General features: G+C 33.9%; 1 protein-coding gene and 2 long non-coding RNA genes across 3 annotated transcripts; 1 reads left to right on the top strand and 2 right to left on the bottom strand.

Annotated features, from left to right (window-relative positions):
• Positions 1-24,389: 24,389 nt before the first annotated feature.
• On the bottom strand, positions 24,390-36,944 carry LOC136343507 (uncharacterized). The gene is made up of 2 exons (XR_010732795.1): positions 36,848-36,944; positions 24,390-24,540 (listed from the first exon to the last, which is right to left on the bottom strand). It is a non-coding gene; the product is annotated as an uncharacterized lncRNA (long non-coding RNA).
• A 6,566-nt stretch (positions 36,945-43,510) lies between these two features.
• LOC136343669 (uncharacterized) lies at positions 43,511-46,823 on the top strand. Its single transcript, XR_010732830.1, has 3 exons — positions 43,511-43,642; positions 43,698-43,762; positions 43,823-46,823. It is a non-coding gene; the product is annotated as an uncharacterized lncRNA (long non-coding RNA).
• Positions 46,824-54,016: 7,193 nt separating this feature from the next.
• On the bottom strand, positions 54,017-56,505 carry LOC136343754 (tigger transposable element-derived protein 6-like). The gene is made up of 4 exons (XM_066290682.1): positions 56,457-56,505; positions 55,629-55,716; positions 55,100-55,575; positions 54,017-55,053 (listed from the first exon to the last, which is right to left on the bottom strand). Exons 1-4 carry the CDS (start codon positions 56,503-56,505, stop codon positions 54,116-54,118), a joined length of 1,551 nt encoding a protein of 516 aa, XP_066146779.1. The 3' UTR covers positions 54,017-54,115.
• Between the last annotated feature and the right edge of the window lie 15,584 nt (positions 56,506-72,089).

Below are 72,089 nucleotides of genomic sequence, written 5' to 3'. Positions count from 1 at the left end.
GTTTGAAGATATTCAAAGTACATGGAATTCAATATCTCAAGATGATATTGACAAACTATTAAAGTCCATGAACAACAGATGTTTGGAAATAATAAAAAAATAAAGGATACGTCACTACATAATAATTAAAGTGTTTTAATTGTAAGTAAAATGATAAGAAATACCACCTGGATCAAAAAGTTCCCGGAATAACCACCATGCTGCGCTCCCATCGTTCCGATTTGAGTTCTGTTTTTTTGTTAAATTGGTACATCTGTTCTTGATATTCCCACTAAATCTTAGCGTCATAGCTTGAAATTTGCAAAAGTTACGTAGCGAAGAGTACATCTATCTCTGAGTGTGTTGGCGATTTTTACAATTTTGGAAATGGATTTAAATTTGCAACAACAAACTAGAATTAAATTTTGCGCAAAAAACGGATTTAATGGTGCGCGAACGTTGGAAATGTTGGAAAAGTGTTTCGGCAACGATTATCTAAAGAAAACGGTCGTTTACCAGTGGCACGAGCGATTCAAAAGTGGTCGTGAGTCAATCAAAGATGATGAACGCAGTGGCAGACCATCGATATCTAAAACCGACGAAAATATTGATAAAGTTAAAGAAATGTCGGTCAATAACCGCAAATTAGCCATCAGAGAGATAGCGGAGGACTTGGGCATTGCCTATGGATCCGTCCAAGACATTTTGGTTAATGATTTGGGTTTCCGTCGTGTAGCAGCAAAGTTGGTGCCAAAAGACTTCAATTTCATGCAAAAAAGAGACCGTGTTGACGTCGCAAAAGACATGATTTGCGAGGATGAATCCGATCCCACATTCATCAAAAGGATCATTACTGGAGACGAGACGTGGGTTTATGAGTACGACGCGCAATCCAGACATCAGGCAAGTGAATGGCGTTCACCAAATGAGCCGAGGCCAAAAAAAAACACGTCGTTTTCAGTCAAAAAAGAAGGCAATGCTCACGGTTTTCATGGATTACAACGGTAAAATCAGAAGGCCAGACAGTAAACAAAAAGTATTATTTGGGCGTTATGAGAGGTTTGCGTGAAGCAATTCGGCAAAAGAGACCAGAATTGTGGCAGAAAACTGTTGAATTTTGCACCATGAAAACGCACCGTCGCACAGTGCCATCATTATTCGTAATTTTTTGACGAAAAATGTAACAAATACTATTCAACAGCCACCGAATTCACCTGATTTGGCTTCCTGTGACTTCTTTCTTTTCAATCGAGTTAAAAAACCATTACGGGGAATGCGTTTCAGCAGCCGAGAGGAAGTAATCGAAAAATCGCAGGAAGCACTGATGGACATACCGAAAACCGAAAATAAAAAATGTTTCGATGATTGGATCAAGCGCTGGCATAAGTGTGTTGCAGTCGATGGGGATTACTTTGAAGGGGACAATATAGATTTAGATGAATTAACTTAAATTTTTAATTTACTGAACAAATTCCGGGAACTTTTTGATCAAGGTGGTATTTTAGTTGCTCTACTTTTAACCTTTATATTTTGAAATATTTTTTTAATTTGCACTATAAACGAAATTTCATTAAAAAAATCTCACCTTTAATGCATTTATTTTTAATTTGAATTAACAACTATTGCAAAAAATCATATCAATTTGATGCTGATGGTATAGAAACAAAAATCGAATTTAAAAAGTTGCTCTACATACAGTGTGACCCACTTAAGAGCGGGACACCCCTGTAAAATTTTTATTTGTGGTTCGATTTTGATCATTTTTTTATATGTTGTAGGGCATCAAAAACTCTATTTTGTGACAAGTTCTTGTTACGCTCGCTTAAAATCTAAGGTCTACTTTGCCCCTTTCTCATGACGAAATTTTAAGAAAAGACATTAGGGAATTTTTTATTTTAAATTTAGCTTCAGTAATAACTTTAGAATTATTCAAAATGGCTGTATTTCAAATTTCGTTAAAAAATGTTTATCCATAAAAAAGTTGTAGAGCAATCCAATTTTAAATTTATTGAACCATCTGGATGTAATAATTTTTGGTCAAGTTGGCTGAGTACGGATCCAATAAACATAGTTAAGTCACTTGTTTTATCCTTGTCATTAAATACAATGCAATTGTCTTTTTGTAAATAAATAAACCAGTTCTTGGTGGTTTAGAAGAAAATTTAACTGTTTTTGATTGAAGAAAAAGTTCAGATATGAATAATCAATTAACTTTAAGGGAAAAAATTGAAATAGTGCGTCTTTCTGGTGACAATGACAGAAGTGTAAGGGAAGTGACTAGAATATTTAACACAAGATATCCTAATCGACGTCCGATTACTAAAAGTACAGTGAATCGAATAAATCGTACATTTAATGAAACTGGAGCCGTTGATAGATATTTGTTAAAAAACAACCGTCCTGGAAATAGAAATGAAGGTGATACAGAAATCGCAATTTTAAATTATTTTACTAATAACCCACATGCTACATTAAGAATAGCAAGTTTAGATTTAAATGTACCGAGGGAAAACATTCGTCGATGCCTGAAAAAGAATAAAATTAAGCCATTTAAACCAAAATTTCTGCATACTTTGGAGGAAGGAGACAAGAACAGAAGATTGGAATTTTGTTTGTGGGTGCAAGGGGAGAATCAAGATAACAACAATTTTCTAAAATGTATTCTATTTAGTGACGAAGCTACATTTACTACTAACGGGATAGTTTCTTCACAGAATTGTAGATTTTGGTCTCATGAAAATCCACGCTGGATTATCAACTGCAAAAGTCAATATTCCCAAAAAGTAAATGTTTGGTGTGGAATAATCTATGACAAACTTATCGGTCCATTTTTTCTTGAGGGCAATATGAATTCTGCAAGTTTTTTAGAACTATTGAGAAATGAATTATCCAATGCGATTGACAATCTTCCACTATTATACACAAGTAACATGTACTTTCAACTTGATGGAAGTCCTATACATAACGCGAAAATTGTTCGGCAGTGGCTAAATACAAACTTTCCCAATCAATGGATCGGACGGAATAGTCCATTAATACAATGGCCACCCAGATCACCGGACCTGACCCCTTTAGATTTCTTTTTGTGGGGTACTCTTGGGCAAAAAGTATATAAAAACCGCCCCAGAAATAGAGAAGAACTATGCATAAGGTTGAGACGCGCCTGTGAAGAAATTACTCCCTTATCTCTCAGAAAAGTAATGAGTAATACTAGAAGAAGATACGAGAAATGTATCCAGTTGAACGGTAGCTTAATCGAAGCAAGTGTTTTTTAAAATGAATTAAATCTCTTTTCGTTACAATTTTTTTTCACATTGAATCATTAATTAATTTAAATTAAATAAAATTTGATTGTTCTATAACTTTTTTATGGATAAACATTTTTTAACGAAATTTGAAATACAGCCATTTTGAATAATTCTAAAGTTATTACTGAAGCTAAATTTAAAATAAAAAATTCCCTAATGTCTTTTCTTAAAATTTCGTCATGAGAAAGGGGCAAAGTAGACCTTAGATTTTAAGCGAGCGTAACAAGAACTTGTCACAAAATAGAGTTTTTGATGCCCTACAACATATAAAAAAATGATCAAAATCGAACCACAAATAAAAATTTTACAGGGGTGTCCCGCTCTTAAGTGGGTCACACTGTATGAGCGATAGTGTATGTATTCTCCAATAAAGCCGAGAGCTGACGAAGTGAAATGAAGTAAGTAGATGTTTTGTTTATATGGGTGCCATTTTAAAGCAGTTTTTTGAACTTACTAATTTCACAGCCAATGATAGATGGCTATCCCGTTGGAAGAAAAGACATGAAGTACGCCAGTTAACACTATGTGGCGAGAAGCTTTCGACCGATAAATATTCTGCTGAATATCTAAAAAAAAATTTTAAAGAACTAGTGGAAAGTGGTGCTATACACTAGACCAAAATTATAATTGTGACGAGACAAGTCTAAACTATAAATTGCTGTCGTCAAAGTCACTTGTATCGCGAGAGGAAAAAGTAGCCCGAGGTCACAAGAGGAGTAAAGAAAAGGTGACTAATGGCATGTACGAATGCATCAGGTACACATAAAATGTCCCTTATGATAACTGGAAAATTGACACGTCTACGGGGTATAAAAATATTTGTCCAAATACTCTCCCAGTCAATTACACGGATCAAAAGAATGTCTGGATGGATACAAAGTTGTTTACCATTTGGTTCAAAAAACAATTTGTTTCATCGGCGAAAACATTTTTAGACACAAATAAATTTTCTAAAAAGGCGATTTTACCCATGGATAATGCCCCTTCATATTCTGGAGAAAATCTTCAAATAAGAAATATCTATGTCAAATTTTTACCGCCTAAAGTTACCGGCATTCTACAGCCGATGGGTTAAGGTATTCTTGAAAACTTGAAGAAAAATTACAAGCGTCTGTTCCTTGAACATGTGTTACACATAACAGGAAGTGATCAACTTACAACATATCTTCATCAGATTACCTTGGGAGATGTTATTTATTGGGTTAGTCAAGCATAAGAATCAATTCGACCTACTACAACACAAAAGTCCTGGAACAATGTTCTGATCTTAAAAGAGAACTCGGAAGATGACTTACCTCTAAATAAGCTTCATGAAAGAATAAGGAATATTTAAAGTGACACAGATTGCGAGGATGAGTTGAGCTTGTTTGACTTAAAATGAAAAAGTTAAAAGGATGTGAACAAATTTCAGAAGATGGTGTTCAACAATGGATTGCTTCTGATGATCATGAATATGAACTATCAATAGAGGAAATTGCTGCCTTTGAACGATCCAAGATAAAAACAAACTTTGGCAAACCAATATGAAAGTGAAGATGAAGATATGGCATCAGTTGTTCAGTGCATCTCTAATCAAGAAGAGTTTGCTGCTCTAGAAAGAGTACTGCAATATGTAAAGGAGCAAGCGGAGTCTACGCCTTCAGGTATGGTGCTCTTTAAAAGGTTGAGAGATACCGCCGCAAGGAAGAGAAATTCAACGAAGATAATAAGTTGTATAAAAAATTATTTTGATTTATACAATAAAAAATAAAAAGTATTAAATATTAACATTTTTTTTATTTAGTTTATTAATAAATAAAATATGTACTCATACACACATTATTTCAATAGTTTATTGAAGAAGAAGTAAATCGGATTATCCGAGCATGGGTACAGCCCACATTAGCTCGAATAATCGAGTCTACCGTATCTATATGTTAATGACACAGTAATAGTAGCTTGTCAAAGCACTATTAATTTTTTTACTAAAATTCACTTAAATTAAAGATTTTCCGTGGGTTATACGTATCATACATTATACCGAGACTTGAGCTGCTTTTAAATACAGAGATGCGAGATATAGTGCGTTGTTACCTCCCTTCCACCCCAAAAGAACTAATGACGATACGACCAAATGCAGACCAACCTGCTAGATCGACTGGGCAGGTAAAGCGTATGAGAAAATCATATGCAACAGGTTAACCAAGGAAATTGAAGGAAACAATGTCCTCTCTACGATGTAATTTGGCTTTCGTAAGGGAAGATCTGCCATCAACGCTATGCTGGAAATAAAGGGCATAAAAGACGATAACAGAAAGAAATGTCTGAAAAATAGGGACTTCTGTGTCATGGTATATCTGGACATCGCAAACGCCTTCAACGACGCACCCTGGAGGCGTCTTCAGAGCCTTAGAACCAAAAAAAAAACAAGTACCTATCTTAACGACTTGATAAGCTCCTTTCCAAAAAATAGAAAAATAATCGTGGGTGTGGTAAAAGTTTCTTCTTTCCATAAGAATTGTGGAATTCCGCAGGGATCCCTCCTGGTACCTACTTTGAGAAACATTTACCATAACGAGGTCCTGCAAATGATTACCTGGCGTAAGACTGGTGATTTACGCAGACGTCCTTACCATTATTGTGAGGGGTAAGAACGGGGACATACTGGAATTACAAGCGGCAACCGCCGTACAGAGGGTGATGCAGAAGCTGGAAGATATGGGTCTCACTGTCCCCAAACAAAAAACTGAGATGGTGATGCTGGAGGGAAGGAGAAAAATTTGTAGCTCCAGTTTTAACATCGAGAATGATTTAGTGCGAATGTATGAGCATTTGAAATTATTAGGGGTTACTTTTGGCAGAGACTGCAAATTCGGATCAAATGTCCAGACGATTGTGGATAATGCAAATGGTAATTAATACATTCAATAGGATAATGCCAAGAATGGAAGGATGCTCAACTGGGAGGAGGAAAGTACTTGCTGCGGTCAGGATATCGATTATATTATACGCACCCTCTGTGTGGAAACACATTACGGCCAAAAATATACACCTAAACAAACTCGATCGACTGAATAGAAGGTTCTCAATTTTGATTACGAGGGGATATAGAACGATCTCTTTACAGGCGGCACAGGTGTTCGCCGGAATTCCGCCGATCGATCTTCTCATTTGGAAAAGATCGAAGATACAAGGAAGAGTTGGAACAAAAGAACATGGCTAGAAAGGAGCTAATGCGCATGTAGCAGCAGAAATGGAACGATCACAATGGGTATACAAAGACCTTCATTAAAAACGTGGAACATTTGACAAACAGGAGCTATGGTAACCCAAGTTACTACACCATCCAGGCGATGAGCGTCACGGCGTGTTTAGAACCTCTCTAAAGACAATAGGAAAATCATTAACGGACATATGTTGGTTCTGTTGCGACACTGACACGCCAGAACATATCATATTCGTATGTCAAAAATTTGCAGCGAACGCAGCAGCAGAAAACGCGGACTGAAGACGAGTGTGGTAAAGTCGTTAGTGTACATAATGTAGCGCAGCTGCTACTTAAAGGTCGTGACACCTTGGACATCGCGACGGGTATGATGGTCTCTCAATAATAAGAGAAAAATATCTCTATGAACCGAAGTTGCAGGATCCTCCCGACAAAGCTATGTAAGAAGAGTCGAAAGTTAAACGAAGGTTAACAAGCCCTCTCCTCTCCCGAAGGAATGCCCTAGTAAGCGGTGTCAGATGGAAGAGTCAAGGTGTGGTGAAAAAGGAGTTTTTTAGTGAATATGCGTCTCTCCATTAAAGGAATGAATCCTACATAATCCAGTCGCTAGACCACCAAGCCGGGTACCTTTTGAAGGTTTTTCTCCTCTAGAACAAAAAAAAATTATTTTGGAATGTATCCAAATAAAATTCAGCCCAACCACAAGTTATTTAAAAGTATGTGATATACCTTGTTTAGGTCAAAGTTTGAAATCATTTACCTAATACCGGTACCAGTAAATGGTTCCCTTATAATAATGTCGACGGGTAGTTGTTTATAGGTATTTTTGTTGCTTAGATGGTTTTGTCAAAGGTTTAGTAAACCACCATTTATAATTATATTTTTAACGTTTTTTTGAATAGATAGTGTATGTCAAATTTAGATATATAAGTTTTAGTACAAAAAAAAGAAACACCAGTACTTTCAATAAAATCTTCTCATCATTAACATCTCGGTGTATTGTATCATTTGTGTTCGTACGTACTACGACAAGTATTTATGACTGGTGGGGTGAAAGTGGATCACTGCAACTCAAACAAAACACTACGGATCGGTTAAAAGTTATTACTCTATAACAAGAGGAAGAAGTTTTGGTTCGCGTAACGGAAAACCCTAAAGTAAGATCTAGGCGATTAAAGACAGAAACCAGAATAATCAAATCATCGATAGTCCGAATAATTCATGACAATGGTCTCTATCCATACCATTTTACACCCATACAGAATTTGCTACCAGTTTATTTTCCAAGCATGCTTGAATTATCACATTTTTTCCGAAATCAATAAAACAGGGACCCTTTATTTTTAAAAAATATTCTTTTCATCGATGAAGCGACTTTTACCCGGCGCGGTATCATCAACTTCTGAAGCATTCACGCAAAGAATATTGAAAATCCAAATTTGATCACTGAACGACATGTCTAATACGAACTTAAAGTAAATGTTTGGTGTGGAGTTATTGGAGACCATATCGTGGGTCCTTATGAGTTACCACATAATCTTAATGGAAACTTTTACTTAAGTTTTCTACAAAATGAACTCGGTGATATTTTAGAAGACGAGCCTTTAAATGTACGGTAAAATATGTATTTCATGCAGGACGGAGCACCAGCACATTTTTCTACCCCAGTGAGGAATTACCTTAATGAGCACTTTTCAAGATGATAAATTGGACAGGGCGGCTCGCTTTCGTGGCCTCCTCGAAGCCCAGATTTTAATCCGTTGGATTTTTTTGTTTGAGGTTACATGAAAACAATTGTTTACAATGAAACAATCAATGACAATGATCAGTTATGGATAAAAATTGTTAATACAGCTAACTTATTAAGAAATGAAGGACTTCCTTATAAAATCAGGTTGTCCTTCACGAACCACATCTCAAAATGAATCGAAGTTAACGGCGACCATGTAGAACACATGTTATCTAGAAGATAGTACTTTAATTATTAATAGTTTTACTTAAAATAATCGATTGTAGTAATTACCTATAATACAAGATAATCTTTAAATTATCTAGGTATTATTTGCTGTTTGGCTCTAAATGGTTATACTATTCTCTCTTCTCTACTGATTACTGACTACTGGTCTACTGACTTATTTGTATTATACGAACTACTAATGTTGGTTCTGGGCATTTTTTTTTCGAAATTCTAGTTTTCAGAAATCATAGAGTGCACATACTGTTATTACATTATGAACCTATTAGTGTTACTAAAATGACAAATATCTCGGAAACGGTTAAGTTTTGAGGCTATTAATAGATGTACTTTTTTATCTCAAATGTTAAACAGAATAATATTTTTAATTAATATGGCTACTGGAGCTGCATAGAAAAAAGTTCAATCCGCTTTAACTAACCAAGACGGTTTCAAGGGCGCCCTCTATTAACTACAATAAAACCGACAGCATTAGAGTGTTTATCACGTCAGAAAATCCCCGTATAGCAAATTTCATTACCGTAGGTGAACAGAGTCCGAAAATATGAAATAAAATCGAAAATAAAGTTTTAACTTTAACACTCTATATCTTTGTTAATATCAACTTTCGAAATACAACAATTACGTTGGATTGTAATATTTTAATGGCAGAAACCTGTCGTTGCTATTTATCCCATTACTTCTAGGACATCCTGTATATACAGGGTGTCGCGGAAAATGAGGTGATACTTTGATTCATTCACGGTGAGTGTCCTATTAAAAGTTTACGGGGTTCTAATACAGCTAGAGATCTGAAATTTTGGATACTGATGTAATGGAGTTTGATCTGTTGAATTAAAATATTGCTATCGTTGCGACGTTGACAAATCTATGTGTTACTGACAACAACTTTGTTATTTTAAATGGCACACCCTGTATTTTATTACGTTTTCGAATTTCCCGGAAGATTTAAACCCCAGTTTCCCATCATATGCCATAGTTATGATGAACCGTTTTCGAAATAAATATTTGAATCTTTTAGAGTAAAAGGCACCGCTTATTAGTTGATTCGATGCATATAAAATCCACATGCGGTTGTTCCCTAAAAGCGGCAAGGTTCTACTTATGGTCCTATCTCGTTATTACGAAGAACATTTAACGGCTGAAAGTTATTTACACATTTTGTGCAATTTGCCTTATTAGGTTCCTTGAAAATTTACCTCTCGCTCATGTTGAACACTTGTATTATCAGCAAGATGAATATCCTCATTACGCCAGAATTACAACTGAGTTTTAAAATGAAGAATTTCAACAGCAGTGAATCGAAAAAGGCTGGTACCATACCGTCACCAACGAGGTCCTGTGACCTCATTCCCATAATTTATTATTTATTTTTATTATTATTTTTATTATTTTTCCTATAACAAATTTATGTTAAAAAAAAAGACATGTTGTATATTTCCGTAATTTTCGATAATGAATATTAAAGTTACATATAAGGGATTCCATCTACACTTGCGGACAAAAGTATGGAAAGATTTTTATTTTGTACTGTATTTGTTACTATGAACAACGATTCATTTAATTGTATTATTATATTGTAGGTTTTTATTGACAGAAGGTTTTTTAAATATGTTTACATTTTTGGGAGGCCGTTATCTCTTTTTTTGGTATAAATATTGTTTACACCTCGGCCAAAAGTATGGAAAGATAAATATTATTAGTTATTTTGAGCCAATAGTTGCTACAGTTTTCTCATTTTGTGTTCTAAACATCCGCAAAGATGGGTAAGAATAAGTATTTCTCAGAGGACTTACGCAAAAAGATTGTGCAATTGGATCAACAAGGTTTATAACAAAATGTTATTGCAAGAAATTTACAAATTAGCGAAGGTGCTGTGTCCAAAATATTAAGAGAACTTAAATTGGTGGGCAATGTAAGAACCTAAGTAAAAATTGGACGTCCCAAAAAAACATCCCCAAACGTTGACAAATGCATTAAACGTTTATCACTTGCGGACCCCAGTAAGTCGGCTCGGCAAATTAGGTAAGAAATATGGGAAAAATATAATGTAAATATCATAATTCTTACGGTACAACGTCGATTATGTGCTGCTGGTCTTATGGCGAGAACTGCCGTCAAGAAACCTCTTATATAAAAAAAAAATCGAAAGGCGCGAATGGAATTTGCAAATGGACATTTGACTTGGTCTACACAAAAATGGAATACTGTTCTCTGGAGCAATGAATGCAAATTTAACATCTTTAACTCAGATGGAAAAACGTATATTAGAAGACCAATAGCCCAAAGATTCGATATTAAATACCAGAAACCAACTGTAAAACATGGTGGCGATAATGTAATGGTATGGGAATGTTTTTCTAGGTCTGGAGTCGGCCCCCTTGTGAAAATTACGGTATTATGGACCGGTTTGTTTATCGGGATATCTTAGAAAGCAGAATGTTGCCATTTTCCGAAGAAGAAATGCCCCTTGTCTGGCGATATCAACAGGATAATGATCCGAAACATTCGTCACGACTGGTGAAGAATTGGTTTCTGGAAAATGCCATTAATGTCTTAAAGTGGCCTTCTCAATCACCAGACCTAAACCCGATTGAACACTTATGGGACCATGTAAAACGACAAATAAAGCAAATAAATGTCTGTTACAAAAATGAGCTTTGGGAATCCATACAAGACCAATGGTTTAAGATTCCTGTAAAAAAATGTGAAGATTTGGTAGATTCGATGCATAGGAGATGTCAGGCAGTAATCAGAGCAAAAGGTTATGCAACTTCATATTGATGAAATAGCTTTATGTTTATTTATTTTTGAATAAATGTTTTCTTACCACACTTTTGTCCACATTAATTTAGTACTACCTCAAATTAATTAAAAATGGTAAGTACGAACGTGAATGGAATTTGATATATACATTTACTTCAAACAAGTGTTTAATCTTTTATGGAGCTTCTTAAATCTATTAAAACAAGAAATACTGATAATTCTAAAATATTTCCATACTTTTGTCCGCAAGTGTATAACGTAACATGGGATATAACGTACAGTCGTGGTCATAGAAATAGCACATTTATTATATATAATATAAAATATATATATATATTATATATATATTTTTTACCATAAAAGTGCTAAATATCAATAAATGTTAATAACAATTGTTTTTTTGTATTCATTTTTTCTCATAGAATGCCTTATCAGTTAAAATCCCAATACAAAATTATTTGCTTATATTTTATTGGTTTATTTGTAGTTTAGTGCTGGCCATACAAATAGCACGTTTAACTATTAATATCTTTAACCATATTTTCCGTCGAATATTTTTATTAAGAGTAAGTTAATATTAATTCTATAATTCTTAATGACTACTAATACATGAATTTTTTTGAAAAAATAGTGGGCAGGAAGAGGCATTGTAGTCCCGAAATGCGAAGGATAATAATTAGACTGGAGAAAAAAGAAGGAAAATTCATTACGGATATATCGAAGACATTATTTTGTTCTAGGAAAATGGTGTACAACGCCTTAAAGTTACACAAAAACACCCAAAATTTTGAAAATAAACCACGTGCATCAAAAGGCAGAAAAGTGACTGAACGAAAAGTTCCCTTAATTGTGCGGATTAGCAAAGCGCAACCTTTTTTAACATCTGTAGAAATTAAGCGGCAAATTTTCAGTGATTATCAAGTGGATTCATCTGCCAGAGCAGTAAGAAGTATTTTACAAAAGCACAACCTTCGTGGATGCATTGCTAAGAAGAAGCCACACGTTTCTAACCGAAACAAGAAGAGTTTAAATTTCGAAAAAACCTATATTAATAAACCCCCTCAATTTTGGCGCCGGATTCTCTGGAATGATGAATCTAAAGTAAATATGTTCGGAAATGATGGAAAAACGCATGTTCGTCGTCAAAAAATAGCAGTACCGATCCACGATACACTATTAAAACAATTAAACATGGCGGGGGATCAGTAATGGTGTGGGGTGCTATTTCCTGGCATGGTATTGGACCTATTTACCGAATTGAGGGTACTATGGATAAATTTCAATATAAGGATATATTAGCCAACATAATGGAGCCATATGCTTTTGAATTTATGCCGGTTGATTATATTTTTATGCAAGATAATTATTGGGAAAAAACCCAACATAAATCAGTGGCATCGCTAGGCTCCAATTAGGCCCTAAAGACGTTGGAACAATCCCAATATACACATCTGCTGCATCGCACCCCGCGATGCAGCACTTATCCCTACGTGTTTAAAACCGGCCACGGTGATGGCACTGGTACCTTGATTTATCGCTGCCCCGATTTATGGGGGGCACCAAATAAATCTGTCAAAGGAACCAGAGAGCCACATCTGGACTTTGACCGTGGAGATTCTTGGGAAAAAACTTTCCACAAACTAGGGGGCGGTGTCTGTTGGGATTGGTCAGAGGCTTATCGTGATGATCTCCCTCCAACTCCACCATCCCTGGAACGCAAAAAATCTAAATCTTCTTCAAAACATTATCTCCAAGGCAGTATTTGCGAACGCTCTCCTTCCAGTTTCTCGGACACTTCTCAATCCCTGAACGCGGAACTCTACCCCAAATCTCTCTCATCACATTATCTCTAAAACTGTGCTCGCAAATTCTCTTCTATTTCTCGGACACTTCCCGATCCCTGAACGCGGAACTCTATCTCAAACCTCTCTCATAACATTAACTCAAATCTCTGTTCAGTAACTCTTGTATAAGTCACCCCTCAAACTGTACACGTGAACTTTCTCAGATCTCGGACAACCTAGTACCGACTCTGTAAATTTGAAGTGTATATAAAGTTGTAGATTCGTAGTGTAAATTAGAGTGATATCTGTAGTGTGAAGTAAATTCCTTAATTCGTGCTACGGAGTTTGTCTTCCCCGAACCCTTGAATCCCATTTACATCAATTGACGCATCAGCGTCTGGTCCTTCGAATCAATAACTCACACCAGCAAAATAGGAGATACCTCTTCGGGTGCCTTGTGAGGCAGTCGATTCTCTTAGGCAGAGACTAAAAGCCAATGGCCTAAACAATAATGATGCGAAGCAAACTTCGAGGCTGGTTAAACAGTGGCTGGAGGATAATGTAATCCAAGTTATAGACTGGCCTTCTCAAAGTCCCGATTTGAACCCTATCGAGAATGTGTGGGAATGGGTTAAACGGGAAATTAAAGGAAAAAATCCCTCCAATGCAGGCGAACTATGGGAAAATATTAGAAACGCCAGGAACTCCATTCCAAGAGACTATCTCCAGAAAGTAGTGTAATCAATGCCATCTAGATTAACAGCTGTAATAAAAAAACAAGGGAATCTTCACAAAATATTGAGAATTTCAATTGTTATTGTGAATTTGTTTGCTATTTTTTTAATGTGTGCTATTTGCTTAGCCAACCAAAATTAATATTTCTTTTTTTCAAGAAGTACTCTATTATTTCATTTTTTTATGTTAATAAAGATTTTTAAGTTTTATATAATTCTATGCGACATGTTAATTTATAAAAAAAACTGAAACTTGCTAAATCTTTGAAAAAACCAAGTGTGCTATTACTATGACCACCACTGTACTTTCGATTATTAAGTACGTCGGAGATTTATTAGTCCTTAAGTAATAAAGTGTAACATTACGAGTTGATAATATGACGAAGGGCAAGCTGACAGGGCCATCTTAAGAAAAAGCACTGTCGAACGAGGTCGCTACCACCAAGGGCGAAATCGAGGGACCATGTGTGCGAGCTTTCGTGAGAAACAGAGACTAGAAGGTACCTTATCCATCAGATTTAAAGGACTCGCGAGATCTGGAAAAGTCGAGACTAAAAAAGGACAGACAGATAATATTTGGAAAAAACGAGAAGTGCTCGTGTGGTAGCGAATTCGTTGGTTTTGCCTTTTTCTATTGCTATTAAAAGTGAACAAAATACTTTACATCATCGTGGAAAATCTTCCTAATGATGACCTGCCAGTGCGTATTTTATTGGTTCCACCGAAATATTCTGAATTTTTTGTCGGCTATAATGTTTCTTGTATAATATTAACTTCCTTGATAGCGTCCTTTATTTTATCTTTATTTCATTGCCAACTCCGGGTGTAAAGTACATTTATATGTTATAGCCGGATGGTAGTCCGTTGGTTCCCCTAAGACGCCGAGAATTTACAACACTAGATAATGCGTAATAGGTATGGTTAAAAGCGGCAATTTTAATTTGATGCCTTTACTTTAGTTAATACTTGATATTTTTTTGTTTAGCTCAAAATGCCAGACAAACGTAAGTCTACAACTGTTAAAGAGAAGTTAAGCATTATTAAAAGTATTGAATGTGGCATTACAAAATCAGAAATCGCCAAACCAAAAAAAAAAACTGGCTAAAACAACGATTTCTAAAATTTGGAGCAATCGACACAAAGTCAAACTAGCCAATAAAAATAAATCCCAGAAGATTAAAAAAGTTAGAAATCATGTACGTCAAGACGTAGATCAAGCACAGCTACGATGGTTAGAACTTCGAAGATCCAAAAACACTACAATAAGTGGTTTAGTTATAAAAGCAAAAGCCGAACATTTGTCCCAGAGATTACAAGGTGACGATTTTAAGTGCTTTACAGGGTAATTCGGACACTTTAAACTCGATACAACGTGAATTTCAGTAAAGTTTCTCAAGAAGCAAAAGATGTTGACATACAATTTGCTCGAAATTGGATAGATGATAAGTGCCTTCCCCCTGAGGTCTCTATCTTATTGTATTGAGAAAGCTCAACGCAACCGTTGGTTGGCCGACCTTGCTCGAGAATGGGTAAGATCGGCGGACCGGTAAGGCGCAAACCAAGAGAGACATAAAATGTGATGAGCGAGGTACAAAACGTGGTACACCAGGTGGGTGACAATCTCGCTGTCGACTCCGACTGGATTAGAACCCCTGCGGCCGGTGCTGCCTCCGCGAATGTATGTGTGGGAGCAAATCCGCTCGATGCTTGTGTGAAGGTTGCGTAGGTTGAGGCGTTCCTCGGAACCCTCCATAGGCTACTTCTATGTGCGAGGAAAGGAGGAGATGACCCTGGACGACGAAAGACAAGCCGGACGAAGAGGAAGACGGGAAACACGTCCCTTCTCTACGAGGAAGGAGCGTACAAGAAAGAAAGCTTGAAGGCATTCATCATTGGCGAGACTATAGTACAAACCATGATGCTTATCTCCGAGCTCGAGAAGAGGATCGATCGCGATATCAAGGATAATGCTCTGATATTGCGCCGACAGACGGACGTGTTCAGCCGGGACATTGTCCAGTAATGGCTCGATGAGCACCGGTATGAGCGCATCGACAAAATGATGTAGGACGCGGACACATAGACTAACGGATGTACGGGGTTGGGAGGGGGAAAAGAGGTAGGAGCAAATAAGGGGAAACTCCAATAGTGCAGGATCGGGATGTGCTGAGCTTGTCAGAGATGACAGGCTGTCCAACGCGCTGAAAGAACGGTGAGAGTTGAGGGCGAACATTGCTAACGAGATCGAGCAGGGGAACCCGTTACGACACGAGTACAAGGTGGATCTCGGTGTCGTTGTGGGGGCGAAGACCAGCCCCATTAGGGGGAAGGTCTTGTAACTCTCCCGAAGCTGGATGACACCGAGCATGGGAAATGGGGGGGAGAGTGTTCCCTTCCTGTGTCAATCATGCACGATGCAAAGGGCAGAAGAGTTCGATAAAAGGGAGAGGCTCGTGTTCTTCGAACAATTTGAGGACATGCGCCCCAGAGAAGTGCTCGAAGCCCTCCGGGTACTGTTCAAAACAATGGCGAGGGAGGGTAGGACTCGGGTCGTCATCCCGATAATCCCTGGGAATTTCAGCGGTTGGTCTAAATTACGGCAATGAATTGGGGATAAAGGCGAAACGACCATCCTCTATATGGGGAAATCAGAAAGCGGGACCGTCCTTCCTATGCCCGCCCGAGAGGAAGGAGGCAGAAAGGACGAAGAGATGGTGTTCGTCACCAAGGAGGAGGGCACCACATACAGCGATTCTCTAAAGAGGGTGCGGCAGCTTGTATCCGAAAGCGAGACGCAGGTTGAAATTGGCAGCGTCAGGGAGACCCACAACAGCAAGCTCCACCAGGTGCTGCCAAAGGGGAGGTAAAATAGGAGAAGATCCGCTCTATACATGACCGAGGACTGGAGACGAGGCGGACTCGAACAGAGCTTGGATTCAGGTTCGTCACCTTTCAAGTGACGAACTTGAACGCCATTGCAACCGGGGAGGAGGTGATAGGGGCTGTAGCTTCCGCAGCCGCGCTTGCGCCGAGCTAGGTGAAACTGGTCAGCCTGCGCAAAAGCTTCGGAGCCTCCTAAACTGCTACCATCAGAATAACCGGAGGGGAAGAGACGGTGGTCAGGGCCCGGAAAGTTACCGACATCCGGATCGGCATCAGCAGATGTCGACTCAAGGAACTGAAAGACTCCGAGGGCTGCTACCGATGTTGGGGGATGTGCCACACAGTTTGAGACAGATTTTGCACTGGAGATGGTTGGTTCTGCCTCAGACTAATATTTGCTGGGAGAGTAGTGTTTGTGGTTTGGTTATTTCTATTTCTGATCTCTCGGCATATTTTACAGCCTCTGTAGTGGATTGGGTGGGCTCCCACACATACCAGGTCTACTGGTATGAAATGAGCGCTATTTCGTGAAAATAAAACACCAATTTTAACAAGGAAAAAAAATTAATTCAAAATATTGACCATTGCTTTCTACACATTTTGACCACCTTTCTGGCAATTTATGGATACCACACCAATAAAAATGTGCCTCTTTGGCATCAAACCAATTAGACACCCAATTTTCTACTTCTTCGTAGGAATCGAAGTGCTGCTTAGCCAATGCGTGTCCCATCGATGAAAACAAATGGTAGTCCGAATGAACCAAATCTGGTGAATACGGCGGATGGGGTAGCAACTCCAAGCCAAGTGTTTTGATGGTATCCTGAACCGGTGTTGCTTTGTGTGCAGGTGCGTTGTCATGGAGCAAAATTAGCTTCCCGTGTCTTCTGACCCATTCTGATCGTTTTTCGATCAATGCATTGTTTAAATTAGTCAATTTTTGTCGGTAGCAACAGTATTAACGGTTTCACCAGGTTTTAAAAGCTCGTGGTGCACCACACCTTTCGGATCTCACCAAACATACACCATTGCCTTCTCGCCGAATCGATCAGGTTTTGCAGTCGAAATTCTCGCATCAACCTATGATTTTTTCCGTTTAGGATTTTGAAAATAAATCCATTTTTCATCTCCAGTAACAATTCGATGCAAAACTGATTTTCTTTCCTGCCTTTGAAGCAAAATTTCACAGGTGATTTTTCGGTTTTCCATCTGTCTTTCATTCAATTCATGCGGCACCCATTTTCCACACTTTTGGATCTTTTCCATAGCTTTTAAACGATCAGAAATTGTTTTTTGTGCAACATTTAACATTTCTGCCATTTGCTTTTGACTTAAAGTGTCATCTTCATCCAATATTGATTGCAGTTCGGCGTCTTCAAACTTTTTTGGTGGTCTGCCACGTTCTTCATTTTGCACATCAAAATTGTTATTTCTGAATCGTTGAAACCATCTTTTGCATGTTGCTTCTGATAAAGCATAATCACCATATGCCTCAACAAACATTCGATGCGACTCTACAGAACTTTTCTTCAAATGAAAGCAAAAAATTTATGCTTTCCCCAAATCATCATTTTGTAGTACAAAATTCGACATTTTTGGCACAATGAAATAATATATTGTTATTTGTTCAAGGACTTGATTTGTACTAAATACAGTTACTCACAAAATTAACCGTACATAATGCGAATATTCATAACCTTGTGAAATATAAATATTTCTATACATTTTTTTTGTATTTTTTTCAAAATCTATGTCGTGCAATTAAGTATAGCATATGATGTTTTACAAAAAAATTAAAAAAAAACACTCTCAATCCATAAATATTAAATAACAAACAATAATTCACTTATAATGTATACTTTTTTGGGCATACCTGAAGACATTTTCCTTTGATTTTCTTGTATAAAGAAACAGTTTTTTGATATTATTTTTTTAGAAATCAGTGTAATAGTGCCTTATTTGTGTGGATTAATTATTTTTTTATCTCAATTCTTTTTAAGTTAAGAAAAAAATGTAAATAAACGTCATTCACTTGGGTGTATGAATACTTTTTTGACCTACTGTACATCTTTACTTTTGTATGGTTAATTTTGTGCCTACATTTTGCGTTATTGTTTTTGTTTTATTTAATATTTTTGAATTTAAACTATTTTTGTTAAATTTTCGTAGCGTATTATATATGTTATACTCGTTTGCAACAAACGTAGCTTTTTAAAAAACATAAAAATGTGTAGCAATATTTATTTTTTACAAATTTATGAATTTGCGAATCATGTACGGTCAATTTTGTGAGCCATTGTATGTTTGTCAGTTTGCATACCAACCAAGCAAACAAAAAAAAAGGTTTGTTTACAACAAATGCCCTATATCGAGACATTTATATCCTGAGGCTCACTTCATACAGGTATACCTGGTAATTTACCGAGTACTTCACGAGTCTTACTAAGATACTGAAAACTAGACTATTTTTTAAAATAGTCAGACATACCTAGATCAAAATACGAAATAAGCCTTAAGAAATAAAGTAGAAGACACTGCAGTAAACATTTTAATATCTAACCTTAATGCTGATTTAAAGACCCTTCAAATACTACGTGAACCGAACAACTTTGATGCAGTCTGCAATATAGTTACTAACCAAACTGCTCATAGAACAACAAATTAATATTAGGCACCAATATACATTCAGAGTGCAACCTCAATTATGGCAAATAAATCACAACAATTTTGATTCACCCAACCAGAACATGAACAACCATATGCCATAAAATCGCCCTGCTCACAATAGGTTTGTGCTCCAAAACCCTCAACTTCATCAACGCCTCCCATCACACATTTCACCCCAGACATTTCCGAGTAGACAAGATCAACCAATGAACCGCAGTTGGTTTCCCACAAGACCCCAAATATTTGGAAAGCCCAGAAATATTTTTGACCCACAAGTAGGCCCTCAAAGTTTTGAGCCTGCAACACCCATGTCCGTCTGTTCAGGCTTCCCATAAAATTAACTCAGAGAATTCAGAACACTTCGAACAGACAAAGTAATAATTATTTTCAGCATAATGGACCCAAAAACTTCTCCTCTTAGGAACTATAATAACAAACGTAGAATCACACATATTTTCTCCAAATACTTATCAGCATGATAATTATTATAGTAATTACCCACAAGATAACGAAAGGGCGAATGAAAGTTTGAATCAAAAAATATTTATGGAAGATAAAGAACGCTATGAAACCCCACTGTACGATCCGGTAGATCACGAATCGCACGACTCACAGGCTTCTAATAGTCAACGACGAGCCTCCAAAGAGAAAATGTAGAAATTTACAATCAAAAGCCGAATTCTCTATTCTTCATATGTATAAGTAACCCCCCCGCAAAACTCCTAATCGATACGGGATGCCATATGTCGATGTTGCGATCATATATAGCCGAAAAATTCTTTCCTGAAAAAATTTTTAAAACCAACACCCCTATAATTACTTGTACTTGTCAAAGTTCATCACAATTCAAAGCGAATATCCCCTTACTGAGAGAACTGTCTTTAGAGGAACCACTAGAATTCGTGCTATACCCTTTCTACGATTACTTTGACGGTATAATTGGCATTAGAGATATAAAAATGTTTAAGTTAAACGTAGACTTGGAAAATCAACAATTAATAAACAATCGTGTAATACCGTTCTTGTACCGAAATGACTTTCTGATTCAAAAAATAGAAGGTCCAGCAAACTGTCTAATTTTAAAACAAATTAGAGTGGACTTCCACAATTGCAAGCTACTTATACTGAAACTAACATCCGGAAGTATTACTATTCCAGGCTCTATAATAACTATTAAAGATGGATATACAACCTTAGAAATCCAAAGTAACTCGAATCAAAGTAATATCATCCAAATCAAGAATAACTTCTTAAAACCCTATGCCGAGGTGTATCGTCAAGAAAATTACGATTGCCTTCACGTACAAGAAATTCTGGGTAACAAAGAAATTCAGGATCTTGAACCTAAAGATACCTCTAACTTTGATTTCTCTCTTATTAGGTCAGAACATTTAAATTCAGAGGAACGTGAAAAATTAAGGAATGTTTTAGGAAAATTTTCTGACATACTACATGTACCAAATCAGAAATTCACCTTTTCAAACACCGTAAACCACGAAATCAAAAAATACAGACAAACTCCCTGTATATACAAAAAATTTTCGTTACCCTTATGTACAAAAACAGGATGTCCAAAAACAAATTTCCCAGATGCTAGAGAGGAAATTACAGAACCATCTCAATCTCCCTGATCATCCCCTGTATGAATAGTTCTAAAGCAGATGCCAGTGAAAGAAAATAATGGAGAACAGGTATTGACTACAGGAAAATAAATGAAAAACTGTAGATGATCGGTATCTTATACCAAACATTACAGATACCCTGGATAAATTAGGACGATATAATAACTTTACAACCTTAAATCTGGCATCAGGATTTCACCAGATTGAAATGCATCCAAATTCGATTGAAAAAACTGCTTTCTTTGTCGAAGGTGGACATTACGAGTTTGTTCGCATGCTTTTTGGATTAAGAAACGCGCCAACAACTTTCCAAAAGGTTACGGATAATGTATTAAAGGAGTTGCAAGGAAAAATATGTTTAGTATATGTGAGCTTTCATAAAGAAAGTGATACGAGGTTGGTTATTAATTCATTTAAGGCAAGAACAATAAACCTGCTATCTTACAAGGATGGTGTTACGTCTTATCCTTGGGCACATGTGGTATGTCACAGACACCTATGAGTGTCCCCTTGGAGATGGACTAAACTTGTACTAGTTAAAGTAGGTCGTTGCTTTAAAAGATAAAGAGGGTCTGTTTTATCATATGGGGTGTGAAAAGGAATGACTAAGGGATGTAAGCGTGGGAAGAATGTCAATGGTGTAGCGGTTTTTGAAGAAAAACAGATACACGGAAATGACTCCGACACCTTGCAAGGGGCATTCCATTCCCAATCGTTGTCGAATAAAGAAGTCTGGCGTAAATTTGGGTTTTTTTTTTTTTTTATAAGGAAATATTCCTTCTGACATATACCATACATGGACGATATCATTATCTTTTCAATGTCTTTACAGGAACACATTAATAACTTTAAATTGATTTTTTAATGTTTTCGAAAACCACGATTGAAAATTCAACTAGATAAATCAGAATTTTTGTGTAAAAGTGTTGAATTTCTCGGACACGTAGTTACCCCGGAAGGTATAAAACTTAACCCTAAAAAGACTAGCGTGATAAAAAAACTTCCCTATCCCAAAAACCACAAAAAAATAAAATCCTTTTCAAGCCTCATTGGATTATTATAGGAAATTCATCAAAGATTTTGCAAACTGTTATAACTATTACCTACCAATAACAATTATTGTTCTTTTGTAATTTAAGAATTGGCCCACACTTGCACTCATTAGATAAATCATTGATCGTGAAGGATAAGGGGATGTGTTCATCATCTGCCTCAAACATAAAGACGAGAAAGCGATGGCAGATTTACTTATCAGTTCGTATTAACGCAGGTGTGTAATAAATGATAGAGGGTTGGAAGCGCGGGAAGAAAGTGGAATGTTTTTACGTCAATTCTGGGGAAGATAAGAATACACACTCAGGGATGACTCCGATGCATTTTTGGTATGGTGGCACATTTCAATTCCCGATCCTAAATAAAACGGTGTTCGTCAACGTACGGTTGTATTTTTTGGAAAACCACCCTAACAAAATATATCCAGTCCCAATCCGAAACAAAGCCACCATCCCAAATTAACCTTACTTGTTGTTCAATGCTGACGCTACGATTACTCTAGAGGATTGCAACAAAATTTAAGACTGGTACTTGTGCCACCAAAACCAACCATATGTAACAAATTTAATTCGCCATATCAAAATGGAATTCCCCTTGGACCACGTTTTCGTGAGAAAAACTATTGTTCAACAAATTAATGGAAAAGATGTTCCAATAGTGCCCGCACAACCGGAGATTATACAATCTTTCTGTGAAACTAATGGATTCCACAAATCATTACAACCATCGCAACCTTAGAAAAATGCACAATCATGAAAAACAGCAAAGGTTACTAAAAAGAAGAAATCACCAACAAAACATAATTAGTTACTCTTCCAGAAGTAGAAATACCTGAAACCCTCGCTAAAACTTCACAAATATCTCTCAAAGTAATAAAACTCGACGATTTGAAGGAACTTCACCAAATCTCTGATAGATTACAATTCGAACTACAAAAAAAAAGGAACTGAAAATCCACCAATGGACAAATTCACTTTTGATTATTCTTTTGGTTGTGTCTCTTCTATGTATTTTAGCCTACATATACGCAAGAAAGACCAGGAATCATCAAATCAACCTGTAGAACCTCAGAAAATCTGCGAACCTTCATTTTCTGAACTTAAGGAGAGAGGAGTCACGTAGCCAATATTGCCCTATCTAAATAACCTTATGAACATAGACATTGGACTCTCGTTTGGACTCCATTAAGAATCGAACATAACCTAGGATATAAAACCATCCTCAAGCCAATTATCACCATTCTTCTCATAATATTCTGTTAAGCAGTTATGTTGCAAGTCTGATCAATGATATGTTATTTCTTGTAAAAACAATAGTGGTATTTAAAAAAAAAACCTTTGTTGTAAAAAAACTTTGTGTCAAAAAATTTCGAAAATTTAGACCGCAATTTTATCTCAAATAATATCGAAATTCAATTGCTGACTAATAAGATTATATAGTTTACCTACTTTGGGTTGTCTTTGGATCATTAGGAGAAGGATTGAATACACGATATGGTATGCCAAAACTGTATTGTATTTACACTGGCATCCAAATAGGCAAAAAAGTGCCCTTAAATTCAAGTCATCAATGATTTTTAGAAATCGTAAAACCACTTTGATGGTTCACTTCTGAAAAATCGGATTATGTGGTCATATCCCAACACAATGTCCTCAGCCCAACATCCAATCTTTACAACTCTTCCAATGACTCTTGTTATCTAGCCTGTAACGTGGTTTGTCAACATGTTAGTTTCCGTTATGTTTCGGCTTAAACTGATTTTGCATTAAACAGAACCTGATTGATAAAAACTACAATTGTTTCTGAAATTTGCAAAAATTAAAAAATTTTGCATGGACAGTAAAAACTCTGTTGTTCAGTATTATTAATCCTCGAGGCAGTTATGCATCACACCTGGTATTGACTTCAGCATTTAAGTAGGTATTTACAATTTGTTCCTTGGGCATATCTTCCCTTCTTCGTGGCTATCAGAAATTGAAGGGTACTTTTCAAAACTCAGTACCAGTTGAAATTAAAAATCGGATTTATTTATCAACACTCTAAATGCTGGAAATATGAGTGAAGATAGTTTTACTTAATTCTCTTTAGCTCTAGACTTTTTTCGTCAACTTAGATTTTAAGATATTTCTTCGTTCACTCCTAGTGTCAACTTCCGCAAAGCTACTCAGTTCACCTCGCACTCCATTGACACCTTTGGAATGACACCAACACCAATTTTCGTTTCCTCTAACTCATGATTACTTATAATTTTCCAATCATGGAATCGGGTACTTTTGAGTTATCATGTAGATATCTATGGAACAACTAGCCACACTGATCTTTTTTTAGGGGGAACACTTGATAATTTATATAAAATGAAACACTTCTCGAGGACTTCTTTAAAAATGGGATGTTAACCAATAAAACAACCAACAAATACAGTTCATTTATTTGCAATTTATCAATAAAAAATATACTATTCATTTCATTGAGTATTGCAACTTACAACTCGGCGGGAAGTTCGTCATATGAATCACTATGCTGGCTGAATGCGTCTCATTCGTGAATTACGGAATAGGTCGTCTCTGTGAACATAAATCTAACATTAAACCACGTTTGTAATTGCAATAAAACTCCAAAAGTTAAACCGAAATCTTCATAGGAATATATAGATGTTAAATCTTCGTTACCGAAATAAAAGAACAAACGCACAACTTATGTTTTGATTTATATTTATAACTTTAATTTCACTGAAATTTCTAGCTTAAGGACATCTTTATATACAGGGTGACTCATATGTATGAAATAATGTTCATATTATCATAGAAAAAAAAAACGTTGAAACAAAAATTTTGGAACTAATTCTTTCGCGTATGATCATCAATTTTTTCTATATCTCATAGTCTCCCGTGTAGACTGTCAAACTTTTTTTTTTCAAAAAGCAACCTATTACTTTTTGTCTTTTTTTGGAATGGGAATCTTTTTACATACCACTGCATAAAAATGTTGGGAGGTTACAATAGGAAAATTTTGACATAAATTGCAATGATGTTTGTAATATTAAAATTCATTATTTTACGTACGTCTATGGCTACCGGTTTCATTTTTTCTTAGTTATTAAAACATTTTTTAGTATGAATATGTTTATTGATAAAGTGCATTTAAAGTGGTATACAATGATACATTTAACCGAAAAAGAACATGTCGATATTTTTTAATAATGATTGATTTTGGAGAAAAAGAATCCAACAAGAAGTGGGTGTGCTTTTTAATGACGTTTGTCCTAACTGAGCCCTTATTGCCCAAACTGCTAAAAAAATACAGAGACAGGCAATGTTCGGGATAAACTTAAGACAAGTCGATCAAAATCAGTCATTGATAGTAACAAAGTCTTAGAATTACTATTGGACATTCAAGACAACCCAACAGTACTAGAAAAGAGCTGGATATTTACGCTATAACTTGTAAACAAACGAAAATCGGATAACAACATTTGAGTTTTTTTATATTTATTTTTCATCTACAACACGCTCCTGAAGTTTGGCACGATCCTCTCGACTCACCCTTTAAAGTCCAATGGTTTATAATGACAATGTAATTATGTAAGCTAATGTGGGCTACATGACTCCTGTTATCATTTTCACAAAAAAAAAATTAATTGAAAATTAACACTAAATAGAACAAAAAATACTATCTTTTGATAATTGTTCATTTTTTTAAATGTTGCTCACGTCATCGGTAGCGGAAAATGACCGATTTTTTAAACTTAAAACGTAGATCAAGTGACTCCTCAAATTAAAGGTCTTTCCAAACTACATTCTCTGGTGTATAGCGATTAGTTTTTGAGAAAAACAAATAAAAAATTATTACAAAATAACATACAAACTGAGTTAAATAGTGTGTAAACAATGAAAAAAGGTATTCATTGATAGGAATGGGTTTGTTGTCGATTTTGTGTCACAGTCTTTGGTTTAAAAAAAAAGAATAAAAAGATAAACAAAAATAACCAAAGACTATAGGGACAAAATCGAAAACAAACTGGTTTCCTATCAACGAAAAAGTTTTTTACCAAATATATATCTACTTTTTCAAAAACATTAAGTATAGATTTTGAATCGCCACACACCACTGAATGTAGTTTGGAATGAACTTCAATTTGATGTGTCACTTGCCCTTGATTTAAATAAAAAAATCGGCCATTTTACACCACCAGTGACTTAGACAACAGTAAAAAAATAAGCAAACGATAAAGGATAGTATTTTTTGTCCCATTTAATGATGTTTCACAACTTAAAAAAAAATATATTTGTAGGATCCGTTTGTCAGATCGCTACAATATTTTGTAAATATTAATCAATAAGTATAATTGTTGCCGTCTGACCAAATCGAGATGCAAATAGGAAGATGTACATTGTAAAGTAACTATAATTTAGGCTAAGTTAGGGGAATAAAGAGTGAGGTACCCTGATGATACGCCCATGTGTATGGTCACTGAGTTCATGTGGTTCGCAGCATTACTGAAATTTTCCCTGTAATTACCCTTAGTCGAGAGCCACATGAAGTAAGAGAAAGTGGAGCATCTCATTGTTAGAACCAGGAAAGAGGGTCGAAGGACAGTCGACAACGGTTCTGACAAAGGATGGTTCATGATGTTCAGGTATGGCTGGCCACATGGCGGATCGGGAATCGGTCTCTGGTTAGGGTACGCCGCTGGTTTATTGCCCCAGTATGTAGCATTTAAGGTATTGGAGAAAACGGTGACGCTCTCTTTTCTCGAGGTGAGGATTCGGCGAGGTGTCGGGAGTGTCGCGAAGGAACGCAAGCATCCTCTTAGTTAAGTTAGTAAGTAAGCCCCTAATTGTAACAACCCAGGAATAAAACCCTAGACAACTGAAGAAAAAAGCCTACATATTTTAAATGTCAAAAAATAAAGGCGGGTTATAATTTAGAGCCGCACCATATTTTATTGTTTGTGTTAGACGGCCGTCTTCCTGCTGATTTTAAGAATATAAAGTCTTTACGATATTATATTTAACCATTTTCATTCAATCGAATTAATTGTATTCAGATTTAAATTAATATACAATACAGGATGGTCCATTTTCGATGGTTTTCGTAGGTCTCGTGGAAACTACTCTAGATAGCGCAAAACTGTTTGCGCAGTAGTAAACTACTTATTTATGGAACAAACATGCTATTGACAAAACTTCCAGAACTAGCTGCGTTTTTGAACTACATAGTGATTTTGAAAAATAGCCATTTTTGACCTCCCTAATATTTTTTTTACCTTCCGGCTTATTGAACCAGTGAAAATGGATTCCTAACTAGAATTTTCTGTAGAATGCAAAATCTTACTTGGTTTCTTTTATATGTTCTAGTTTTTCAGTTATTGGCTAAATTTAGTTTTTTTGTTATGAAACACCCTGTATATTTTTTTAAAATAAAATTATACTTGTAATTTTCTTCTAGAAAATGAATAATATTACAAGATTGTTTTTATAATTGGTTGGCTAAATTACCATTTATTGACTTATGGACACCTATACCCTAAAAGGTGACACTAACCTAATTAAGGGCACAATTTAGATAAGTCTTCAGATTTATTATATTTACATTTAACAAGGATAACATATACCATGTGTGGAACTTGAGTATGGTATTAATGGCTTTAGGGTACCTTTTTATTAGGTCAAAAGGGTTACTTTTAGATAAAGTAAATATCAAATTAGTTAGTCTTGCCTAGGCTAGCATCCCGAATTGTCTTAAAACAGAATATATGACATATAACAAAAGGCAGTTTTATTTTCTATAACCTCTTTCCAACACTATTTATTACTTTTTAAATTATTTTTAGCAAGTAAACTATGAAAAACTGAAAATTTTTTACTTTGACAGCTAAATGACGATTATTTTCTGCAAATTTAAGTTATATCAAGTTTCTTACCATTTGATATGGAAATTTTTGAAAGTTCTGGATAATATAATACATTCAGCAATTTTATGCCTTCGTACTCATTTGGGTATATTTGTTACACTGTATCCCAATAAGACGAAAAGTTGCGATATTGGCAATCCCTATTCAATCAAACTTCAAACGTTTTTTTTTTTCAAAAAGACTTTGCTCTAAAGTGTTTATGTGTTTGCAATAATACGTACCAAACACATTTTTTTACATAATATTACGTAATTTGCAAATAGGATTGAAAACGTACCAAAATATGCATGTGCTCATATAAGTACAGTGCGTTCATAAGGTGTCAACACGCATGTCTCGTTATAGGTTCAAATAAGCTCAATTTGAGTCATTCAAAAAATTAATACAACGGTGAATTCAATGCAATAAATCAAAGCACTTTTCATGAAAATCGTTACAGAACTTGTGAATTAGCTTCTGACGAATTAGCAGAGTGAAACAATCAATCTCATTATCAATATAATAATGAAAATTTGTAAGATGATAATGTATAGCTTGACGTCCTTCCAAGTGAAATGCCCGACGAGATAGTACTTCAATATGCAAATGACGAACACGACAGCGAACATGAAGATTCGCTTTGGATAAAATCTAATCTAGACATTAGTAGGTCAACCAGTGCAAGGTATACCGGCTCTGTCTTTGGGTTCTAATATAATCTATATATGGAAAATGACAAGTTTAATGTATTTGTGTTTTATGGAAAAAACCTGACGTTGTAAAGATATTTTCAATCTGATATGACTTCCGGTTGCACCAGAAACTGACCCTTACCTAATTTTTTTTAATGAAGGAAGAGTCTGTCTAGCTCCTAATTATATGATCTCAGACAAACAGATTGAACTAATTTGATGTTTATCATTCTATGTAAATCGTTTGAATTTGTGTTTATAGCTATATTGATAAAATAATATTGTTTTCAACCATAAAATAAATTTCTCTGAAATGGTTAATTATTGTTATTTTTCGATAAAATTTGGTACGTAGCTATTTAAAGAATGCTAAATTCAGATATGTGATTATTTTTTCCACAAAAACATTATAATTTTTTTTTTCGATTTTTGACAGAGAAGACAAGTTATAATAAGGCTTGATCCAGTGAGTTAGAAAAAAAAATTACAGAATAAATGGAGCCTTATGTTCTCAATCTTTTAAATATTGATTTTTTCAAATCTAATTATAAATGCTAAAGTTCTATGAATGTTTCCATCTTAAATGGGTAACACTGTATATGGAAGCACCAGAAATGCATTGATGACTTCCGAGCTTTTTAAAAATTGGTTTTACCAGCAATTTTTTCCGGAGGCAAGTTTATATTAATTTTCATATGTAAAGACTATGCCCTTCTAGACACTGAGTTAATTTCAGGTTAAGTGTTTTTTAAAGTCTCAAAATCCCCCAAAAAAGCTTTATTACTGTTAGATGATCCTCATACCATCCAGCCACTGAAAAATTGAAAACAAGTGACGAAATTATATTTATAATGTTTATTCCACCAAACGTCACGCCTTTAATCCAACCTATGGATCAAAATATAGTGAGGCTTATGAAACTGCACTACAAAGATAATATTCTTATTTCTATCGTCGCTAGGGATGATGCAATGGAAGAAACTTTGAAGAAACCTACTTTACGAAATGAAGTTATTCATTTGACACCTACATGGAAAAAGTAATGTTCCTAAACAATTGTGAAATGCTGGCAAAATATAATGGCAAAAACTAATGAAAAACAGGTTGATAAAGAGAATTTGCCGTTGCCTATTACTAAGCTGCATCTAGATGAGAAGAAAGCCTCTATATCATACTTCTACAAGCTGTAGGACTTTCTGAATATACAATTCTAGAAAGAATGAACGAATGAACGAAAACGCAATAAAAGAACATTTAAATCGGAAAGACAAATGTAACACCAATGATGATCCTCAAAAAAAATATTGTGAAATCCAAAACGACCTAGTTAATAAACTTTTACACTCCGAAGCACTTAAAAATAATGTTGGAAAGGGCCAAATAAAATTCTTTAGGCATTAGTGAAATAATTAGCCTAAAATCTATGGGAAAAAACGATTATAGCAAGATTTTCCACTAAACAAATACAAACCAAAATAACATAATCTTTTTCGTTAAAAAATTTGTCATATTTCTAAATATGTATGTAATTATACAGGGTGTTCCTAATTATGTGCATACAAAAGGGGGTAATTTTTTAACTTATTTCACAACTTAAAGTTCATATAAACATGGATTCACAAACGTTATTTTACCTATCTACACGATGTTGAAAATTCAGAAAATTTACAGTTTTTTCGTTACAGCTTCCTGCACTTTTGAGATATTTAGCTAAATTTTGGAACACAGTTTATAATGTAAGACTTACATCATTGGACATATCAAATGGTTTTGATAATTTGTAGGGTGATATTTTTTCAAGGGCCATGCTTTCTTTTCTCTCCATGAACTTATTCCCGATGCGGGGCTGGTAGATTTCACAATACAAAATGGCTTTTTAATTTTGTTTAGAAACTGTTTCGTCTCTTACAATTTTTTTTTAATCTATGCCGGTTATCAAAAAATTAATTAATTAAAAAGCGATTTTTTTGGTCAGGTCATCAACGCGTCCGGTGGTAGAGACGTTTCAAAGTTCTTTTGTATCCATATAATCGCGATTATACTCTAGTGATAAAAGTTTACCTGTAATTTTCATTTATTTATTCTCAGTGGTAATATACTAATAATTTTATGATATTGTTGGAAATACATAAACTATTATTTTAGTCTGCATACTTGGATTTTCATTTCTGATTATGTTTAGAATCACGTATGAATTTTGAGTCGTTATGTATTTGTCCATATTTAATCAGTTTTTCCATATTATATGAATATTAGATAAGACTAGTACTTGACCAAATAAAAAAAGAACGTCTGTGTTCAGTTAAAATAAAAATCAGCTATCATAGAGAGTGCAAGCACAGAATAGGAAAGAATAAAGTAAGACACCATTCCATTAATCAAGTCAGTAGTAATATACATTATAAATTCTATATTTCAAATTTTAACTTCAAGCGAAGCTAAAAATGAAGTTAATCATTATATAGCTGATTCATGCCAAGTTCCTTACATAGATCTGTTTTATCATCAAAGCAAAAAAGCACCTTAACCCCTAATAATGCTTAATGGAGCATTGTGACTGCCCATGAGTTTCATTTAATAGAAATGTATGTTTGACTTGAATTTAAACGTTCTAAAAATTGTAGGTATAAAAGTTGGTAGAGTAAATTATCAAAATTACTGTTACCAAGGTAACATTATTTTACAATCACATTTCGTAATATTAATATCACAAAACTTGATAACTGTTTAAATTTCAAAATCCAAATGAAGCCCATCTAATACAAGAATAACTAGAATAAGATATGGATGGATGTTCTATTACAAATTTTAAAATTTTATGTACAGTTCTTCTGATTTTATTCAACCACTTTTTTAACAATATTTTTAAAGTTTACAAGTATTAATATACAAAATGACTATTTTCAGTTTTTAAAATACTAGATATGACGCAACTCCGAAAGAAGCACTATCTAGTCCTTATCAAAGGATTACACAACTGTTTAGAGCAGAAAAAAAATGTATTCAGTTCAAAAAAGCGGGTAACATTTCATTCACAATACATCTTAACCGCATAGTTATTAGCTATCTGGAATGAAGCTTTAATGATATTTTTAATTTTTTTGGTTGAATCCCTAGATATTATTGTCACTTGTGGCTGAATCTTCCGGAATTCACTAAAAATCCAAACATGTTCAAAAAAATCGGAAAATATAGAAATCTTTGAAATGAACAGAAAAAAAATAAAGATCGCAGTGCTCAGGATACATAATTTAATACTTATAGGAACATAAGATTTGCTAATTAATAAATTGCACACTCCACTTATTAATATAATTGGTGTACAAAAAGAAACTGATCATTTTTTGGTGAAATTAAGCTTCATTAAAAACATAGTTATTGAAAATTATAGTAATCAAAATAATTTCCATAACTGTCTATGGTCTTTTGCCATTTACTGGGTAGATGATGGATGCCCTCGTGATAAAAGCTTAGTGGTTTCGACGAAAAATAGTTATCGAGCCATTTTCCAATATCTTCAACGTTAAAAAATCGTTGGTCAGCTAAATGAGACTGCATGGATCTGAACAAGTGAAGGTCGGAAGGAGCCAAGTCTGGAGAATACGCCGCATACTGGAGTATTTCCCAGCCTAACGAGAAGATGAGTTCCTGGGTCGGTTTAGCTGTATGCGGACGAGCATTATCATGCAGCAACATCACTTTCCGACTTCCTTGACCCGTAAATGATCTTTTTACCTCCAGAGCATCACTTAATTTGATCATTTGGGCCTGATAACGGTCAGCTGTAACAGTTTGACCGGGTTCCAGAAGCTCACAGTAAATGATTCCTTTATAATCCCACCAGGCACACAGTAAGATTTTCTTGGCATGAATGTTTGGTGTTACAACTGATGTGGATGGCTGGCCTGGGTCAACCCATGTTTTTCTGCGCTTAGAATTGTCATACAAAATCCACTTTTCATCTCCCGTAATAATATTATGCAGAAAATTCTTTCTTTTATACCGAGAAAGCAAGTTCATGCAGATGTTAACTCTTCGATTTTTATTGTCTTCGGTTAGCTCATGAGGAACCCATTTTCCTGCTTTTTGAATTTTTCCCATTCCACGCAATCGAACTGAAACTGCTTGTTGACTTACTCCTAACTGCTCTACAAGCTGTTTTTCAGTTTGGCATGGATTTTCATCCAATAAAGTTTGCAGTTCTTCGTCTTGAAACTTTTTTTCGACACCCGCACGTGGATCGTCCTCAAGACAAAAATTTTCCTCACGAAACTTCTTAAAACCATCTCCTAACAATTGAAGCACCGACAGAATTATCTCCTCAAACCGAATTAGCCATTTTTGTTGTTTCAGCAGCATTTTTTTTCAGTTTAAAACAGAACAACATTGATATTCTCAAATATTGCTTGGAAATATCCATGTCTCTATTTACGTTTTGTTCACTGAACTACAGCTCCTAAGCAACTGAAATTTTTATCATATAAAGTCATAAATAAACAACACCTGCTTACAATTGCAGGCGAATTGAACGTGTCTAAGTATGTTTTTTTATTGCATATAACTTAATTGCTCAGTTTCTTTTTGTACACCTATTATTATTCATTTCCATTTCGTCCGATGCCTTATCAGTAGAGTTACAGCAATGCAGTAATGGAAGTGGAGGATTTCAACCACAAAGTATGAAAAACATGACATTTAAGTGGAGCTTCGATAGAAAATATTTACCAATTTTGATGTTTCTTAGAACTGGATTTTTTTTTCATTAAACACAACAAAGTATTTTAATAACAGTTGTAGTTTTTTGGATTAAAAAGAGGGTAACGTGATATTTAGAAGAAATCTCCACTGTACATTTATGACCTTTGCCAAATTGAACATTAATACTGACATTCTCATTTTGATTCGATCCTTGGATATTATTGTTAATGTTGACTGAATGTCCAAAGATGTTTTAAAAACCCAAGGATGAATAAACGAAGAATTTAATGCTCAGAATACATGATTTAGTACTTATGGGAAAACAATTAAATTTGCAAATCACTATATCACACACTCCACTCATTAATATATTATAAATTTCTATCTTATATACTGCCAGGAAAGTAGTCACAGCAGTGGGATAATTAACGTTTGATATGCATACCTATGTTCTTACAAAAACTCTGCATTGTGGAGTCACTATGAGCCCAGAAAAAAATATTAAAAAGACTTCAAAAAATATTGTTTTCGTTATAAGAAATTTCTTAATAAAATAATAAGAAATTATTTTACGTGTTAATAAAAAAATAAGAAATATATTCCGCAATACAAGTTTCATAACAGTTCACAAACATAATTATCGAATGAGTTTTACGAATGTGTTTTTTGCAAGCGTTTTGAACACATTGATCGGACGTCTTTATATGTTTGCTTCGGGGACAAATATCACAACTTTTTGAGGCTCCTTTTCAAGGCTGAATCATAGGGTTTTTGAGGTTAAAGATTCAAAATCACAACGTTGTGTTCTGAGCCGTATTGCAAATAATAGTTGAAGCGTCTCTGCTTCACGCGACGCGAAATATTCGTTTTTGGTAAAACAACCAATTTCTCTAATAAATAGCCTTCTTAAGTACTTTTTGTCTTTGTAATAACTCAAATTTGAGAATGAATATAACCAATTCGTTTACGGTTGTTATATTTGTCATTAGATAAAAAAATTACAATTGGTCACCTTCTTGTTATTTTCTGTGCACTATACATAGCACATAATTTACCTAAAGTGTCAATTCTTGATTTTGTTATATTCTAAAATAAAATTTCATCAGGTTTATTATTTAACTCGAGATCGAATATTGTTGCATTATCATGGATTACGCTATACATATATTATAACCGCCTCTGACTGTTCTGGAGTACACAAAAGAAGTTTGTCATTTTTTCAAAAACATTCCAAAAAATTCTGGAATAATTGGAACTAAAATTTAGTAGTGATGAGCTGTATAAAAAGTGCTAATAGTTATAGGCGTATCATAAATGTATATTATAAAACAAACTTATATAGGACGTTCCAAAATTGTTCTGCCAACAGCTTACTGTAGGTTCCCGTAATCAAAATAAGGTATAAAGTTTATATAAACAAATGTCCAAATGGCCTTTATTTTCGAGATACAAGCTGTTAAAGTTTAAGAAAAAAAATGGTTTTTATTTTTTTATTTCCAAACGGCTTAAGATGTTTTAACCAAATTTCGTACATTTGTTTAGCATATCGGTAGGAATAATTAAAAAAATTATTAACTTTAACCATTCACCAGCGACGGAGATATAGGTGTCATGCTTCCTTTATAATTATATAAAAAAATTGTAGCGCTCAGTGTAATATTTCGTTTAAAGTAATCCATCACATGCGTCAACGTGTTTAGCAAGTTTTTGGTCTGTTCTTAGTTGGTTGTATTTCAAGCAGTTTAATCATAAAAAATTTTTCTTTGATTAAGTGCATTTTTACAACTCAAGCAAAGAAGTTTTTAATTTTTTAATTTCACAAGCCCCTTCGATATTCGAGACAAAATGTCGCTGCAAGTTTCGGATATCGATGGGTATAAAAATAGAAACTCCTAGCCATTATAAATCAGCCAGTGGCTGAAGTAAGTACGCCATAGTTTCTTTGTTAATACAAAATTAAGAATGCTATATACAATATTTAAAAAGATACAAATCATAATTTGCGTCATTGCGTTTTCTCGCAATTTCCTCTTTTCATATTTCTTGTATTCTTAATAATTTAATCACAAAAAAAAAACGTTAAAGTGATTCTGTTCTGTAAGATTCTGAACTGTAAGATTTGTTCTTCAGCAGCTACACTCTGAATTCTTCTAACACCAGCATTTGAGTTGGATATGACTAAGATGTACCGGTTTCCCTGAGGCGTCTGTCAATAACTAGAAAACTACACGATTTGGATATTGTCTAGTTGGAAATTTTTCATGATAAATCCGTTCACGAATGATAAACCTATTCACCTCTGCATGAATTATCACGAGCTTCACCATATAAAATTAGCACATTTGCCATTTCAGAGAATATGTATTTTATTTTTATAACTTTAAAAACAATTATTAATTTAGATTTATTTATTTGCTAGTTAACGAAACTACAAATAATAATGACAATAACGTGTACCTTCAGTAATAGTTAAGAAATCAAAAAACAAAAGCTATTTTTCAAATGCGTAACCATAGCAATACACATAACAGAGCCATTGCGATGTTTTGACCGCACTGTAATTGCATTCAGTGTTCAGTTTATTGTCATTATCTTTTGCAGCTTCATCAACTAGTAAATAATATCGCAAGAATTCAGATTAATTAAGTCTAAACTACTTAATGTACAACAAACTAAGAGACAAAAAATTTGCTAAACACATTGGTGCATATGATGGACTACTTTGAACGAAATATTATACTGAGTGTAACAATTTTTTATAATTAAAAAGGAGCATGACACCTATATCTCCGCCACTGGTGAATTGGTAAAAGTTAACAATTTTTTGAATTATAGCTACCGATATGCTAAACAAATGTACGAAATTTGATTAAAAAAATTTAAGTCGTTTGGAAATTTAAAAAAAAACTTTTTTTTCTTAAACTTTAACACCCTGTATATCGAAAATAAAGGCCATTAGGACATTTTTTTATATAAACTTTACACCTTATTTTGGTCACAGAAACCTACAATAAGCAGTTGGCTGAACAATTCTGGAATACCCTGTATACGAAAATATGTATGAAAGATAAGACAGATCTGAAATAAATGTACCTTTTTGGAGTAAAAAATTAATTCTTGAGCAAAATAATACATTCAATTGATTCTTAAACAATCCCATTTCCATATAATAACAACTCCGTTCGGAAAAAGACCTGCATTGTTGTATTAATAATGATGACCAAAGAATAATACGTTTTTTGATTGGCTTTAAACGAGTTGAAATGTATGCTAGTACTAGCTCCTATATAAATAAAAGAACACATGACAACTTATTCTTAAAAAGTAAAAAATGTAGTTTCGAGGATGAAATAACCAAACGTCGGGTCAAATTGACACCGATAATAGAATCCAAAGATAAAAAGGGACGAATTTAAACATAAGACATAAAAAAATATGGCGTTCAACTGGTGCCTGGGTAGAAACTCTATCCCAATACTAATGTCGCTTAGGATTAGGACTAGAAATTAATTCCTATTAACTACAGTACGAATAACATTTTAATAGTAGTTTTAAGTAATTAGTAATTAATTAATTTGTAATAATTACCTTAAAACCTTGCACCTCAAGTGGTGAACACGATTTAAGATGCCACCACTTTAACCTTCGCACCACGCCGGCCGTCGCTAGAGAAAAGATATCCAAGTTATAGAGTAGTAGTAGAAATGTATCGATACGAATCGATGCCTCGATATCGATATACAATATAACATCAATACGCACTATCGATCAATACAGTTTATTAGATATATTATCGATCACTGAACAGCTTTGTATTTAGGTCCACCTTTAAAATTAAGTTTTTACTGCTGAAAATTTCTGATCGTTATTCCTTTCTTGAAGGTGAGATCTTGTATCGGCGATTCAAAAATTGATTGACCCTCCGATTGAAAAAATGCGAATTGAAACAGGGCATATTCGCAACGTAACAATTAACTCATTTAAGGCACAATTACTTATCGTTTTCCATATTAGTTTATTTCATATTTCAGTGTCCAAATTATCACGTCATTTTGTATTCGAAGTAGTTCGGAACAGTTCCTAGTTTTAATCTTCCCAATACCGCCGTACTTTATTTACCTGAATCGATTTAATTCCCTCTCCCTTTATCTTTAGATGTTTCCAGATTTATTTGCAATGAAAAGCTTCGAGGGGATACGTGTACTCTATACTGCACTGTTCAGTTCTGTGAGCCGTGTTGGTTGATGATATTTGCCTGACGCTCAGGGGTGGTTCAAGGTGGTTTTCTGGATTTTTAGTTGTTGGTAATAAAGAAGACTGTAATAAAAAGTGTGAGACTTGAATTCCACATGTGGGGTCATTCGATATCATCCGCTGAATGTACGTTTGTAAGCAGAATTTCAGTGTAGAAGAACGATAAGCCCTTTTATCATAAAAATGTACTAAACTTTTTTACCGTGTATTAATGGATTGTGTAAATTTGTTAAATCATAAAATTTATAATAGCTTTGTTATTTACCTAGAACTTCATAAACATTATTTTCCTAGTTTGTAGAATAACGAGGATTCATATTCAAATGTGGATTTTATTTCGACGGTTAGGCATATGTCTATTAAAATTTCTTTCAAATTTCTTTACACATTGGTCTTTCACTTCTAAAATTCTTATAAAAAGTATCTTATGAAATATTTTAAAAATTAGAAAAATTAATCTTAAAAGTTTTTAGTATTTACCAAACGCATTTGCCAAAACTTAAGTTAGCTATTTATTAGCTTAAGATAGATTTCCAGTTATTCGAGGTTTTTGGATTTTTATTATTTTTAATACGGTCTGTATGAAATCGCTGATACATGAACAAGAGATTTAAAATAGAGTCTATTTAATCGCCAGAATTAGTCCAGCTACCCAACAACTTAAACGAGAAATACGACCAAGTTTCACAACGCCAATGAGAAATAGAGCACTTAGATGTATTCAAAATGGTGGTTCTTATTTTGAACATAAATAGATTATTAATTGTTTATTTACCGTTAATTGTGATTTTTTTTGTTTTTTTCATAATCAACCAAGAAATCTCCTAATACTTCTTTTCTTTACGTTATAGTAGGTATTAAGTATTATTTAATACGAATTTGCAGACCGTATTAAAAATGACAAAAACCCATTAATTTCCAGTATCCGGAAATCTATCGTAAGATAATAAATAACTAGTTTAAATTTTGGCGAATGTGTTTGGTGGATACTTAAAACTTTTAAGATGAATTGCTGATTAATTTTTGAAATATTTCTTAAAGAACTTTCCCCTTAAAAAGTGAAAGACTATTAAGATGGAACTTTTTAAGAAACTTGAATAAACTTACATGTAAGCATTCAAATAAAATCCACGTTTGAATTTGACTCGTTCCTATACTGCAAACTAGGAAAATTACGTTTATGAAGTTCTATGAAAATAACAAAGCCATTTTAGATTTTATGAATTAAAAAATTTAAATAATCTATTCGACATAATAAAAAAATTTGGTGCATTTTTGTGGTAACAGGGCTTGTTATTCTTCTGCACTTTAATAATAGTAGAAAAGCACAGTCAAATTAAAAAATATTAAAAATTTATTTATCAGGAAAACTGTAACACTCGGTATATAAGTATATTTGGCCAAATCAACTCAGAACGACCTTCTCTAATACTTTATTCAGTATCCTATACTACTGACCAAACACCCTGTATAATTATTGTGTCTTAAGTACAATATTTAAGGGTTGCATATCTATAAAATATTAACTTACACGCTTTCAGAACATTCACAGTAATTTAATATCAGCATATAGTTTTTCCCAAATTATTATTGTGCCATGGAGCCAAATTAATTTTTTCCAATGTAGGTTTCATCATTTAAACTATGAGCAACTCTAGATCTATTGGAGAAGTAGTTTTAATCACATAGAACACATGCAGGTTCTCGATTACTTTTAGTTGCCCTTGTGGAAATTACTAGTTCAACTAGTACATAAATTTTGTTTGCTTCTCTCTAACTCGTTTATTTCACAACTATCCTGATGTCAGAATATAGAAATATAGTATACTTGCGATAGTGTGGCCCAAAAAAACTAAGAGAAAATTTAATTAAAAAAAAAAGTATTATTTTGTACTGTTAGACTTACGTTGCACTATTACATTGTCAGTGTTTTGTTACTATTATAAACATTTATTTTAATATTATTAAATAAATATTTAAATGAATCGCGAAGAAAAAATAAAAATATACGAACTAGTCGAGAACGAAGTGTTCCGTAACACAAACGGAAGGTACATATAACACGTCTAAAGCGATTGTGTTATGAATTATAACTAAATTATACCGCTATATGAATATATGATGAATATTCTTGGACTAAAAGCTCCCGTAACTAAATTGAAAGAGGAACATGAAAATGTTACTACTTAAATATGATAAATGCGTAATAGTACTGAAGTACAAACAGAATCTGACGATAATGATACTGCATTTAACGGTAATGAAGAGATAGTTAAAAGCAAACGAACTGAGCAATTAAGGGAATTGAAATATTCAAATAGTCATCAATCTGTGAATCACGAATCTGAATTGTGTAATACTTTAACAACGGGAAATGAACAGACACCTGACAAATTTACATACAAGTAAAATGATAAAATAAAAATAGTAATTTAGCCAAAAAACGAATTGAGGAAATAATTAAAAATGTTTAAACCAAATCACATACATATATACTTGCATGTAACTGATCATCGTATATACACAACAAAAAGGAGATCAGAACATTCGAAATGATGAATTTATAATTTTTTTTTAATTAATTATAGTGCCTCAACATCTAAAGTCAATGGCACTCGGTACATCAGATATTTATACAATAATATTATTTGTTAATATCGTTTAGTTACTGTCTCGTTAATCCAGAATATTAATCTTAGATAAGTCTGTACATATCTATAGATTTTAGATAGCTTATAAGTTCATGTTATTTATCTGAGATGCTTAGGTTTTCTTGGAGATCTTCACTAACACTGTGTATAGCTCTTCTAGTATTGAATTGAGGACAGTCAATTAGAATGTGTTAAACCGTGAGGACTACATTATTGCAGTGGGCACAATGTGGTGGGTTTTTTCTTTTCATCAGATATTCATGGGTGATTCTCGAATGTCCTATTAGGAGTCTTCTGATTATGGTGGTGTCCTTTCTGTTCATGCCTAAGATTTTGGGCATCAGGATAAAAGGTTCAATTCGCGATAGTTTAGTTTTAGATGAACTCCAATAATTTTGCCATTTCTTTTTAATTATCTGTGTGAAAAAATTTCTAGCCCGTGGCAGCTGAACTTGTACGACCGGAAGTTCCAAGTTTAAGGCCTTCTTGGTAGCCAAGTCAGCTTTTTCATTTCCAGAGATACCAATGTGGGGCGGCGTCCAAACAAGGTGAATGCTGTTACCGTTGGAGACGAGGAGTTGGCATATATCATGAATTTCCTGTACCAAGGGATGAGCGGAGAATGGATCTTTAATTGAATATACAGGGTGAGTCGGGAGGATCGTGCCAAACTTCAGAAGCGTGTTGTACATGAAAAATAAATATAAAAAAACTCAAATGTTGTTATCCGATTTTCGTTTGTTTACAAATTATAGCGTAAATAAAATTAAAACATAAAATTAAAAAAATTTAAAAATTTCATAAGAAATTCCATAAATTAACGTTTGGATATCATAGTAAATGTTCAAAAATATTACCATTACCTTCTAAACATTTTCGGCTTCGTCTATGGAGAGTATTCGTTGCGCTCCTGATTGTTTCATGTCTTTCTTTAATAGCAGCTGCAGCATTTCTAATGCGTTGAATTAGTGCATCTTGAGTGTCCACTTTTACTCTGTACACTTCAATTTTAAACCAACCCCACAAACAATAGTCTAGTGGTGTGAGGTCTGGAGACCTTGGAGGCCAACTAATAGGGCCACCACGACCAATCCAACGTATTAATTTATGGAATTTCTTATGAAATTTATAATTTTTTTAAATTTTATGTTTTAATTTTATTTACGCTATAACTTGTAAACAAACGAAAATCGGATAACAACATTTGAGTTTTTTTACATTTATTTTTCATGTACAACACGCTCCTGAAGTTTGGCACGATCCTCCCGACTCACCCTGTATAGATGCTAGAGAGTCCGTACACACGGCAAATACTTTTTTGGTTCCTTCCAATGATTTGAGGGCCCTGTAAATAGCATACAGTTCTCCAGTATGTATGTTACAATGACAGGGGAGAAGGAAGCTGTGTTGCACTCTGTTTGCGTCAGTGCCCGCGAAACCCACTTTCCCTTCAGTCCTCGAAGCATCTTTATAAATGATAGTGTCCGGTTTAATTATGTCTATTTCCCGCCAGAAAGATTATATCATTAGAGAGGGGGGTACTTCCTGCTTATTGAATTTATGAAGGGAGAGGTGAAAAGCTGGTAGGTTTTTGGTCCAAGGTGGTGTCGTTAGTATACAGGGTGTCCCACAAGTGTTTCATTATATTTTAGTGGGTAATAGTACATTGAAAAATAATATGACTCCCTATATAAACCATATTCCAATAATGCTTCATTAAGAAGATACAAGGTGTTAAACTTTACTTAAAAAATCTAACTTTTATTAATATATTCAAAACCGTTTGAGATATGTAAGTGAAATTTGGCATGTTTTGAGAGTTAATGTAGACGCATTTATTTATGCAAAAGGGCTATTTTTCGTTTCACCAGTGACGTGCGTATGGACACCTCTCAGCACATTTTTAAAGAAAAACATGGTGCGCCATTGCTTTTTATCAAAATAAAAATTATTTTTAGAAGTTTAATTTCATTTAGAAGAAAAATGCTCACTTGACTCTTTTTCGTCCGACGCATCGTTTGCCAGTAAAAAATTGAATATATGGAAAATGGACAACCCTCGTGCTATTGCTTTTCGCAATAATCAACGGCAATTTTCCATAAACATTTGGGCCGGAATTTTAGGTGATAACATAATTGGTCCTTATCTGCTCCCACCTCGTCTAACTAGCCATATTTACGAACAATTTTTAAGAAATATTTTACCAGTGCTTTTGGAGGATGTGTCACTGAATGTTAGACAAAGAATGTCGTTTCAACACGATGGAGCACCTGCGCATTTTTCCTTGCTTGCTCGGCAACATCTTGATCAGGTTTTTTCTAATCACTGGATTGGCCGAGGCGGACCAGTAAATTGGCCGGCGCGATCCCCTGATCTAAACCCTCTGGATTTCTTTTTTTGGGGTCATGTAAAAAGTTTAGTATATGAAAGACCTATTGACAGTGAAGAGGAGTTGCTAGCAAGAGTGTTGGCCGCCTGCACACAAATTCAAAACACACCTGGAATATTTCAACATATCAGAGTATCAATGAACAGGCGAGCTCAATTATGTATTGAACAAAATGGCCACCAATTTGAACAATTTCTATAATGTTATAGCAAATAAATAATATTTAAAACAAACTTAATATTATTAAAACCATTTAGAGAATATCGTGCATATAGACGGTATTCAATTTTTTACTGGCAAACGATACGTCGGACGAAAAAGAGTCAAGTGAGCATTTTTCTTCTAAATGAAATTAAACTTCTAAAAATAATTTTTATTTTGATAAAAAGCAATGGCGCACCATGTTTTTCTTTAAAAATGTGCTGAGAGGTGTCCATACGCACGTCACTGGTGAAACGAAAAATAGCCCTTTTGCATAAATAAATGCGTCTACATTAACTCTCAAAACATGCCAAATTTCACTTACATATCTCAAACGGTTTTGAATATATCAATAAAAGTTAGATTTTTTAAGTAAAGTTTAACACCCTGTATCTTCTTAATGAAGCATTATTGGAATATGGTTTATATAGGGAGTTATATTATTTTTCAATGTACTATTACCCACTGAAATATAATGAAACACTTGTGGGACACCCTGTATATCTCTGGTTTACTGGTAAGAAGTTAATGTCCTTTAATATGTTATTCAGGTTATGAGAAAGAATTTATAATTAACTTCCATATAAAGAAGTTATTTTTAAGAAATCCCTTCTTCTCTTTTAAACACGTGATTAATATTAAATCTGATACGTCGAAAAAAGCTGTTACGGGCTCTGCTTTAGTTCTGGCTGCACTCTCACGATGATAACACGTTTCACGCATTGGATTCTTCGCTCGCACTGTCATGGCAGACCTCTGTTTTCTGGTACGTTATATTTGGGGTTATGTTTCTTGAGTTGGTTTGTTTGGTGCAGGCTCGTGTAATTTTAGTAGTTTATTTTTTATTTGTGTTTTTTAATGTAATATTTCATTGAAAAGTGAAATTTAGTAAGTCATTTCTGGTATTTATGTGTTCGAAAAGTGCATTTGCTTTTTTTTTTAGGTCTGTTATAAAAGTGATAGATCTCAAAGATGATCGGCAACGCTGATGCACCTGTTGAATGAAAGGTATGTTTTAATTGTATGTAATTCTGCGGATCATTATTAAATATTACGTTTTGTTTTTAGAAAATAACTTAATTCAATTTTCAACTTAACATATCTGAGTTCTCTGAAGTAGTAACATCATCTACAAAACATTACTCATAGAGACATTTAATGAAAATCTGCAATATGATCTTAATTGCCGCATTGCCTCGCTTTGGGAAGAACGCGAATGTGTGCACGCTACAAACGCTCCTTAGATAGACATGAACGAAAATGTACACGTCATTGATCCTAAGACTTCGACTAATTAAAACATCAATTTATTAATTTTATAACATGGAAACTTTTTCAAAAGCCATTTTGGAAGATATCTAGTAATACGTATTAATTTTAAGAGCATAGATGGAGATAATTATAGTAAAATAGTAGATGCATTTAGAACAGTACTATAAAAAGCATTCCTACAATATGATTATTTATTAATATCTGATTAGTTAAATAAGAAAACAAAAGACGAATTTATTTTTAATTATGATCTTAAAATTATAAAATGTATCCAAATGACAAATTATACATGGCTTAGAGAATATCGCAGAATGGCTTCATGATCACTTTAATGCACAAGTATTTATTTTATTCAACGAATACGATGCGCCAATAAATAATTCTTTTTTTGCAATGAAAGTTGATATGAAAAAAACTTAATAAATTGCTTTGTTCAATATTCTCCAGTATACTTCAAAGTAACAAAAATGTTTGTCGAGCCTTGCTTTCTGAATTATCTTGTTTTGCTACTGTCACTTTATATAGAGCAAATAACATTGAAAATTTTGTTTTTAAATGATCATCCATTTTATAAATTTCCCAATGTAATCGAGACAGAAATAATCTATTAAAAATATGTATAAACGAACAAGATTGTAATCTAGTTAAATTAGATTACAAGGGTTATTTTAGTTTGAGTCAAATAACATTATATTCTTTATAGTCAATTTTACATTCCAATTGAGGCTATCAGAGTACCACTGGCCTAAACCCAAAATTATAGTTTCGAGAAAAACGTCTTTAAGTTTTGTGCCAGAATATGAATTTATGTTACATTAAAACTGATTTATATTGATATTATAAAATTGAGTATTTATTATAGGAGACTCTATAAGGTCTATGTTAATACATTTCAAATGTGTTTTTTCTTAAAATGAGTCCGTTAAGCTACTTTGCGTTTATCAAAATTGAAGTTTATTGGATAGGCATTTTTAATTAATGAAATGGCTATTACTTGATGTCATAATTAAAGGTAAAGAAAGGTATAACTATTTTATTAGAAACTAACAACATACATATAATTATACAAATAAAAAATTCCCAATAATTTTTTATCACAAATTTAATCCGATTTTTTCCCTTTCTGTGAAAAACATTCTTTTGGTTGGCCCTTAGCAGTTTTTAATTTCAAATAAAATGGATGACAAACTAGTTGTATAAAAGGAGTTAAGTCCCAAAGGCCATTTTTCTTTTTAGCATCAATTTTGTGCCCATTAAGGTAAAGGGGAGAAAGTTGAATATCTTTAGATTCACCCAGTGACTTTTTTTGTCATGTTAACTGAGTTGAATGCAAAGCCTTAATTATTCAAATATTTATAGTAAAACAGTGAAGGATCTGATTGTGTATAACGAAGCTACTGAATTTTCAACCATTCAACTTTTATTTCATTGGAAGAGATTTTGCGACTTGTTATATTGTTAGTTAACTTTGCCGTTGAAAAAGTCCTTACTAGTCATTTGGATTACTTGAAAAGGTCTTTTCTTTCTGGCAGAAGCAATGATATTCTTCCAATCATCTGGTAGGTAAATACTCCTAAAGAATTTTTTTTTCCTATTAAACCAAAATTTTAGTCACAGGGCAGAAATGAGTGGCCACTTACTACAAACTTATAGTTTATTTTCTTCACTGTGATTAAACTAGAAGTGACAATGTAGTTACATAAAGTGGCCATTTTAATGTTCCTGTTCTGGTCCCTACATTCATCGGAATACGTAGTAACTTTTTCTAAATCATTTGTGTCAGACTGAGTCAGTTGGGTGAGTTTTCTCGAACTTTGCAATTTGGCCGTGCAATTTGGCCGTTTGATCCCAAAAATGAAATTTTGTGGCTTAGACTACTGTTACGCTGATAGCATCAATTCAGATGTATAAAAAGTTATTGACAACAATCTTGTTTACTAGAACAATTTGAGGAGTTTTTGTTGATCCCTACAATAAGATATTTAATTGGGATATTGCGTCAAACAGGAGAAATTTATAACAATAGAATTCTAAATAAAATAAAATTGCACGATGTTGTCAAATTGAAAAAAGTTCTACTAGAATGTACTAATCCACAACAATTAAGTCTTTCTGATCCTTCTCAATGTTTATGTATATACTTTGTTTCTTTTGCAACAGAGTTTCATCACGTAAGTAGTTATACAAAAAAGATTCTCAACCGGAAGTGAATTGTCATTACAGTAATTTATGCAGGAAATTTCAAATGGAATCACGTGGGCGTCGTTGTCATTCTTATGTGCGATGATGTGACATGAGATACTACGTGAAGGTCACGAGCGGTAATTGGGTTTTGACCGTATCACACGGATGTGAGTGCATATAATTTTATCTTTTTCTTTAAAACTTCGGTTAAAAAAAAAACACAAATTTATTATATTATTCAACTGTAGGTTACAATTGTTCATATTCCAACATAAGGAACTTAATGACTATCGCACGCTTCCGCGTTCTTGCTTAAATAATAAAAAAATGCTGATCAAAGAAAAATGCCTTACAAGCGTGTTATTACTATGCGGGTGTTATTATTTTGTTTATCCTAATGAATGAAATGGTCATATAAGTATATTGTAAATAACTTACATAATAGCCAGTATAGGTTGAATTTCGTTTTGAACTGAAGAACTTGAATTTTAAAGAACTTTATTCTTTAAAATTCTTTAAAAACTGTCACAAAATTCTCATTGTTGGATTCCAATATTCAACAATAATCTTTTAGATTCAAATAAACAGTCTTTGAGCGACATCTAAAAGCAAACCGATTTGTTTGTTTTATATTTTTGTCAGCATTTTCATTTGAGAAAATCGACAAGAATGCATACCCAGCAGTTTTGCCATTCTGGTTTTTTGAGTTCAATGTTTAGTCAGTCTAATAAGGATTATCAAGTGCTATATGCGAGTTAAATTCGTGGTTCTTTTGAACATGAAAAAAAAAATTAAAATTCCGATTCACTGGGTTTTTCAATGAAACGACTTAATTTGAAATTAAGCTTTTATTCAGGCGATATAAATAGCAAGAACACTGATTAACTACAGCTACTTTGTTTTTTTTGGGAGGGGGGATAAAAAAAATATTGGCAGAAGAGGATACTGGTACCCGTGCAACCAGCCTGTGTGGGGTTTCGCTCGAGGCTTTTCCTGCCTATCCAAGGAGGCGTTTGGTACCTCTCGTTCTTTTTGACTGAGTTACCCCGCCGATATGGGGTTCCTCTACCCTCTTCTGTCCGTCGGACGCTTCTTTCTTCGTCGGCTTGATCCTTGGTTTCTTCTTTTGCAACGATGGGTCAGAAAATCCAGGAAGGCTGCCCTGGTTTTCGTTTTCCCACCATTGCCGGGGAAGCCTTGCGGCTGTTTTTCTTTCTCCTTTCTTCTAGCCTGCGGTTGCTTGCTTGGTCATGTGCAGGTCTGTTCCTTATTATCATCCATTATCTAGTAACTGGTTTCTTGGTCTCTTATGCGGAACGGCTTGCTCCAGAGTGTAATCTGTTGCTTTCCGGATTAGCTCGTTTTGGTGTTGCCCCGTTGCTTGGAATGTCTTGATTGCAAGTTCTTTTATGACGTCCGTCACAGCTACTCTGCTACTGCAGGTTCCTATTTATAATAAAATTATGTGTGACGTCATAGCGTTAACGCCGCAGTTTGCGTGTATGTAACACCTCCATCCTTAGATGGGCCTATAAACTAGGAGTTTCTAGGACCTAAAAATGTATCGGTTTCAGTAATCTTAGTTTTCTTCGTTTTCAAATAGATAGGCCGTAGATGCTTCGCTAGTAATACTAATATTATTACAATAATAATGATATACATATGATAGAACTGTCCAAATACTTGTTCGGTCATAATATAGAGTTTTGCCTAATAATTTGGAGTTTTCGCTTTTCTGTAGGGTAATTTCTTGTTGTAGTTCAGCTATTTTATTTAGGTCGACACGATTTAAGTTGGGTAGTTCTATTTCTTTATGTGGTAAATAATGAGTGTAATTAGTACTAACGTCTAACAATGGAATATTTTGAAAGTCATCTGTTGTCTTTCTGTTCCCTCTTAAAATTACATTTCTTATATTAAGATTACATTGAAAATCTAAATCTATTAAGTAGGTTCCATTAAATAGTATAGTGCTTTGTGAGGATTTACAAATTTCTATTCCGATAACATTTTGTGTTGTTACGAATATCCATTTATTTTTGTCTATATTTTGAATTTGTATATTTTTAATGTTGATATATAACGGATTACAATGAGAGATATTACGTTCGTATCTCATAAGTTGAACTTCACATGGTATGTAATCTTGGAATTTTCCTAAATGTAATTGGGAACATAAATATTCATTAGTGGACATATGTATTTAATTTGACGAATGTTACTGCTTGCTCTATATTTGAGAATATGTCGTAAATATTTTGATGAAAGGCGGTAATTTGTGTGATAATCACATGGATGCGGAAGAATTCAAAAAGATTTGCTTCACTTAGGTCAACTTGATTAATGACTTCTATGACTTATTTAATTCGTGATTCCAGAACAATTTGGTTGTGTGATACATTTTTTATTGTTTCTTGAAAATTGTTTACTGATTTAGAAAGGAGAGTCATTTGTTTATTGAGGGTTAATTTGAAATCGTTTTGGTTTTGTTTAAATATGTCAATATTCTGGTCAATTTGTTTAGCATCTTTTTGATCTAAGTTTCCTGTTATAGTCTTGATAATAGAGCCAAGTGTATTTATTAGAGCTCGTTTAGTTCTTATTTTAGTAGGGAGAATCTGGCTTATTTGACGGTTAATTTTTTGTCTTAGGTTATTGGTTATAACAAGGGAGTTATGAAATTCGAATTTATATTCCGTGGAGTTATTTATTTTTTCATTAAGCAGGTTAAATTTAGTATTGATTTCTGAAAATTCCTGTAATAAGCTAGTCATGTCAAAGATTTGGATAAAATTCCAATGATCGATCATCTTCTGAGCCTTGCCTAGTTTATAAGGTAGTACGCCGGGGTTGGTGTTTAAATTGTGGTATTGGGATTTTCCTTGCCTGAGGGGCCATCTGTAACGAGGGGTTTTCTTTAATTCTTTAACATGTGCAATTTCGATTTTATAGGGGCTTTTGGTGTTTTTAATTTTCACTTTGTTACGTTCCAATTTTTCTACGATTATATATGGTCCGCCGAATCTCGGGTTCTTTTTATTTCGCGGGTTTAGGTTTTTGTAGACCTTTTGATTGATTTCGAAATCAAATGTTTCGTTTCCTTTCATATTTGTTTTTGCTATGATTTTTTCTTTGTTACGGTCAATTTTTGTAATAATATCCTTGCATATGGCGTCGACTTTGTCTTTATGTGAAGAGACGTAATCAGAGTAAAACGTATTCGATATTAGGCCTAAAGGATCTCTAGAATTTTTATGGCCTAGAACGAGTTCGTGGGGTGTAAACTTTGTTACACTATGAATTGCACTATTGTACGCAATTATGGCGTATGGAATTAATTCGGTAATTGGCTTAACGTTATCTTTTTGTTTTAAAATTCGGAGGTGTTCAATTAAAGTGGAGTGGAAACGTTCCACTGGCGAATTTGATTCGTGGTGTCTAGGGGTCGTGAAGTAAATATTTATTTTTTGTGTTTTTAGAAATTCTTTTAACAATCCATTATTAAATTCTTTGCCATTGTCACAGGTGATTGTTTCAGGGCATCCGAAGAATGAAAAGAAGTTAACAAGTTTGTCACGAACTGATTTTGCGTTCTTGTCATTGGGATAAACTTCTCTAAATTTAGAAAATTTGTCGAATACTGTCAGGATGGTTCCAGGTGTAACATTTGAAATGGTTTGCTGGGTGTTTCTGTTTTTATGAGGGAAACATACGATTTGAAACGGCAATATTTTGCGGTCTGGCAAACGACGCAATCATTAATGAATTGGGTTATGTCTTTTTTCATGTTATGCCAATAGTAGTTTCTGTAGTCGTTCATACGTTTCGTTGATACCTCGATGGTTTTGTTTGGCTTGATGTTGATGGGTGATAAGCATGATCTTTTCTTCTGGTTCTCAAATATTATTTAGTAGTTGGGTGCAAATTATAATTTTTAACTTTTGAAAATCTCTTAGACATACTTTTGTAAACGGGGATATTAAATCTTTATCGATAAAATAAACATAACGAATTTTATCGACAGTCGTGTATTCTTGAATAAATTGTTTGATAATCTCCAGGCTATCGGGTAACTCTATGTGATTTATCGAGTTCTTATCAAAACGTTCATTGTTACACTTAGTTTAAGGATGAGGTGATTTCTTTATCAGGAAATGTAAAGATTTATTTTTTATTATTTCGTCGCGGATGCTTAGTCCAACATTATCACGATCGGTCTGTTGACTATGTATAGTTTCGTCGGCATTGATTGTGTCGGCAAGATTAGGAGGTCGGAGTTCAATATTAGAGGTGATATCCAGTTTCTGATGACTGGGTCCGGATGTGTTAATGTCTTTGTTTTTAGTTTGGTCTGTTTGTTCTATAATCGTTTTTAGATATTCCTTTATGTATGTCAGAAGGAATATTTCCTTCTTATAAAAAAAATAATAAAAACCCAAATTTACGCCAGACTTCTTTATTCGACAACGATTGGGAATGGAATGCCCACTCGCAAGGTGTCGGAGTCATTTCCCGGGTATCTGTTTTTCTTCAAAAACCGCTACACTATCCACATTCTTCCCACGCTTACATCCCTTAGTCATTCCTTTTCACACCCCATATGATAAAACAGACCCTCTTTACCTTTTAAGGCAACGACCTACTTTAACTAATACAAGTTTAGTCCATCTCCAAGGGGACACTCATAGGTGTCCGTGACATACAGTGCTGTTCACTTGAATAGACTCATCGGTTTTTTTGTAAAGCCGCATAAATAAGATATGGTTACTAAGCAGTTTATTTAATTTTTTATTTTACTTAATATGTTTAAAAATAATAAATACAAAATTCTTACTCAAAATCAAATTATAAATAAAGTATAAGAAAATTCATTCTAAAGAATTTTCACATGAATAGTCTCATTTGAAAAAATAAACAAAATCAGATTTATTTCTTAATATATAATTGTTCAATATTTAGTTGATTTTCCTTTGCTATTTATAATTACGAAAATTCGATTTGGCATAGAATTATACAAAAGATTGCAAATAGGATATGTTAAGTAAAGACCAAGCTTTTTGATACCCCTAATAAGGTCCGTTTTATTTTCATATTGTTTTCTATCTGCATAAACTTCTCTAGAAAGATATCCACAAACATTCTCAATAATATTTAAGTCGGGCGATAATGCTGGCCAATCAAGAACAACAATATTATTTATTCGTAACCAATCCTTTACTACACGTGCTGTGTGTATTGGTGCATTATCATGTTGAAAAATCCACTTTTCCTGTCCCATGACATCTTTATTTTTTCCAACATGCTAGTTAAAGTCCTTAAATACTTATTGGAATTTTGTTTGCCTTCAATGATGACCAAGTCGATAACTCCGTTATAAGAAATTGCGCCCCATATCATAACTGAGCTCATACACGAATGTCGCTTAGAAAGTGTTAAAAAACGAAATTAGATTAGAAGAATATTTGAGCCTTTATTTTTAAGCTCATATCTAATCGCTATTTGGAGTGATTTATTCTTATTATTCCACGCTGATTCTGCTTAGAGTCAATTCTCTTAGGCGGCAAATAATAATCAGAATCAGCATTGCCGATTGCTTTCTTTTAATCATAAGACATTAGCGTTAGTCAGTTCATTTTTACCGTTTCATATAGCCAGAACTTAAATTAATAATAAACTCTTTTTCGGATCGACTTGTGTTTAATTTAACAGAAAGAATTTGATCCTCCTTGCGCAAATCATGGTAATAATAAGAAATTCCGTCAGGCCCGTCTAAATTAAACTTTTTCTCATCTGAGAAAATCACATTGTACCATTCATAAGACAAGCTCATATGTACCTTTGCAAATTCTAATCGGGCTACAATATGCCTATTCTTTAGAGTAGGTTTTCTTTTTAATTTACAAAGTTTGATGTATGGAGCATTTTGTATAACTCGTCTAATAGTGGAAATTGATGCTTGTGTACCAACTTCTTTTAATTTTTTTAGGGAAATTTGTCTATTTGAAACCTTGTGTAAAATTAATCTTCTCTTCTTCTCTGTTGTAGCTTTTGAAACTTTTCCTTTGTAATTTCTTCTATAATTTTCGGAATTAAAAAAAAAATTATTGATTACCTTTCCACTTCTTTTAATTCTTCCAATTTCTCGATTGGAATATCTTTCTTCCCTCAGAAATTTTATTTTACCAATCTCTTCAGAATTTAATGAAGATCCGCGTCCCATATTACACAGTAATACTAATTATTTTCTTTAATTATTAAAGATATGCTCATAAAAATATTTCTCACTGTACTATACTTTCCTAACTAGCCATAAACATTTTAGAAATAAGACTAAACCGTTGAGGCTATTCAAGTGATAAACCTCATATGGACGAAAACAATTTTTTTAGGAAATTAAAGGAATTTAGTAAACAAATATTATACGTTTATCTTTTTGCGAACTTAACTGTTCGATAAACAATAATATTCCAAAGGAATTTTGTTTCTGATTTTAATTTACGTTTATTTTGATTCGAGTCTATTCAAGTGAACAGCACTGTACCACATGTGCCCAAGAATAAGACGTAACACCATCCTTGTAAGATGGCAGGTTTATTGCTCTTGCCTTAAATGAATTAATAACTAACCCAGTATCACTTTCTTTATGAAAGCTCACGTGTATGTTATTACCTGTGTCACCGGGGTTATTGAAAATAGATTCGTTTTCATAAACGTTTAGTTGAATTTTATATGATACGTCGTGAGTGTAATAATAGATACTATTTAATTGTCAAATGATTTGTTCTTTAACGAATAGTGATCTAGACACAAGTTAATCTGGTGACAACTTTGGACCTTCTTAATGCCTATCCTAATTGGATCTCCCCCTTTTTTAATAATAATGTGCTATCGTTAGTAAAGGTGAGTAATTTGTTTAGTCTATGTTAGGATTACAATAAATAACCATATATGAAACCTGAATCCCTTTCAGCACCCTTAAAGATAGTTTAAGACCTTTATGGTCTTCCAAACGTAACATTCGGCTATAGATTTATATGTTTGTTCGGCCTGCATTGTACTAATAATCATCACTCGTAAATGGTCATATAACTCCTCCTTCCTTAACTCTGAGAAAACAGGGGCTGCTTTTTGAAGAGTTCGAGTTGTATGTCCACTTTTACATTTTTTTTTTATAATACACAAATAGTACAGCTACTATGCCTAAGGGTACAATGATAATAATTAAAGCTATTGACATACCACTAGTTACAGCTTCTAAGTACTTTAATGGGTGTACATCCAATTTTTTAACGTTTTTTTTTTGTTTTTTTTTTTACTAATGACGTCTTTTAATATTTTTTGGATGTCTTTGATTCTTAAACGGTCGTATTCTATACTTAAGTGCTAGTTTTTGTGCTAATTTCTTAGGTGTTGCTAATAACCGATCGTTTGTTTGTGGGATTTCAGGGTCGTCTTCGCGGGTTTGATTTAATTTGGATAAGATATTTGTCTTTTTCACGTTTAACTTTAGGTGAATATTGTCGTTGAGTTCTTGAAATGTTTCTTCCAATTCGTGTAAGTAGTCCGTTTGAATTTGATTTAAATTTTTCTCAAAATTCAAGTGATAATTTAGGTTTCCCTTGAGAATTTGAAAAGGAGTGTAATCGTGTGAGGAATGGATGCTATTGTTGTAATTCAGAATGGCTAAATCGATTAGTTCCTAAATTGTTTTTATAGGTACTTTGACTCGCTAATACAGTGAAACCTCTCATAAGCGGACATCGTTGGTTCCAGCTTTTTTGTCCGCTAGTGGGAGGTGTCCGCTTGTGGGAAGGGTGGAAATGAAAATTAAAAAGAATATTGCATATTTTTTATGGTTTTAAAAAACTAAAGTAAAATAAATTAGAATTTAGCATACCAGGTTACTTAAGAGTTAAAAAAATCTACAATCTTTGATTGTTTCATTGTTTTTTGTTTTTCCTTGAGTAAACAACTTTGAAAATGGGATTCTACACTTTTAAGTTTTTGAAATGCCACAAAATCGTCCCGTGCAAATATTTTTAAGTCTTCAATCACTTTCAGGGCTTCACTATAAGATTTTATTGAAGAAATTTCAGTGATTATAATTTCTTCATCATCATTTTCTTGCCTATCTTGCTCACGCTCTTCTGAAAGTTCGTAATCAATGTTGCATTGTTCTTCTGTAGAAATTGCTTCGTCTATGTTTACGTATTCTGACGGTCCTACAGTGCTACAGACTTCTTTGCAGTTTCTTATAAGACTCGCCAAAAGTGACAAAGGTAGGAAGTCTTCTTGCTCATATTGTTCTTCAGAGGCAGATAAAGAACTTTCATTTTTCTTAAATCCAGCTTTAGCAAAACAGTTTTTGATAGTGGCTTGGGACACATTATTCCAAGCCCTATGTACAAAATACAAAGCTTCCAAAATATTTATAGATTTAGCCAATTCTGAAGCAGATAGAGCACCATCTACTTTAGTTAAAATATGTTTTAAAATTAAGTCTCTATAAAAGAATTTAACATTTTTAATTATGCCTTGATCTAAAGGCTGACACACCGATGTACAATTGGGGGGTAAAAAACATATTTTTATATTTTCTAAATTAAGGTCCCGAGGATGTGAACCGGCATTATCCAAAAATAAAAGTATTTTTCTATTCTGGATCCTCATTCTTCTGTCCATATCTAAAAGCCATTCCTTCATTATTTCACGGGTCATCCATGCTTTGGAATTTGACTTCCATGTAGCTGGCAAATCTTTGATAGGACAATTTTTAAGTGTGCGTGGACGGGCAGCTTTTCCGATAACCGATATCCAATAACTTTTCTTTTTCTCCAGCCATACTAACACAGAATAAAATAGTGAGCCTGTCTTTTGACATTTTGTTACCGACACATTTTTCAGATTTAAGTGCCAATGTTTTGTCTGGTAATGCTCGGAAATATAAACCGCTTTCATCTGCATTGTAAATGTCTTGTGGTCTGTATCCCAGAAGAAGAGATGGCAACTTTTGCAAAAATTCACTGACATCTTGAGGGTTAACATCTGCCGACTCGCCAGATATAGATTTAAAACTTATATTGTGCCTTCTCCATTTTTCTAGCCAACCATTAGAAGCACTGAATTGTTCGTATTTCAACCTGCAGGCTATTTCTTTAGCTTTAGCTTTTATCAGTGGTCCTGATATTGGAATGTTCTGGCTTCTTATTCGAGAGAACCAATCCAGACATTCTTTATCAATTTTCTGTGGAACATTTTTTAATCTATTAAGTTTTTGTCCTAAACTATCACCAGATTGCCACATTTTACGAAATTTCTCTTTTTTTTGTAAAATTTCTGCTGCCTGGGATTTTCCTATTTTAAACCTTAAAAAATAAACAAAAAAAATATTTCAACCAAATTTTTGTTACTAACTTACTTCTCTGCCAACTTTCGTACAGATAAATTATCCTTTTCAGCAATATTTATAAGTTCTATTAGGGGTACAAATAAGTTTCCGCCGTTTTCTATAAAAAAATTGGAATTAATTGTGAAAGAACGGGATATTACGTTTTATTCAAAGTATTGCCCATCAACGGCCACTACTTTTTCCCATCTTTCTGGCAGCATTCGGATACCACGGCGAAAAAACTCTTCATCTTTTGAAGCTATCCATGAATCGACCCAATTTTTGGTATCTTCATATGATGTAAAGCGCTGCTCAGACAGACCGTGTGCCATTGATCGAAACAAGTGGTAGTCGGATGGGGCAAGGTCTGGTGAATATGGCGGGAGGGGTAGGACTTCCCAATTAAGTGTTTCCAAATAGGTTTTAACCGGTGCCGCAACATGCGGACGAGCATTATCATGTAGGAGAATAATCTTGTCATGTCTAGAGTAGTAATGAGCGCGTTTTTCCTTGAGTGCTCGGCTCAATCTCATTAATTGTGTTCGGTAGAGAGTTCCAGTAATAGTTTCATTCGATTTGAGCAACTCATAATATACAACACCAAGTTGATCCCACCAAATACACAACATGAGTTTTTTTCCATGAATATTTGATTTGGCTACTGATGTTGAAACATGGCCAGGTGGACCCCATGATTTCTTCTTCTTTGGGTTATCATAATGGATCCATTTTTCATCCCCAGTGACTACACGATGCAAAAAACCCTTTGTTTTATGCCTGGCAAGCAGCATTTCACTCATGCAAAATCGGCGTTCGACGTCTCTGGGTTTCAGTTCATAAGGAACCCAATTCAAGTACCATCAAATACTTTTAAAATTCCTACTGTAGATCGTAGGGCTTCAGCCATTTTTGTTTCTAATTGATTACAAGTGTAGTGTGGCGGGGTGGAAATTAAACGTGAGTTCAGTTAAACACCTTTATTTAACAAACTCGAAGGTACAAGATTAAGAACACAGGTTGTAGATTTCTGTTAGGCACGAACAAGGTTGATTTCCGTTTCTCAGTCTCTTCTTTCTTAACTGCTTTTCTCCGAACTGCTTTTTGTGTCTTCCAATTTACTTATATACTACTTTGTATCTTTAGATATCGTTAAGGGTAGATCTAGACCTTTAACCTAGTTAATTACAGTGAAATGGATTTAGACTTTTGACCCAGTTAATTATGAATTTGTTGTGCTAACATAGAGAGGCCCCAACTAATTGTCCTGTAATTATATCTGATTGTTTCTATTGGATATGAGTGGTTACATTACACCTCCCTTCCTAAAGATGAATTCTATCGGAATTCATGTGCAGATTATAGATTAATAATAACAGTAATATAAAAAAATAATAATAATTAACAACAATAAGAATAATTAATAATAATAATAACAGTAAGCGTTTTAAATAACGATAATAATATGTCAGATACAATTTAATCGGTGTTAGTTTTTAAATTTGCAAATCTGGGACTTCTCCTAGGTACAGTCGGTGTAAAAAGTATTCGTACAGCGGCTTATTTGAAAATAAAACGCTGTGGATTTATATTAATGATCAATTTTATTATTTAAATATAATTTATAGATAATTTTCAACATCTATAGAACACAAACGATACAAAGAAAATGCCATCCTTTCTCGTATTTAAGAAAATATAAACAAAAACAAATATATTCGTAACAATTCAAGAGTAAAAAGTATTCGTACAGTTAACCAAAATTTAATAAGCTTTGTGAATAAAGAAATTTTTTGCAACATTAATACTTTGTAGGATTGCCTTTTGATTTTATAATTACTTCAAGCCGTCGTGGCATAGAATTTACCAAGTTGGATATTACAGAAGATGGTATTTTATTCCACTCCTCAAGAAGAGCATGTTTTAAACTTTCCTTAGATGTAACATGATGATCGCGTACTTTTCTCTCCAGATAATCCCATAAATGTTCAATGGGATTAATGTTTGAAGATTGCGGTGGTGTTTTCAAGTATTTTGGCACATTATATAAAATCTATTGTCTCGTATTATATGCTAAATGTTTGGAGTCACTGTCCTGCATAAATATATAATCGTTAAAAAGCCCCATTTTATTTGCACTAGCCTGGAGAGTAGTTAGTTATTACCGATTTTGGCTCGCTTCCCCCCAACCACCATTCTAGCTCTTTGTATATGTCGGATAATGAGAGGAGGAACTGCTTTCAGAAGCCATGAGTCCCAAGTTAAACACTAATTATAGTCACTAAACACCGCCTATTTATTAAATAAAACAACTGTCGCTAAGATTACACTAATTTACATGTAGCAGACCAACTATCGGCTACCCTATATTCTAATGAATGTCTTATGGCAATAATCGCTTGCACCAAAGGTAAACCGTATAGTAATCAAATCAAAGGATGAGAGACGTGACAATCCGGAGCCAGACCTCTACCACCCAAAATCTCGATAATTATTACTCTGTCACACAATATTCATTTCGTCCCCTGGCCCCGTTTTGCCCCCCTTGCGTGTTAAAAACAAGTGCGTCCCTTATTCCTGGGGTTCCTGAAAGTCATATCATAAAGAACATGAATGGTTTAGTTTCAACAGAATAGCGAGAAAACCCAGAACCCCGATCGATTACATAGGGTCGTACCAATACACAGAGCCTGTCTACGTAGGGGTATTCGCTAAATTTATGATGGCGCCGACATATATATTTTAATCTTTTAAGGGGATTTGCAATAAATATAAGTAAAGTTTTAGTAACATTTCAATATTTTAAGTAAAAAAAGTAATATAATGCATCTGTGCAATGGATGTAATAAAAGTTTTACACAAAAGTGTAACATGGAACGACACATGAAGCAATCATGTCGTTTTCGACCGTCTTGTTGTGGTGTAGTGAATAAAGCAGAGAAAAGAAAAGTAGATTTTTCCAGTAGTGCTATCAAGAAAGCCAAAATACCAAACCTGCTACTATCCCATTGCAAAGAGTGTAATAACTGGTACAAGAAGAAAACACTTAGTGCTCATTTACGTTCAAATCTTCATAAAAATATAGTGTGTGAAAAAAAAAACCATAACAGAGCTGTGAAAGTCATAACTTCAGCATTTAAAAATCGTATTATTTCTTTAATGCTGCTTTCGGAAAAGAAACATGTGGATATTGGAGATTTTTTTGGTGATGTGAAGAAATCTTTTATAGAATTGATCTTACAACAACTTAAGAAACATAAATTGGTAAAGGTGAATGTTGAATTGTTTGGACGATACCTTTTACACTCAAAAGAGATTGTAGAACTTAAATCTTTTAATACAAAGAATAAGACTGTTTCTTTATCGTCGGACATGGAAACGATCTTTGGTGACTTTTTGAGTGAAATCGAGGAGAAAGTGTCAGTGTTTGCTGAAAATGGATCAGGATGGGCCTTGGAGAAAATAATGCATTTAGAAGTCAACATTAACAAATATAATCCAATTCGAGCTTCCTCATATATTCCTTTACCGAAACAGATCGTTAACAAACACGCCATCATTAATGTGAAGAATAAGGATCAACACTGTTTTGGATGGAGCATTATAAGCGCATTGTTTCCTGTCAAAGCGAACGCCGACAGAACAACTTCGTATCCAAATTTTTTTAATATTCTTAACTTTGCGAGAATATCGTTTCCAGTAAAGTAAAAAGAAATAAAATTATTTGAATTGCAAAATAACATTTCTACGAATGTTTATGGTTTAGAGAGTGTTGATTGTGGACGCAAACACGAGATAGTTGGACCGCTCCATTATTCCTCTCAAAAATTTCCCACACATGTAAATTTGTTATTATAAATTTATTCCCAAAGAACTAGCAGCTCACGATGGAGAAAAAATATGTCACTATATTTTTAAACCACCACACAAAATATCTCTCCTATCACCTGAGTGCTATAAACAAGCGGTTTGGTTAATGAAGAATCACCATCGGCTTCCATGAGGGTCAAGGATATACTCCCATTCGTGAGTTTTCCAAGATAATAAGAAGTTTAACAGAAAAAGCAAAACATGTGTATGTAAAGGGGAGGGAAAAAGCTGATTATGTTAGAAAGTACTCATTCGAGCCGGTTTTAGAACTCGAGAAGGAAGGATTGAAAATTCAACGTGCAGAAGGTAGATGTTTGTATCATATTAAATCTACATGTATTTGTGCACATCATTTTATTGATTAACACTATACATCAGTCTTAAAAACACTAATAGTTGTAAAATAAGGTTTGCCTAAAATTATTCTTTCAAAGAGAGAAGATTGAATACTGTTAAGACCAATTGGTAAAGCAACTACTTTGAGTAGGTATAAGATATTATTCATTTTAGGGAATCAAGTTTTTTTATTTTTACATTATTGAATGCAAAAACAGAAAATTAATATTAAAAAATTCCCATATGATTATCATACAAGTAAGTGGAAAACCCAAATATGGTTAATCACCCAATTTGGGATGGTATAAAATATTATTCATTCTAGGGGATCAAGTTTTTTTATTTTTACATTATTATTAAATGTCAAAGCAGATAATTAAAACAACATCTTGTCCACTAAGGGATTTTTTTTTGTCGGTGTTGATATAAATACGATCGGATCGAGCACTTTGTCATCATTTTAGTTTCATCAACAAAACATAGTAAGTGTAAAATTTATTTAATACTTCTATTATAACATGTGTAGCAAACCAAACGTTTATTTCTTAAAATCACTATGTGAAGAGGGTCCAGCTAATATACATCATCAAGTGGTGAATGGAAAAAAATCCAACCAATAACCAATTGTGACACTTCTTCAGGGACCAAAAGAAATTCCAATTTCACCAATACTAGTGGAAGATGAATTGGAGGGTAAGGAGGAGGAGGAAGAGGAGCTACACAAAATATTATCTGAAGGTACAACAAATCCTTCTAATGATTCAAAAACTCTTCAGAACCTTGCACAATCACCACTAATATTGGATGAAATAGAAGAGGCCATAAGCAATTTAAATAATTCTTTACGTTGTAATGAAAGCACTGAAGCTCAAAAATGGGTGCTCGAAAAAAGTAATCCAGAAGAAATTATAATGGAAGAAAAAAAACAGCAGGACACGCGAGCGTCTCGTTGGGAAGAACATCAAAAACGTTTGACTTTGCTCGAACAATCCATGGATGCAACCAAAGATAAAATAAAGGATCTTGAAACACTAATAAAGCTTCGACAAATAAGAAAAAGAAAGTTAATCGAACTTTATTCGAATATAAATGAAGAAGAAACACTTCGAGAAAAAATCAACAAAAGAAAATTGTAAACAAAATTTTTAACTTTTATTTTTGCGAAACAGATATGGACAACAAATCAGAGATGTTTCAAGAACCTCTTTCGCACCAAGCAAATGATGTGAACCAGGATGTAGAGGCAAGTCGATCACACGATGAGAAGCGGGATGGTCAACCAACTTCCATCCCCTCAGTTGATGAGAGCTGGGACATAGGAGAAACCCCAACATACAATCCAGAATTATATGTTCTCAACAACCCAATCATTCGAACTACAAGAGGAAAAACAAGAAAATTAAGAAAACAGTTTATTTTTAGTGAGCGAGAAAGGTGGATGAAATTGAAATAAACTCGATATTATTGAATACCGTCATTTTATTACCTAATTACAAACGGAATCAAACATTCGAATGAACATTTTAATAACCTCTATATAAGAATACATTCATCACGAACAGGTAAACCACCATGTTAATATTCATCGTTGAATGACACACACACGCCCTTGTTACATGATTAAAAATATAAATATCCACTTTATTATTCACTAGTGTTTATTAAGTCACTTTACACGTAGTTAAATAATAATATGATGTGCGTATACTTTATTACGAAAAAAACACTTTTCTTGAGAGTCTGGAGGTCCATCAACACGTGTTCTCCATTCTGGTCGATTATAATGAACAAAACACGGTAACTTCACTTGAAGGGCAAAGTTTGTCTTATATTCCGTTGGTAGTTTTCCCCAAATATCCAACGATTCGAAAGAATTTGCATATTGAATTAGATAATCTGTGGGTAGAGATTTAAGTTCTTCTTGACTAAAATTTCTCAGAGGCTTTTCTCCACTCATGTGTGTCATCATAGCAGATACTGAAGGACAACAATTCATGTTTCCGGACAAGATGTTTCGAGTTACTAATTATTCTGTGTCATGTCAAAAATAGTTTAAAAGACTAAAATATATACAAAGAGCTAGAATGGTGGTTGGGGGGAAGTAAAGTGGTGAGGGGAAGCGAGCCAAAATCGGTAATAACTAACTACTCTGGAGATTATTTTTCAGAATATTGATGTAATATCTATGGTCCATAATTTCATCGATGAAGTGCAAGTCACCCACACCAGTTGCACTCATACAACTCCAAACTAAAACAGCTCCACCGCCATGCTTTACTGTCGGTTGTAAATTCTCTTTTTTAAATTTTTCATTCTTTTTCTCCATACTGTAAATCATGTCATGGATCCATATACTTCAAATTTACTTTCATCTGTAAAAATAACTTTGTTCCAATACTCTACGGGATTATTTGAATTTTGTCTTGCAAATTCCAGTCGCTTCTTACGATTGGTCTCATTGACGAAATACTTTTTACGAGCCACTCAACCATGGTACTCTGAACTTCTTAGGTAGTTTCTCACAGTACTGCTAGACATTTTAACACTATTAGAACATTCAAGTTTTACAGAAATTTGATGGGCACTTATTCGAGAATTTGTTTGATTTTGCGAATAATTAATCGGTGTTCATAATCGTTTATTTTTCGTGGACGGCCAGGTCTTCTTTTATTTTGAACACTTTTCCGAATTCCAAACCTGTCAATAATGCTCTGAACAGTACTCTTTGCTCTGTTCACTGTACGAGCTATATCACTAAGTGATTTACATTGATTATGTAGTTTAATAATGATTTTTCGCTCTTCTTCAGTAGTTTCTTTAGCTTTACGTCCCATGTCAAGTGTGAATGCTTTATTTCACAAATATTCGATACTTATGGATGAAATTTGCGATCTACGCCATATTCCGGGTTCAATGTTTATTTAGTAACATGGCACGTCAAATGATAAAGAATTGTACGAATACTCTTTACTCTTGAATTGTTACGAATATATTTGTTTTTGTTTATATTTTCTTAAATACGAGAAAGGATGGCATTTTCTTTGTATCGTTTGTGTTCTATAGATGTTGAAAATTATCTATAAATTATATTTAAATAATAAAATTGATCATTAATATAAATCCACAGCGTTTTATTTTCAAATAAGCCGCTGTACGAATACTTTTTACACCGACTTTAATCTTTCTTCATCGCCAGGTTCATTAGGTTCGATTCTAGTCTCGACACTATCATATGTGATAATGACAGGTTTAGGTGATTGGATTTTATTGGATTTCTTGCAATAATTAAATGTAATGCAGTTTGTTATAATTTCCTTCGTGACCATGGGTTTTACAATATTGTCTGAGATATTTATAGAGTTTGTATGCTAGATAGATTAGAAGGAGTTTTATGATGGTTAAAAATGTATAGTGGCACAAAAAAGTCTCCGTACGGTTAGTTATCACACAAACTTATGGAGTTTTAGAGGCAACATAAATAGTTTATCAACAAAATATATAACAATCTACAACAAGGAACATTCCTTAGTCCATTAACAATGATAATCAAGAAATTAGTCAAAGAAATTCCAATTTTAGACGAACTTTTCTTAATATTGGACATATTCTTGCACAAAAAAGTCTCCGTACGATTTCATGTGACTAAACTAATATTAACTAAATTTAATTGAATTATTGGAACAATAAATGTTTAATATTTTGTGGGGTTTCCTTTAGACTTTAACACTGCATGTAATCGTCGATTCATAGAATTAACTAAATTTGATGTTGCATTAAGCGGTATTTTGGACCATTCTTTTAATAATGCTTCTTTTAAGTCATTTTTATTAGTAATTGTATATGATCTTATTTTTCGCGCCAAGTGTTCCCACAGATGCTCAATAGGATTTAGATCAGGCGATTGGGGTGGGTGATTTAGAATACTCTTAACGTTATATAACAGCCATTCTTTTGCTAGACGCGAGGTATGTTTTGGATCATTGTCTTGCATAAAAATAAAAGATCTACTAAGGCCCAACTTTTCCGCACTAGCTTTAAGATTTGTTTTTAAAATGTTTACATACGCTTTGCTGTCCATTATTTCGTCAACAAAACACAGATTGCCTATTCCTGCTGCCGACATGTAACCCCAAACCATAACGCTTCCGCCTCCATGTTTGACCGTTGCAGATAAATTTTTAATTTCAAACTCAGTATTCGGTTTTCTCCACACTTTTCCTTTGCCATCCAATCCATGAATGTTAAATTTGCTCTCGTCGCTAAAAATTATGTTGTTCCAGAAGTCTTGGTCCTTATTTAACTGCTCTTTAGCATATTTCAACCGTTTTAACCTGTTTGCTTTCGAAATAAAGGGCTTTTTGCAGATGGATCTGGCTTTATAACCATTGCGTCTTAGAAAGAACATTTCGAACCGTTTCGTCACTACAATTTAGGTTTAAGTCTTTTTTTAATTTTTTGATTTGTGTGGCGATTACTTTTGGATTTTTCTTAATTTGACGCGCAATATATCGTTCCTCTTGCGCTTTCAGAGTCTTTGGGCGTCCAGTTCTTGGTCTTGTTTTTACCATACCATGTTTTCCATAGCGCTCAATTGTATATTGTACCGTTGACTTAGATCTCTTTACCATGTTTGCTACTTTAGCCATTGAATGGCCCTCACAATACAATTAAATGATTAACTGCCTCAAATCGGCATCAATTTCACGATTTTTTGAATTCATGATGTACTCTTTGAGATGTTTTTAGTAACTGATACATATTATTGCGAAGCTAACCACATAGGAATTTTTATTTATCGGCGTTCCTTCGCAGCAAAAAAGTTTATTGCGTACATCTTTGAATCGTACGGAGACTTTTTTGTGCAATAATATGTCCAATATTAAGAAAAGTTCGTCTAAAATTGGAATTTCTTTGACTAATTTCTTGATTATCATTGTTAATGGACTAAGGAATGTTCCTTGTTGTAGATTGTTATATATTTTGTTGATAAACTATTTATATTGCCTCTAAAACTCCATAAGTTTGTGTGATAACTAACCGTATGGAGACTTTTTTGTGCCACAGTATATGTGAGGTAAGGGCTATGGAGAATTTTAGACATAGACATTGATTGTTTTATGCTCTCAATTTCATCATTTAATATGTTCAGTTTATGGCTTGCAATGTTTAAATTTTCGCGATCTAACGAAAGGGAATGATATGGTAAAAGAATTTTGTTCGTTTCAAGTTTGGACAAGTTTTTCTTTTGCAACACTTGTCGTCAATTAGATTGAATGCCGGTATGACTGGGTAGAATTCTTGTTGAAACAAGCCTGGGTTTCTGGCTTTTAAAACTGTGGCGGAGGTGAAGAGTTTGCAATCTTTGTTTCAAGATAAGAATTCCCATTTTTGTTAATATTTGATCGTGGGGTTATGAATTCTTACAACCTAGAGTTACGGTTGTGTCTTTTGATAAAATGTACAACCAGGAGTTGGTTTTCCGAAGGGGTTGCCATACTTCAGATAAGGAATGTATAATTCTAATATCGCACGTTGCAGGCATTGTTCCAGGTTTTAGGAGTGATTCCGATTCACAGATGGGCTTTGCATAAGTCGAGTATGTATTGGGTTGGCAATTAAATTCGTTCAGTTTTTTAGTTTGGAATAAAACACTTTTTTTTATATACAAAACAAATTTTAATCAATTATATATTGACCATCTTTATTGATAACCTCTTGCCATCTCTTTACCAAATTCATTATGCCGCGTTCATAGAATGACTGTGGCTTATCGGCAAAAAAACGATCAAGGTGGTTTTTAACTGCATCTTCATCTTTGAAGGTTTTACCTTTCATTAAATTCTGCAGCGACCAAAATAAATGAAAATCGAAAGGGGCAAGGTCCGGTGAATAAGAAGGATGAGCCAAAACGTCCCAGCCAAACTCGAGTAATTTATTCCGCGTGGTCAAAGATGTGTGAGGCCTAGCGTTGTCATGATGGAAGACAACACCATTGCGATTTGCCAATTCTGGCCACTTTGTGCGAATAGCTTCTTTCGATTTCGTTAACTGGGAACAGTATAGTGTTGAATCTATTGTTTTTCCAGATGGTAGTAACTCGTAATAAATAATGCCCTTAAAGTCCCACCATACGGAGAGCATTATTTTCTTCGGATGCAATCCCACTTTCGAGATCGTTTGTGATGGCTGGCTGCTGTGTCTCCATGATCTTTTGCGCTTAACATTTTCGTAAATGATCCACTTTTCATCACCTGTCACCATTTGTTTCAAAAATGAATCGCTTTCTTTGCGCTTCCGTAACGAATCGCAAATGGATATTCGGGTGATCAAGTTAGTCTCGGTTAATTGATGCGGTACCCAAACATTAAGTCGAGAAACGTATCCTAACTGATGCAAGTGTTTTTCTACGCTTGTATGAGATATATTCAATTTTGTGGCAATCTCTCTTACCGATTGGGATGGATCACTATCGACTATAGCTTTTACCTCACTTGAGTTAATCTCAGTTGGACGACCGGAACGGGATGCATTGTCGATATCAAAATCTCCAGAACGGAATTTGGCAAACCACTTTTAACATACACGTTCTGGTAAAGCACCATTTCCATAGACACGGCATATCTTTTTATGAACATCGGCGGCTCGTTTGCCTTTTTTAAAATAATAAAGCAAAATGTGACGAAAATGCACGTTACTTCTTTCCATGTTCACCACTACACAATATGTACGATACTTACGGTAGCCAAACTAAAGTCCGTAGAAAATATACAGCTAGGTCGTATAAATAGCACACTTTTAATATTCCAGATAAGATTTAATAAACGTATACAATCTAATCATTTTCCATGTTTAAATATTTAATATATCTAGACAATCAAAAAAGCATATAAGTTTTCTAAGATGTATGAAAAAATTACAAAAAAAATATATTTCAAAAAATTATGGGACAAATAAATAGCACACTTCTAATTTCGTTCATATAAATCTAATTTTTTTAATACAGTCGAACCTCCATAACTCGAATTTTAAGGGACCGCAAAATAACTTTGACTTAAAGAGATTTCGAATTAAAGAGAAAAGAGTGGATAATAAAATAAATAATATTTATTGCATTACACATGCAAATATTTGATTTAAAAAAATATATTACATATTGGACTAAATAAAACATTTAAATCTATACATATGTATGTATGTAATTATACGTTATGTGATCACTTTTTAAAGTAATCGGTTATTAACTTTTGGCGTACTGCGTTCTTCTCACAGTTTAACTCATAAAATTTTTTTAGTTTATCAAGTAAAAGAAATATATCGTCTGTCGTGTTTTCATTCATGTTAAAAAAAAGTTGGAGTGTTTCAAATGCATTTGATATTTCGTGAAGGGAAGGTTTTTTCCTTGGAATATCATCACTGTCGCTTTCATCGGATATTTCTTGATGCTCAGCCTGGTTGCTAATACTAGCAACAATTTCTTCATCTATAGCAATCTCGCTGGTAATAAGACTATCATCAACATTTATAAACTCATCCATGGATGTCGGGTGATCTACGTTGCATAATTCTACACATCTATTAAACATACAGTGACTCCCGAAAATATTCGGACATCTACACTTAACGTTTTCTTTTATGTATTATTATAATGTAAATAACCAATTATGAACTAGGACGTTGGAATATATTTGGTATCAGCTTTTTCTTGCAATCAATGTAAAAATATATTTAATATTAACTAACAATACTAGAAAATCAAACAAAAGTTACAAAACTACACATTTTTGGCATCACAAAAATTTTCGGACAGTAGAGTTTTGAGCACGTTAAGAACAAAATATAAGTTATTCATATTTAAACACGAGCAATATTATAATAATATTTTGTGTGTCCTCCTTTATTGTCTATAACGGCTTGAAGCCGTCTAGGCATAGACAAAACAATTTTTTTTATTAAATTAAGGTCAATTTTGCGCCACTCCCCTCCAGTAACACTCTTTTTAGCTCATTTTTATTTGATATCGAATGTGATCTTACTTGCAAATCCAACTGATGCCATACATTTTCAATTGGATTAAGATCCGGAGACTGAGCTGGGGTTTTAAGGACCTTTGGACAGTTATGGAGCATCCACTCCTTAACAACCATTGCGTTGTGTTTGGGATCATTGTCTTGATAGTACTTAAAGCTTTCTTGAATACCCATATCAGCAGCACTTTTTAACAAATTATTTTTTTAAATGTTTAAATAAACCATTTTGTCCATTATCCCATCAATGAAAACTAATTCCCCAACCCCTTTGGACGAAATGCAGCCCCACACCATCACTGATCCGCCACCGTGTTTCATAGTAGGACGTAAATTGCTACTTTTAAGTTCTTCATTGGGTCTCCTCCATATCATTTGTCGTCCATCCGACCCGAATATATTGAATTTTGATTCATCCGCAAATATTACATCGTCCCAATAGTTTTCAGGTTTTAAAATCATCTCCGATGCAAATTCTTTTCTAAACTTCTTATTTTTGCAATGAAGCCATGGCTTTTTTCTAGGTACTCGACCATTAAAACCATTTGCTCTTATAGATCTTCGTATGGTTTCTGGAGACACCTTTTTATCAGTTTGATTTTCTAGAGATACTGTCAGTTTAGGGGCGCTAATTCTGGGATTTTCCTTAATTGTCTTCATGATGTATCGCTCCTCTCGATCATTTATTAATTTTGGACGGCCAGTTTGTTTGATAGAAAGAATTCTGTCTTCAACTTTATACCGGTGAATGATGTCTGCAACGGTACTTTTGCTCAAATTAAGCTTTTCTCCAATTTTTCTGTACGACAACTTCTTCTCATTATGAAAAATTACCAATTTCCGTAAATCGAAACTGATATTGGCTTTATTTTTTACTCTACCCATTTTTACGGCTTAAAAATACAAATAGGCCTTGTGGATAACTTTAATGAGCAAAATTAAACGCTATTTAAATATTAGACCCAACACAACATACTCTTTTCTAGATAAAACTGCGAGTTACTATGAATGTTCGAATATTTTTGTTTAGGTTGTTTTTGTTACGTTGATAAGATATTCAACTTTTTTATATCTTGATAAGGAATTACAAATTTTGTTTTTCAATGTTAATAAATAAAAAGCAATACCAGCACATATTCCAAAGAGTCGCTTCATAATTACTTATTTTAAGATGTTTATACACAAATATAGAGTACATGAATAAGTGTCCGAATATTTGCGGGAGTTACTGTATCTTCGATATTCGAAGTCATTTGCTGTTCCTGGATTATTTTTTCCCTTACTTGTGCTACTGGAATTTCATCCTCTTGGTCATAAAAGTTGTGAATGCCAAAACCAGCTTTTCTAAAACAATTGTGAATTGTTGTCTGGGTGACATCCACATTCCACACATTGGCCACAATATTAATGCAGTCGAGAAGATCAATCTTAGGAATGGAAGAATGACTTTCGAAACTGTCCAAAATTTTTTTCAAAATCCTCTGTCTATAATGAAGCTTGAAACAATTTATGATGCCTAGATCGAGAGGCTGTAATTTGGAAGTCATGTTTGGTGGAAAGAAAGTTAACTTGATGGCTCTTAATTTGTGATTTAGCTGAGGATGCGCCGGACAGTTATCAATAATAAGTAAAACTTTTCGGTTTTGACGTAAAAAATATTTGTCCAATTCCAAAAGCCACGATTCGAACAGATCGGCAGTCATCTATGCTTTTTTATTACTTTTATAGGTAAGTGGTAAGCTTGTCACACCTCGAAAACATCGTGGTTTGGCACTTTTTCCTATTAATACAATTTTTAATTTCTCAGTACCAGTCATATTTGCGGTTAGCAAACAGGTAACTTACTTTCCTTACTTAGTTTGCCTCCATAACACTTTTCGTTTTTGAAGGACAACGTTTTATTTGGTAAGCATTTAAAAAATAATCCAGTTTCGTCTGCGTTAAAGATGTCTTTCTCATCATATGGAGCTAAAAGAGCTGGCAAAGTTTCTTGGATCCAGGTATTACAATGTTCTTTATTAACAGTTGCGCTTTCACCGCAAATCTTTTGTAATGGAACTCGGGAACACTTTAGTAGATTTTATTCCACTCGTTATGACACACACAACACTGAATCGTTACAAAACTAAAGATCTTAGGCTTTAACTGGCATTTTGATGGAGAGAGTCAAGAGTTAAGGATGTAGGATTTTCAAGATTTCGGGAGCGTCGAGCTATATCAGTCGTATCGTTATTATTAGGAAAATAGAATAGTATAGAATAGAGTAGAATAGAGAGTAGTACAAGGTTCGGGGTATCTTAAGTACTAAAAATGGGGGTTAGTACCCATAGGCGTGCTCCGGTTTTAGGCAATAGACAACATAACCCACAGATGGTAACTTTCCAAATTTTTAACCCGTAAAGTCAAGACAATGATAAGAAAGGATAATTTACAAGGGTGTTGCAGCTGTAATCTGATTTTGGCAAAAATGAGGATACTTTAGTCTTTTGTCTTGACGAGGAAAAGGAGTGAAAGTTTTTATGAAGGGTAACCCTTATTGGAAGATAATGGGTTCCCGACATATGGCCATCCTGGACATACCACTAAGGCAGTGGAAATCCATAGGCGTAGCCTAAGGGTACATTACAACTCTGCGAATAGTTTCCGCACTTACCACTTTTTTTAAATTAATTTCGATGTCAGTTACAAGTTTAGGGGCACTAATTTTTGGATTATATTTGACTTGTCTCAATATACAACGTTCATCTTGCACTGTTAACTTCTTCTTATGGCTGACTCGGACCTTATTGGATATACGATTAAACTTTTTGTACCGTTCTATTATCGACTGAATAGTAGTATTGCTCTTGTTAAGTATTTCGGCAATTTTTCTTTGACTTTTTCCTTGATTATAATGAAAAATTACAAGTTTTCTTTCTTCGATGGTCGTTTGCTTTTTCCCACTCATTATTTAAAACTTTTTAACTAATTTTGAACAAAATTATCAACTATTGGCACTTAATAAATGAGTTAAATTAAATTTGTAAGTACAACAAAAATATCCATAACTTAATCATCGAACACATCAGTTGTACGATTTTTATTGAGAGCTAACAACAACGAGCAATAACATGTTTTTTTTCTGCCTAAGGTAACTTCATGTTTACGGATTTAGTTGATATTTTTTAATTTAAAACACAACATAAGAGTTACCAATCGTCATGAAAATAAGCATTGTTTATTTCAAGATTTATGATTTAAATAAAAAGTCATATAATTTAAATGAGTGCACGATTTTTAATGTGACTCACTGTAAGTTTTTGTTGATAACATAGTACAGTCTGTTAAGTCAGTTAAGGTAGTGTATGTTGTTCTTTGTTCAGTTAATGCTAAGTAGTTAGCTGAGGGTAAAACAAAGAAGTATTGGTTATCATTGGTCAAAGTTGGAAGAGGTACCAATTGAAATAAGGTAAATTTTTGGACATTTACCAAGATAATTTCTAAGACGAAAATTATTTTATTAGCTGAAAAATGATAACTAATATGAGTTAATGATAAGAGTTCATGAATATGTTTGGGTTTTAATGGTAACGCGAAAAAAGAAGAGGGCGGTAGATGAAGTAGTGCTTTAGAAAGTTCTGCAAGGAATTGCTTGGGGCTTATAACCATGGGGTGAACTTGATTTGTTCTTGCTAGAAATATGGTATCGAGAATCGAGATGAGTTCATTATCGGGTTCGCTTATTATTAGAGTTAGGAGAGAAATATGATCGTCGATTTGTTGTGTTAGTTCCAAATCAAGATATGCTTTTGCGTTGGTTTTAGTTAGATTGAGAATTTCTTTTAGGTTAAGTTCGAATGACTGGCTATTTTTTTCGATATTAGTGAGTGTTGGGAAAAAAACCCAACATAAATCAGCGTTATCGCTGGGTACCAATTAGGCCCTAAAGACGTTGGAACAATCCCTAAAACATCTGCTGCATTGCACCCCGCGGTGCAGCACTTACCCTCACGTGTTTAAACCCGGCCACCGTGATGGCACTGGTTCCTTGAATTATCGTTGTCCCGATTTATGGGGGGCACCAGATAAATCTGTCAAGGAAACCAGAGAGCCACATCTGGGTTTTGACCGTGAAGATTCCTAGGAAAAAACTTTCCACAGAACTAGGGGGCGGTGTCAGTTGGGATTGGTTAAGATCCTTTCGTGGTAATCTCCCTCCAGCCCCACCATCCCTGGGACGCAAATAATTTAGGACTCCCAAAACTGCATTCTCTCAAAGACAACA

Source organism: Euwallacea fornicatus, chromosome 15, assembly GCF_040115645.1.
Source record: "Euwallacea fornicatus isolate EFF26 chromosome 15, ASM4011564v1, whole genome shotgun sequence".
In the NCBI taxonomy this organism is placed as follows: domain Eukaryota; kingdom Metazoa; phylum Arthropoda; class Insecta; order Coleoptera; family Curculionidae; genus Euwallacea; species Euwallacea fornicatus.
This window is presented reverse-complemented; position numbering and strand designations above follow the sequence as displayed.

Coding starts and splice junctions, on each gene's coding strand:
- LOC136343754 (XM_066290682.1), bottom strand. CDS start 56,505: ATGGCTGAAGCCCTACGATCTACAGTAGGAATTTTAAAAGTATTTGAT. Junction 55,717..56,456: donor AATTTTAAAAGTATTTGATG/GTACTTGAATTG, acceptor ATTTTTTTATAG/AAAACGGCGGAAACTTATTT. Junction 55,576..55,628: donor GTACGAAAGTTGGCAGAGAA/GTAAGTTAGTAA, acceptor TTATTTTTTAAG/GTTTAAAATAGGAAAATCCC.